This window comes from Lutra lutra, chromosome 17, assembly GCF_902655055.1.
Source record: "Lutra lutra chromosome 17, mLutLut1.2, whole genome shotgun sequence".
Classification (NCBI taxonomy): domain Eukaryota; kingdom Metazoa; phylum Chordata; class Mammalia; order Carnivora; family Mustelidae; genus Lutra; species Lutra lutra.
This window is the reverse complement of record NC_062294.1, coordinates 58181848-58247068: the sequence shown is the minus strand read 5'-3', so window position 1 is coordinate 58247068 and position 65221 is coordinate 58181848. Positions and strand designations below refer to the sequence as shown.

Here is a 65221-nt window from a genome sequence, read left to right as displayed (position 1 = left end):
CAATCCCAGGAGGCTGGGATCATGACCTGAGCCGAAGGCAGATGTCTAATGACTGAGCCACCCAGGCCCCCCAAGAAGCCGTAATTCCTCCTTAGCTGGGATGCCTGGAATTTGCCCAATAGTTGCATGAATAAAAGATCAGTCAGAAGGCTTTAAAAAAAAAAAGGGAGGACAAACCTTGTTAGAAACTGGAAGAAAGAGAGGTTTTGTTATGTAGGAACAGAGAGTTCAGCAACCCTACTATTTGCAATTAATGTGGAGAGTAGACCTGGGTGATCTGAGGAGACTTTAACCAACATGTTGAAAATGTTTCCTGCTTTTTTTTTTTCTTGCTGCTTATAGAAACATGTAAAGGAGAGAGAGAAATTGAGGGAAAGACTATTCGCAAGGAGCCAGGACTTGATGGTTTTGAGTGTCTCTAGCCTCCCTAGATGGCAGATGCTAAAATCAAGAAAGGGCGTCCGAGCAGAGACAAAACCCAGGGTACTGCTCGGGAACTGGTCTAGAAGGAAAAAGGTATGACTGTAGAATCTGCTGAACCTCAGAAAGATCAAAACTGGTATCTCAGAGTACTATTTAATGATACATGGTTGTGGCTTTTGTGCAATAGGGTGACGCCCAATGGAATTCACACCAAGTCCACAAAGTGTTCAAGAGAATTAGCTCAGTAGATATACTGCCAGCTGGGAGTGAACAGGGGCACAAAATACAAGCTAGAGACGACTGGATTCACAAAATTCAAATGCCAGCGAGCAAGGTTAGAAAACTACTGAGCTGCAAACACGTGGCAGAACTGAGATCTCAGAATGTGAATTATTCCCAGTCCTTGAGACCTAATCAAGGAATTTCCAAACATTTTTTCTGGCCAGATTTCCAAACTGCTATGTACCCGTGATTTCATTGTTGCCTGCAGGAGACGAGGAGGAGGGGGCAGCAGATAAGGTGCTACGTCCAGAGATCTGTAGATCAAGAGGAACTGTCCTTAAGGGACAGCACCTTATGAGCCTCGTCAGCACCCAAACCTAATTCAGAGGACAGGATTCGTAACGTTGAGCTGGTGCTATAATGAGATGAGACATGGGGAGGGCCTTGGAAGGGGATGAGTGTGTTTTCCAAGTAAAAAGACAGGAACTGGGGTGCCTGGGTGGCTCCATGGGTTAAGCCTCTGCCTTCAGCTCAGGTCATGATCTCAGGGTCCTGGGATCGAGCCCTCATTGGGCTCTCTGCTCGGCAGGAGCCTGCCTCTCTGCTCACTTGTGATCTCTCTCTGTCAAATAAATGAATAAAATCTTTTTAAAAAATAAAAGTAAAATGACATGAACCAGCAAGGAGTCAGCCAGAGCTGACTGTGGTAGGCAGCCATCCACATGGCTCCCCATGACCTTGCCTCCCGTTATTCATACCCATTTGTAATCCTCTGCCTTTGGAAATGAGCTGGACCTCATGATCACTTCTAAGTAACCAGATACAAGAAGAAGGGACATCACCAATAATACGGGGTTCAAAAGGAGTTTGGCTTCCTCTCTTGCCTACTCACTTTCAAGGAAGCCAGGTACTGTGCTGGGAGAGAATCGATGTGTCCAGCCACAGGCCCACGAGGATCCCAGCCCGGACAACAGCTTAAATAAGTGCGTTTGGAAGATGACTCTCCTCCTGTAAAGCCTTCAGATCACTGCAGCTCGGCCAGCCGCTTGCTGGCAGCCTTGCGGGAGCTGAGGCACCCAGCGAAGGTCATGCCTGGCTTCCTTTTTCAAGGAAACTGTGAGAGAATCAACGTGGGTTTTAAGCCACTGTGCTTTAGGGTCATTGGTTACACAGTGGCTGACCATCTTACCACCTTGACAACTCTTCCTCTGTGACACGGTGAGTTAAGACAGGGATCCTATCCGTACTCCAAGATGCCCTACGGATTAGAATCATAGTAGCTACTATGATCAAAACCCAAGTGTTATTACCTTAACACATATAAGTTTATTTCTCACTCGCATAATAATCCATTGCTGGTGCCCCTGGGGGGCTGATGGCTTTCCTCTGATGTAGTGGTTTAGGGACCCAGAATCCTTCCCTCTTGGGTTTTGCCATTCCGTATTATCAAGATTCTTCTTCCAGGTGGACAGGACGTCCTCTTATTAACAAAGCCCCAACTGACACACTGCTATTCAAACCACGCTGAAGAAAGTTAGTCTAATAACTAGTCTAATAATCATAACTAGAAGCAATAGTGGCTGAGTAATGTAGGATGTACCTGGATATTCACATTCCAGAATCAAGTCCAGACAACAGAAGAAGAGGCACAAACTTTGGGTGGTCATCTAGTCCTAACACAGATATTAACAAACACCCATGACCTTGGAAAATAATCTTATGGGTTTTTGGTAACTCGACCTGCTATATGCCAAACTAGAAAGTAATTCCCCTGTGAGCCCTTGCTTGCATAAATGCAGGTCTTTTAGAAATTCCAGTGGAATTGTTCAGTGATTTTCATTACAGTCATTCAGGAGGGCTCAGTCCCTTTTCTATTGACACAAATCAATGTGACTCACCAGCCATGCCATGAAATGTATTGAATTAAAACAAAACCCTAATGCAGGGGCGCCTGGGTGGCTCAGTGGGTTAAAACCTCTGCCTTTGGCTCAGGTCATGATCCTAGGGTCCTGGGATCGAGCCCCATATCAGGCTCTGTGCTCAGCAGGGAGCCTGCTTCCTCCTCTCTTTCTGCCTGCTTCTCTGCCTACTTTTGATCTCTGTCAAATAAATAAATAAAATCTTAAAAAAAAAAAAACACCCGGGGTGCCTGGGTGGCTCAGTGGGTTGGGCCGCTGCCTTCGGCTCGGGTCGTGGTCTCGGGGTCCTGGGATCGAGCCCCACGTCTGGCTCTCTGCTCAGCAGGGAGCCTGCTTCCCCCTCTCTCTGCCTGCTTCTCTGCCTGCTTGTGATCTCTCTCTCTGTGAAATAAATAAATAAAATCTAAAAACAAAAACAAAAAAACACCCTAATGCAGTGTGAACCCTGGGGACCTATTATTAAGTACAGTGGACGTACTAGGTACTAGAACATCCTTGGAATTCTGTGGTTTATTATGACCACTTCCCTTTCTTCCTGGGTTAACCATTACCCTGTAATTCAGCTACAACACATGCCATAGTTCAATAACACTTTTTAAAAAAAAATTGATGTTTGTTTGAGAGAGCGTGTGCGGGGGGGAGGGGCAGAGGGAGAGGCAGTCTCAAGTAGACGCCGGGCTGAGCGTGGAGCCCGACGCAGGGCTCAACCGCAAGTCCCCAAGATGAGGACCTGATCCAAAAGGGAGTCAGACGCTTTCCCGACTGTGCCACCCAGGCGCCCCCTCGGTAGCCCTTTCAAATGCAGTCTCTCATGAGAAGTCCTGGTACCTAAAGGAGGAGACCTGAGGAAAATTTTAAGATGCTAGTGCTTCCTGTCAAAAGAACATGCAAAGGCTACGGGACCCTGACAGGACCTCACAAAAGACAAGTCAGGGGCATGGACATAAAGGTTCCAAGCAGGCGTTTTTATAAACTTTTGAATTCCTTTGTGTCCTTATGTATTATGCAAGTAACTTCTGACCCTCAAAGTACATTTCCAAAAATATTGCCTAGATTTTTAATGGTATAATTAGTAAAGGATATTAAATATTTCGGGGTGAGATTAATCTCCTTCTTATCTTTATTTCAAAGTATAGGTCATATTAAATGCAGATTTTGTTTACCAACCAACCCATAATGGTGGGACTAGAACAGGCTCAATTTTAAGAGTCTTCCATCACGTGGGTGGTGTGACAGGAGTCAGCGGGGAGGTTTCGTAGGGTTTGAGAGAGTAAAGTTTTCTAAGATGATTGAAACCTTCATGGTAGTCGAGTTTCAATAACATACATTCAGATCTTTCCTCCAACTTAAATTTCATTTACAAGAAGCGGCAAGGTCGGGAATTCAGTAAAAATCACAGCTCAGCAACTGATCCACTGTTGCATTTGGCTTTCAGCATCTGCTGCCCCATGGTTAGAAAGAGTGAGATTGATTCTCGACACCATCACAAAGACCTTCACTTCCATTTTTGCTTACGAACGGAATTTCAAGTGGCCTTTTAGTTCTCTAACTTCATTATAAATAAGCATCGCACATGCTTTTGGAACTAGGATTCCTCATCGCCTTTCGTTGTTGGTAAGAGCTATCTAGTCCTAACGTGCTGTGGGCCTTATAATCCTGCAGTTATCAGGAAGAGATTTTTTTCAGGGTGCCTGGGTGGCTCAGTTGTTTAAATGTCTGCCTTTGGCTCAGGTCATGATCCCAGGGTCCTGTGATCGAGCCCCACATCAGCCTCCCTGCTCAGTGGGGAGTCTGCTTCACTCTCTGGCCCTCCCCCCGCTCTCAAATATTTAAAAAAGAATAGCCTTTTGCAGGGATATATGCACCTCTCTCTATATATAGCAGCATTATTTACAATGGCCAAATTATGGAAGCAGCCTAAGTGTCCATCGATAGATGAATGGATAAAAATATGGTATGTACACACACACACACACACACACACACACACAATGGAATATTCAGCCATAAAAAGAATGAAATCTTGCCACTTGCAATGACACGGACAGAGCTAGAGAGTACTGTGCTCGGTGAAGTAAGTCCGAGGAAGACAAAGACCTAGGACTTCACTCATGTGAATTCAAGAATAAAAACAAATGAGCAGAGGGGAAAGGCAGAGAGAGAGAGAGAGAGAAGTCAAGAAACACTCTTAATTACTGAGAACAAAGTGATGGTTACCAGAGCGGAGGCGGCCAAGGCTGCGGATGGGAGCGCACTTGCCGTGACGAGAACTGGGTGACAGAGGGAAGAGCTGACTCGCTGTACCGTACACCCGAAACTAGTATCACATGTATGTTAAGTACAATTGGAATTAAAATAAAATTTAAAAAAATAAAATTTAAAAAAAAGAATAGCCTTTCCTAATATAAATGGAATTAAAAATGTCTGTCTTTTGATCTATCTCATTCCATAATCAATCCTTATTACGCCACTCCTCTATCCTTTACTAATCACTCTCTAGCATCAGTTGCCATAGGGGCCAGCTTTCTTTGGTTGAGAACAAAAGCAGACTAACCTACAATCAGAAGTTAAATACTGAAGAATATCAACTCCCTCAAAGATTTAAAGAACTGAGCCAGGGTGTGAGAAAGCAGGGAAGGTTCCAGGGGAGTAGGGGGTGGGCAGGAATGCAGAAACCTTCACGCTGCTGCTGGAGGCTGACCCGACTCCAACCACGGACGGCAGCCCCGAGGGACGTCTCACGTTCTGCACAACTCGACGAACCCTCCAGGAAAACATCCATTGTGCCATACAGAAGGCTGCGTATTGGCCCCGGTCCTGTCCCTGTGTCTAAATATCAATCAAATATATAAGAAATAAAATAAATAAATAAATAAAATATAAAGAATGAAACATCTGATTGGCTTAATTGGAGCCACGTGTAACTGTAGAACGCCACAGAATGAAGAAAGTGACCACAGCAACAGAGAGCTAGGAAAAGTGTGTGTGTTTAAGACAAAAATAGATTTCAACACATATACCAAAGAAACCATGTGGATATACACACACACACACATATATAGATCCAATATTAATTTTGATGCTATGACTACAAGATTTTACACACTAGGTTTTCCAAGTCACACATGTCATTTAATACATTGTGGATGTACAGCTCTCCAAAGCAGCACACATAGAATCGAACCTCCTTCCGCTAACCAGACAATACAGTACTGAATAACCACAATTTAATGAACCTGCTTGGCAGGACACGGAAATCATACTTATCATAATTACAACAATTTTGCAATAGACATTATTTACATCTATTTATTCCAATAGGACAAAATCCCTAGATCTAGGATTATTGTTTCAAAAGGTACGCATCTTTATAATGTTGCTAGGTCATACTATGTTGCCATCCAAAAAGGAGACAGATTTACACAGCTAATGATCAAGTGCCTGTCTTCCCACACTGATGCCAGGACTGGATATTATCCAAATTTTAGATTTTAATCCATCTGAAAGCCAAGGAAACTTGTTTTCATTTGTGATTTTCTGGTTAGTAAGGTTAAGAAATTTACAGATTTTCTCTATTCCTTTGAATTCTTCAACCAACATGCCCGTTGGCATGCACTGACAATTTTTCCACTGCCTTGTATGTGTAATGGCACTTTGTTCCCAAATGACATGTTACTTCCTATAACTTCTATTATCTTGTCAACTGTCTTTTACGTCTTTTTGGTGCCTTCCACCATGTGGAAGTCTTAAATCTTTGTATAGGCCAACCTACTCTCCTCCTCATGTCTTCTAGGACCCCATGTCCTACTCAGTAAAGCTTTCCTCCTTTCTAGGTTTGCTTCTTACATATCATTTCGTAATTAGAAAGGGTAGATACAACTGTATGACATTTTTCTGTAATGTATGTGTGCTTTTTTTTTAAGAGGGTGGACAACCACTGTCAAAACATCATTTCCCCTCTAACAAAAACCAGTCTTATTATACCAAAATCTGAAATGCAAAGAAACCTATTTCAAAGATGTCCTGCTATGCTTGCCGAATTATCTTTCCTTGTGTAGTTTCAACTAAAACTGTCAAAGTAAACATATCCTACGGGACTCTGTCGTGAAGGACAATTTACCAACACTTTAACGGTATTGGGTATTTCATCTAGAAAAATGTATTTCTCCTCCAGTGATATATTTTCATACCTCAATAGTCTAATAATTCCCTTTCACCTCTATTCATAAGTTGCCTTATAGTTTGTTTTTGAAGTGAGAGTTGTATTACACACACAGAAATAATTAGAACCTTTAATACATTCTTTTCTGCGCCACAGCAGGGTTTGGCCAACTTCTTCTGTAAAAGGGTAGAGTAAAACTTGAGGCTTTGCGGGCCATATCGGCTCTGTTGCAGCTACTCGCCTCTGCCATTGTGGAGTGACAGCAGCCACAGGAAAATGTCAACGGCTGTGGCTGTATGCCAAGAAAACTTTATTTACAGATGCTGATATTTAATTTAATGTAACTTTAAATTTAAATTTAATGTAACTTTCATGTTGTCACAAAATACTCTTTGCTAGTTCAACCATTTAAAAAAAAATTTTTTTTTTTTAAATTTAGATCATGGGCCATATAAAATCAGTGAGACTTTGGTCACTGAGTCAGTTTACTGACACCTGCTTTGGACCAGTTCATCTCAAGGTTGACAGTTCCTTAAAAGTTGACGAGAGTTCGTTCATATGCCCAGGTGATCTTAAATAGATCAAATCTTTCCAAACTAATTCTTGAGTGATATGTCAGCAGTTTTAACTCTGTAAATGAATATCTTGCATTTTTTTCCGATTGTTTCAGTTCTTCTGTTCCAAGAGGCCTACTGATCCACGTTCTCTACATACTTCCTAAAACTTGTCAGACGTAGAGTAAAGCTGAATTCTCTCACCAATAGTCACATCACCTTACCTGTATGCGGGTGACATGGAAAGACAGCTGTAACTCAACATTACGGAAACAAGTTTTAAACCACCATGGGCAGAACCTCACTGACTCCCTTGAAACTCTTGCTCCTGATCTAAACTGGTTTCTCCTGGCCTCCTCCTATGCATCTTTTCTATCCAGAGCTGACTGTGGTAACTCTTCAATGTCCCAAAGTAATGTTTTACTCAACACTTGGTCTGGACCAGGCACTGTGCTAGGCACGTCTTACGTATTAACCAGTGTAAAGGATCTCAGCACAAGTTGTTACGTAAGGAGTGAATGAACTGTATTAACACTTATCGAAAATCAATCCAACTGCAGTGTGACGAACACACTCATAAAGGACAAGACCGACCAGAGGGACCAGTTTTTCAACTGATGGAGGCTATGGTGATGGGAGCGAGGATGGACCCCAGAGAAATCTGGGAAGGAGATCCACAGGATTTGATGTGGAAGGTAAAGAGGGGCGTGCAGAAGGCTCCCCACTATGAATTCTCTGATGAGCAAGGTGTGCGGTCTGCCTGAAGACTTTCCTGCTTTTCTTATAGTTATAGGATCTCTCCCCAGTGTGGACTCTCTTATGTTGATTAAGGTGTCCGATCTGGATGAAGGTTTTCCTACATTCTTTGCATTCATAAGGTTTCTTTCCAGAATGAATTCTCTGATGGACACTAAGGGACTGACGATGGCTGAAGGCTTTGCCACAGGCACTACATTCATAAGGTTTCTCTCCAGTATGACTTCTGCGATGACAAATGAGCGAGGACTTTGTCTTGAACGCCTTCCCACATTCGATACATTCGTAAGGTCTTTGGCCAGTATGAAGCCTCTGATGCTGAGAACAGGATGAGTTATCACCAAAGGCCTTCCCACACTCGCTGCACTTATAGGGTTTCTCTCCAGTGTGCACCCTCTGGTGTTGAATAAGGTGTGTGGTTTGGCTGAAGGCTTTCCCACATTCCTTACACTCGTACGGCTTCTCGCCTGTGTGAGTTTTCTGGTGCTGTGCAAGGTGAGCCTTCTGGGTGAAGGCTTTACTACAAACCTTACATTCATAGGGCTTCTCTCCAGTATGAATTCTCTGGTGAGTGGCCAGCTGAGAGCTGATGCTGAAGGATTTACCGCACTCCCCACATTCGAAGGGTTTCTCTCCGGTATGGATCCTCAGATGACTAGCAAGGTGAATGTTCTGCCTGAAAGCTTTCCCGCATTCTTTACATTTGAAAGGTTTTTCTCCAGAATGTACTCTCTGATGTTGAGTGAGTGACGCGTGATGGCTGAAGGCTTTTCTGCAAACATCACACTCATATGGTTTTTCTCCAGTATGAATCCTTTGATGCACAGTAAGGGAGGAGCCATATCTAAAGGATTTGTCACATACATCACATTTGTAGGGTTTCTCTCCAGTATGAATCCTCCTGTGCTGATTGAGTCCTATGTGATCACTGAAGGCTTTCCCACAATCGATGCAATCAAAGGGTTTCTCCCCAGTGTGGTAATATCTCCAGTGACGGATAAGGGATGTGTTCTGTATGAAAGCTTTCCCACATTCGATACATTCATAAGGCTTCTTGCCAGTGTGACATCTTTGATGTCTAGCAAAGGATGAGCCATCACTGAAGGCCTTCCCACATTCGTTACATTTATAGGGTTTCTCCCCAGTATGAATTCTCTGATGAACAGTAAGGGATGAGCTCTGGGTAAAAGTTTTCTTACATTCATTACATTTGAAAAGTTTTTTTCCTGCATAGATTCCTGTATGTTTTATTACCACTGAATTTTTGGGCAAATTTTTCTTAACTGAGTCACGATTATGAACTCTCTCTTCTGAAATGTCCAAATGAAACCATCTCCCAGATTTATTAAGAGTACGTTCTCTTTCCTTAGAGAGGGTTTTGTTATGAGTGATTGCCTCTTGCCTGAATTGTGTCTCCCGACCTACCAGCTTCCTTTCGAACACACCCTTGGAATCCCAATTTCCTCTAAAAGTGGAACATTCCACATTTGGGTTTGAAGTTCTGTCGGTTACCTCAGCAAATGAATCTTGCTTTGGAAATAATTCCTGGGTCTCACATATAGATTGTTGGCCTGAAAGACATCAAGAAAACAAGTTATTTCCCTTACTGTGCGCTAGAAAAAAGAATTTGCTAAAAAGAAAATTGTGGGGGCGCCTGGGTGGCTCAGCGGGTTAAGCAGCTGCCTTCGGCTCGGGTCGTGGTCCCGGGGTCCTGGGATCGAGTCCCGCATCGGGCTCCTTCCTCAGCGGGAGCCTGCTTCTCTCTCTGCCTCTCCCTGCCACTCTGCCTGCTTGTGCTCTCTCTCTCTCTCTCTCTCTCTGACAAATAAATAAATAAAATCTTTAAAAAAAAAAAAAAAAGAAAATTGTGAATGAATTCACTAATTGGTGAGATAAACCCTAATGAAACCACATAAACTATGTGGCTCTAAAACACGTGAACTGGCGGTCGACCATGTAAGTAAAGCAAGCCCCAGCGTGAATTTATACTGGAGGCTACAAGAGGTGAGCGGAAAAGAATCTATGTACAATCAGTTACGTTCTAGGAGAAAGGAACTGGGCAAATGTTTTGCAATCACACCACCTGAAAATTCGGACATTCCCTGCCTTTAGCCTCTCTCCTGCCCTGCCTCGCTTCGGTGCCAGAGCGGTCGTCGCATCATGAAAGCTGTTCCAAGAAGCGCACCAGAGCATAAAGAAGGACAAAGTATTCGTTAGCATTTCTCAGGATTATCTGAAAGGTGGTCATTCCCCTACAACCAGGAAGTGAGGTTTCTGCTAACCACAGCTTATCTGACTAATTTCAACAAAACCTATGTCGCCAGCCGGGCGCTGAAGCTCAGCACACACAAAATCATTTCTACGTGCGTGTGTGCGCTTGCACTCGCCTGGCACCTGTCGGGCTGTTTATTAACCCCGCACTTCTCTGGCCATATATTAATGAATAGGACCTTGCAGTTTAATTTCTTAGTTCAAAACAACCGTTTGTATGAAAATGATGAGTGTTGCCATCATGTTTAATGACATCACACAACTAAACAAGCATGTGTCGTCTTATGTCAGACTCTGACGCTTACAGGGAGGAGCGTAGACACCTGAAGTCCTTTTGCTAAACCACTTAGCATGCACCAAAAAATTATGCACGTATACTTACATCTCAGTAAATACATACAGATATAAGTAATATTGGGGAGATGATGCAGAGAATCAAATGTTTGGAAAAAGATGATCTTAAAAAAGGGAAAATAGTCATTTTTAATGAAATCTAAACACTCGAAGTTTTCCTTCTTAGATCACTAATAATACAAGGACGCCTGCTTTTGCAACCTCTATTCAACACTGTATTAGATGTTCCAGCCAAAGCAATCAGAAATAGAAATAAAAGCCATCCTAGTTAGAAAGGAAGAAGGAAAACTGTTACTTGAAGATGACATGCTCCCATATATAGAAAACCCTAAAGAATCCACCAGAAGAGTATTAGAGCTAAAAATCAATTCACCAAAACTACAAGACACAAGATCACAACACACAAAAATCAGCTGTAGTTCTATACACTAAGAATGAACAATCTGAAAAGGAAATTATGAAAACAATTACATGAAGGAGAGCATTAAAAGAATAAGTTCCTTATGAATAAATTTACCCAAGGAGGTACAAGATTGTATGCTGAAAACCGCAAAATGTTGCTGAAGGAAATTAAGAAGATATAAATAAATGGAAAGACACCCTGTGTTCATTCACAGATAGGAAGAGAGGAAGAAAGAATTAAATAAGTAACAGAAACAAGACCAAGTTTGTGATGTGGTACAAATGGGAATGATAAATAAAAACAAAAAACTATGAAACCACAGGTCAACAAAGTAAATGCTTCTATAAAGATACCACCCAACAAACTACTGTGTAGTCAGAAGAAACAGCATCTACAAACTCACAGGCAACTCGGAAAGGGGAACAAAATGTGTCCTATTTTTTTTTTAAGATTTTATTTATTTATTTGACAGAGAGAGAGATCACAAGTAGGCAGAGAGGCAGGCAGAGGGAGAGAGGAGGAAGCAGGCTCCCCACAGAGCAGAGAGCCCGATGAGGGCTCGATCCCAGGACCCTGGGACATGACCTGAGCCGAAGGCAGAGGCTTCAAAGACACCATTAACAGAATATGAACTCTAAATGGATTTAAAGTACATATTTACAACATTACGAGTACTCTGAGAAATGCAAATTAAATGAAACATCCATTTTCACCCAAGAGCTTGGCAAAAAATTTTAAAAATATAAAATACTCACTATTGGTGAAAATGTCTAGAAACAGGTATTCTCATATATTATTCGTGATATAGCACTTATATCCATGAAACTTTTTTAAAAAAATGTATACTTTGATCATCCAAAGAAAGAAGTACAAACTGGGCTGCAATTCATTACAGGTAAAAACTGGGGAAAACCTAAATGCTCAAATGTCCTTTGTAAATCAGTGAAGTACATTTGTATTCGCTTATTGTAATACTAGACAGCCATTAAAACAATGAAGTAAAACCACATATATCAAGTTTCTAAGAACAAAAATGGAAGGAGAGGGGCGCCTGGGTGGCTCAGTGGGTTAAAGCCTCTGCCTTTGGCTCGGGTCATGATCCCAGGGTCCTGGGATCGAGACCCGCATCAGGCTCTCTGCTCAGCGGGGAGCCTGCTTCCCCCCACCCCCCGCCTGCCTCTCTGTCTACTTGTGATCTCTGTCTGTCAAATAAATAAATAAATAAACCTTTAAAAATAAAAAAAGGAAGGAGAATCCACAAAAGAAGTAATTAGACTACATAAAAATGTTAAAATTTTCACATATCACAATTTAAAAAGGTCTAATCAAACAGAAACTCTTATTCCATATGTGGAAAAGTATGAAATGATAGACCAAAGAATTAGTATGTTGATGTAAAAACACCACTGGCACTGTAAATAAAGCTTTTAAGACATGGATAGAGAGTGAATATAAATGAGGTTTACTTAAGAAAAGGATAAAGAGAATAGATGTAGAAATGGCATTCAATCTCTTTCACAATTAAAAAAGTAACTTTAGGGGCGCCTGGGTGGCTCAGTGGGTTAAGCCGCTGCCTTCGGCTCAGGTCATGATCCCAGGTCCTGGGTTCGGGCCCCGCATCGGGCTTTCTGCTCAGCGGGGAGCCTGCTTCCTCCTCTCTCTCTGCCTGCCTCTCTGCCTACTTGTGATTTCTCTCTGTCAAATAAATAAATAAAATCTTTAAAAAAAAAAGTAACTTTAGGATATAACCTTCCAACAAATAATAAGCAAACTTTTTCATCAAAATACCCAGTGCTGGGAGGATGCAATTACTCCCACACAGCAAGTTACAGAATCACTGCCAGTTGCGGAAAGCAAACAAAACATTCCGAGCCTAGCAGACGTTCGCTTCCAGGGATGCAGCAACCCCCAAAGGTATAGTTTGCGCTTCCATAAAGATTCCTGTCGCCAGTTCACTTTTAACACCATAAATGTGAAGCGACCTCAGTGAGCAGCGGGAGAGAGGACACGGATGCATGCGACAAACAGCTCTCTGCGTGACGGAACACGCGCTGCAATTCCAACCACGTGAAAAATGCGTGTTTTTCCAACGTGAAGTCTACGCTCGCTCGGTTAACGGACTGTGACTACGGGTCATGGCTTTACGTTCTGCTCCCAAACAGGTGATCGGATTACATTTCCTGCAAACCATCATTTTCTAAAGAAATTTCTTCTTTCCCTTAGGTATCAACGTATATCAATCCCCCCATGAGAAAAGAGGCAGAGACCCTGCACTTACATCTCTTGCTCTCCAGCTCTGCCCACCCTGCCTGAAAGGAAGCTACTGGAGCTCAGTCCTCTCCTGCGCCTCTGCAAGGCCCCACTGGAAAGTCTGCAAACTCTACTTCATCCGTAACCATGTGTCATCCTCTCCACCGGACGGACCACTTACAAGTACAACATACGTGTAAATGCTCTCCTCCTCCAAGTACCTGCCAATGCCAAGCACAAGGGCCCCCTCAAATGACATTCCGGTTGGGGTTCATACGGGACTGGACGCATCATGAAATAGGTGGGCCGGTGGTCACGAAGAACAGCGCAAAAGTACACTGGGGTCAGAACAGGGCATGCGGGGAACGGAGCTGACAGGAGTGGCTAAGAACAGGGAAAACATTACAGGGAATGAGCAATCACTCGAGAGAAGGCAGCAGAGGAGGAGGAAAGAGAATCATGTGGAAACCCCAGACCTCCATTTCCTCTCTAGACCTGGAGGGCTTGGTAAAGTGCTGCGCATCCTTCCTGTCCCTGAGCGAGGACGGGGCTCTGCTGAGAGCTCGTCGGCTCTCGCCTGCCCGAACCGCCCCCGGCCCTGCCTCACTCACCTGGGCACAGGCCCCTGGTCAGCTCTGTTCGCACCATCCATGGCTCCCTCCCCTGCTCCAGCAGAGAGACCAAATCGGGCTTAGGAACACAGGGTCCTGCAGAGGGGCAGATAACGGGGTTCTGTCGCACACTTGACATTCTTAAGTCGAGAACCAGTGTCTTGGTTCTGACAGGAAAGTGTTTTATTACAGGAAAAAGCAGAAAGAAAAGTGAGCAACATCTGAAAGACACCGAAGACGCTGTCTCACCATAATGAAGACGCCAACTTTCAGCTCTACAAACGTCAGATTCTCATCTCAGGAATCATGACAGAAATTTCGCCCAACACTTCAGCAGCCTCCTCCCTCCCCAACCTCTGCAGTCCAAAACTGACCAACGGGGCCCCAGGGTGGCTCAGTCTGTTAAGCGTCTGCCTTTGGCTCAGGTCACGACCCCGGGGTCCTGGGATCGAGTCCCGGATCAGGGTCCTTGCTCAGTGGGGAGTCTGCTTCTCCTTCTCCCTCTGCCTCTCCCCCTGCTCATGGTCTCTCTCATTCTCTAATAAATAAATAAACAATCTTAAGACAAAACAGGACAAAACAAAACCTGAGGAATGAAAGTAGCAGTGCCTAAAGACAGGTTCAGAGTTGGGCGAGGGACACCCTTACCTACTGACCCCAGGTCACCATGGCTTTCCCATCTCACATTCTTACAGACGCTCTTCCGAGCTGGGTCCAGCTGCGGGGAGAAGTCTACAGCCACATTCGCGATGGCCACCAGGCCCTGAAATGGTACAAACGCACTTCTTGCTCAAACGTGGCCACGAGCGCGCAAAGGCTCTGGGGAGGTATGAGGGGGCAACATGGACATCGAATTCTGAGGTTCTGAGTGATCCAGGTCACCTAATGACTGGGCCTCGTCATACTGTCTATGTTTGGGAAACAAAAAAAGAGAAAAGATAGGAGAATCTGTCTCTGCCACGGAGAATCTGTAATTTTGCAGGAGAAAACGAAATTACAAGCAGCTGGAACTTCCTAACGCTGACCGAAGCCTTCCCCACCTTCGACACGCCTGCAGGGTCTCCCTCTCTGATGTAATCTCTGATGAGAGGGGTGGGCTGAGATCCTGCTCAGTCTTCTCACGCCGTGGCACATCGAATGTCTCTGATCAAAAGACTTGTTTGTGAGTCGTTACAACTGAGTCGTCCCCACTCTTGTACTGTGCAGCAAGACTGCGAGCTCTTCCTCCTGGCGGGACACTCTGCCTACAGGAAGCACCATACTCAGATGGAAACTTCTCCCAAACTCCCTTTGCTCATGGTCTCTCCCCTCAAAAACGGTCTCTTTGGGAAGGATACTGTGCCTTGACTAGAATTTACCTCACTTACCGGCTGCCTCTCAAACAGGGCACCATAATCCCAGTTTTCCCCTAAAATGGAACATTCCAGACTGTAGTTTGTGAGTCTCCCCATTATCACTGCCTGGGGTAACTTCTCTTTAGTGATGTCCTTCTTTGCAGGCAACTCCTTGATCTCCGGGACAATCTTCAAATCTGAAAGATATTAACAAAAGAAGTTCTCTCTGTTATGCATTAATATGAAGAAAACTTCCAGAATGTAATCAGAGGAATTAAAATCCTCAAAAAACTGTATCATGTCAAAAGCTTTTTTATATGACTAGCCAACCCTACATTCCCATATTTGTGTAGCTTTCGTCCTAAGGGTACATTTATGAGCTTTCTCACCTAAATCTATGATGAAATACAGGTAAAATAAACAAAGAGGGAGGGGAGGCTGAAGAAGAAAATTGGTATATGAGCCTTATTTCAACATTATTAAGTAAAACTCACTTGGACTCTTTTCCCATTTTTCCAGGAAAAAATTCTTTTCTCCCTCTTTTTTATTTTTTTTTTAATTTTTTTATTTTTTTAAAGATTTTATTTATTTGGGGCGCCTGGGTGGCTCAGTGGGTTGAGCCGCTGCCTTCGGCTCGGGTCATGATCCCAGGGTCCTGGGTTCGAGCCCCGCATGGGGCTCTCTGCTCAGCAGGGAGCCTGCTTCCTCCTCTCTTTCTCTGCCTGCCTCTCTGCCTGCTTGTGATCTCTCTCTGTCAAATAAATAAATAAAATCTTTAAAAAAAAAAAAGATTTTATTTATTTATTTATTTGACAGAGAGAGATCACAAGCAGGCAGAGAGGCAGACAGAGAGAGAGGAGGAAGCAGGCTCCCTGCTGAGCAGAGAGCCCCATGCGGGGCTCGAACCCAGGACCCTGGGATCATGACCCGAGCCGAAGGCAGCGGCTCAACCCACTGAGCCACCCAGGCGCCCTCTCCCTCTTTTTTAAACAATGCTTCTTTTATTACAATGCTAACTAACGAAAGTTCAAATCCCGGTCTTACAAGTGCAAGTCTTATAATCAAGTAGAATCTTGGCAAGGAAGGAAAGACTGACAGAAGGAAAAAGCTGTTTAGTTTTATAAAACTCATTCGGGGGCGCCTGGGTGGCTCAGTCGTTAAGCGTCTGCCTTTGGCTCAGGTCATGATGCCTGGGTCCTGGGATCAAGGCCTGCATCGGGTTCCCTGCTGGCGGGAAGCCTGCATCTCCCTCTCCTACTCCCTGTGCTTGTGTTCCTTCTCTCACTGCGTCTCTCTCTGCCAAATAAATAAATAAATAAAATCTTTAAAAAAAAAACAAAAAACTCATTCAGAAAACGTAATTTAAATGTCAAATGGGAAAGTTTCACGGTTCTATATACCCTAGGACAAGCCACGAGAATTGGAAGTTCTGTGAGCGGCTTGTCCTGCTCTGTCAATACAAAGTCTTCCTTTGAAGTATGACTTCAACGAAGCCGTCTTACGAGAGTCTCAATTCTTCAGAAATCGCACCATCTCCTCTTGTGGTAACCTCCAAGAAAAGTCTGTAATTCTGACCCTGATCTTGACTGATTTGTTCCAGAAACAATGCTGTAGCTGAAGTAACTGTTTTCCCGAATGACAGAAATTTCATCACAACATCCTCAAGATCTGTCAAATCCGAACCCGCATTCTCTCCTGCTGAGAGCCGGTCACGCCACGGTCCGCTCCGCTCTGCGAGGGAGGCCCACCTGCCCCAAACCGATGACGGCCCCACCCAGACCCGGCTCCGGGCCTGCCGGTCTCCTTCTTGAGTTCTAATCCTTCTGCGCAAGGCTCTACTCTCCTTCTTGTTTCTCTGGCTTGCAAGTGGGAGTGCTTTTTCCTCCTCCTCGGTCCCTGATCCTGCTCTCCGTGCACCGGACGGCAGTCTCTGCTCCACCCGAGGTGGCACGGGTCCGCCCAGTCCCCCGGGGACACGGCTAATGCTTCAGGAGCTCGCGCTCACCCACCAACCTGCACCTGACGGCCTTACTCAAAACTGACAACAAAAGTGAGCAAGAGAGTCTATACATGAAACGGTCACTTGATCAAAGAGAAAGAATATAAAAAAGACACCCGCGTCGGCCAAGGATGGTTTAAAGAAGAGACAGGAAGACGCCAGCCTGAATGACAAGCGGTCTGAGAAGGAGCTGGAAAAACGGGACCCAGACGAGAGGAAGGAAGTCCCGTTCGGGGGGCAGGGGCAGCCAAGCTGGGCAGGAGGTGAGGCAGGATGAACACCTGGGGAGCCCGTGCTCAAGAGGCCTCAATTTCCCCTCCGGGCCTGGAGGCTTGGGAAGAGTCCACTGATGATCGAACACGGCTGAGGTCCCGAGCTGTGACCCGCAGGGCCTCCCCCTACCGCGGTCTCCCCCGCTCACCTGGACACCGGCCTCTTGTCAACTTTCTCTTCGCCATCCAGGGCTCTTTCCTCTGTTCCAACGAGGAGATCATATCGGGCTTAGAAATGCAAAGTCCTAAGTACACAAGGAGAGGTAGAAGGGGGTCAGGCCGCGGGTCTGTGCAGACTCGGGCCTCCGGGCTTGATGAAGGAGCAGCAGGGCCTGGTGCCAAAGGAGTAAAGGGCTCTGAGCTATGGCAGCAGCCAGGGAAGGGCGGGGAGGGGGCAGGGGTGCCCTTACCCAGCGACACCAGGTTCCTGTAGTTCTCCAGCATCACGGTCCGGTACAGAGTCCTCTGAGCAGAGCTCAGCCACTCCCACTCCTCCCGGGAGAAGTCTACAGCCACATCCCCAAATGTCACCAAGCTCTGAAAGGACAAAACCGCATCCTTGCTCAGTCGGTGCCCAAGCCCCCCTAGACCGGGGGGTTGTTACGGACCGAACTGTGTCCCCCAAATTCATATGTTGAAGTCTAACACCCAGTCCCTCAGAATGTGATTCATTTTGGCGACAGGACCTTGGAAGAGGTGATTAAAAGTTAAATGAGGTCATGCGGCTGGGCCCTGATCCAATCTGACGGGCGTCCTTACAAGAAGAGGAGACACCAGGGATGCGAGTGCAAGGAGGGAAGGGCGTGTGGGGACACAGTGACAGGGCCGCCATCTGCAAGCCAGAGAGAAGCCTCCAGGGAAACCACCCCCGCCAGCACCAAGATCTGCGACGTCCAGCCCCACTGCAGACTGGGGCAGCAGCCGTCTGCAAGCGCCTGGTGCGCTACGCTGATGCACACGGGGCCCAAGGGCTGCCCCCTCCTCGCTTTGGGGGACAGACTAGCACACAAGGAGCGAGAGCCAGAGAAAAGAGAAAGACACCGAGGTAGCCCATGCTTGGAGGACTGGCAGTTTTGCGCAGCTGTACGCATGGGAGAGCTATCTGACGTCAATTCAGAACAACGAATAACGGAGGCTCCACTGCCCCACACACGAGAGCGACCGGAGCACTTAGCAGGAGGACACGTGCGTGGCCTGGTCGGTACAAGAGTCGGAAGATCAATCTGAGGATGAACCTCGATCACAGAAGAATTCAACCTCGAAGCGGGTTCTAGAGAGTTCTGTTTCACTTCGTGTTCACCAGATGCGGAGCACGCGCGTCAATTCAAACAAAACCCAAAAACTAAAGTAAACCAACAAAATTCTCTTTTCTTCTTCCCAAAATAAAGATGAGTGTTTAATAAGAATGAAAAATACTACACGGGCGCCTGGGTGGCTCAGTGGTTAAATGTGTGCCTTCAGCTCTGGTCGTCATCCCAGGGTCCTGGGATCAGCCCCGCATTGGGCTCCCTGCTCAGTGGGGAGCCTGCTTCCTTTCCTCTCTCTTTGCCTGCCTCTCTGCCTACTTGTGATCTCTCTCTGTGTCAAATAAATAAATAAAATCTTTAAACAAACAAACAAAAAACCACAGCCATTTCTTTTTTTAATATTCTTTTATTTAAGTAGTCTGTATCCCCAATGTGGGGCTTGAACTCACGACCCTCAGATCAAGAGTTGTATGCTCTTCTGACTGAGCCAGATGCCCCCCTAAAAACCCATTTCAGTGCAAATATTTTCAACTGGTTCAAAGGCATAGGTGCTCAGACACATGCCACTTCTATGTTTTATTCTGACCTGATTCTACAAGCCGGTTTCTCACAGATTCCAGCCTTACAGTGCTATCGGCATGCTCCTTGCCTGGCCAAGTCTTGTACTTACTTATTTCGATATTCAAAATCTTTTCAGATGTTCTTTACCAAATGAAACATTATATAAAATACAGTACATAGATTATACACAAAATGCCTTTCTAAAATCTATAGCATCTTCACAACATCTTTACAATAACTTTATAAATAGTCTGTTGGTACAAGAGAAAATGGTGCCCAATTTTCTTGCATTTGTTACTATTTTGTCATTGGTAAGAAAACTGGAATTTGGAGCCCCTACTACACAGAAGAGTAAAAGTTCCAAAATCTTCTCATACTTGGCAACTCAGTTTTTTGAGAGTCTGTTGTTTTTTGTTTTTTTTCTTAACAAGAAATGTCCCCTTCTCTACCTCTCTCCTTCTGTGTTCCGGAGGGACCTAGCATGAACCGGGTATGTGTAACCTTCCAAGTAAGGCAGTTTCTCACTTTAAACAGACTTGCCCTTTAGGTAGAGAATCAATGACTTCTGGGGGCACCTGGGTGGCTCAGTCGGTTAACTGTCCGTCTTTGGCTCAGGTCATGATCGAACCCCCACTGGGGTCCCTGCTGAGCGGGGAGTCTGTTTCTCCCTCTGCTCCTCCTGGGGGTGCCCGCACCCTCTCACTCATGTGCACTCTCTCTCAAATAAAATCTTTTGAAAAAAAAAGAAAAAAAAATGCAACTACTTAAAAAAGAAAAAAAGAACCAATGACTTCTGTTCATGCTATGGTCTGAATGTCTGCGTCCCCCCAAAATCCATACTTCGGAACCCTACTGCCTAGTGCGACGGCATTTGGAGGTGGGGCCTTTTGGGAGGCGCTCTGGTCATGAGGGTGAATCCTCTTTAACAGTCTTAGTGGCCTTATAAAAAGGAGGACCCCCCCCCCCTCCTTAGCTCCTTCCTCCATAGGGAGGACACGGAGAGGGCGCCAGCCGGGAAACAGGAAGCGGTCGGCATCGGCCAGACCCGCCTTCGGCCAGACCCGCCTTGAGCCAGACCCGCCTTCGGCCAGACCCAACGTCCTGCTTATCTCCCAGGACTATGGGAAATAAAGGTCTGTGGCGCATCAGCCGCAACGTCCGTGCTGGTCTGTGACGGCAGCTGGGACAGACCGGGGGACAGCCCGTGCTGGTCTGTGACGGCAGCTGGGACACACCAGGAGAGCCAGCAAATGCCTTTTACTGGGAACAGGAGCGATTACCGCTCACAGCACTTGGAACATTCCAGACACAATTCCATACGCTTACACACAAGCTGACTCGACCCCCCAACCCTGACGGTTGGTCCCAGCACTGCTCCCGCTTCAGAGATGAGGAAACCGAGAGCGGTAACTTGGCCACGATCACCCAACCAACTGCAGGGCCAAGACTCTGAACCCAGCGGTCTGGCTCCGCAGTCCACACCCATAACCTCTACATCAGGGGCCAGCGACGTCTCCCCGTACAAGGCCGGAGGACAAATATTTTAGGCCTCGGAGGCCAGACGGCCTCTGCCACAGCGACTGAACCCTGCCCTTGCTGCATGAGAGCTGCCACAGACCACGGCTAAACCACGTGTGTGCCCCGCTCCAAGGAGCCCTCATCCGCGGGCACCAAGACGTACACTTACATAATTTCACAGATGACACCATATTTTCATTTTTTTCAGTCGCCGAGAAATGTGACTGTCATCTGTCGCTCACGGGCTATGGAAAAAGAGGCGGCAGGCCAGAGCGGGCCACTTGGCCAGCTCCTTCCAGCACCGCGGATCGCCGCGTTACTGGGCGTCACCTGAGGGACTGGCCCGTAAACTCCTACATGACAACGAGACGAGGACGCTGGCAGCCAACACCTGCTGAGGTCTACGGTGGGCCGCGCACCTTTACGTTTTTCTTGGCACTTTACGTGCATTCACTCAATCCTTCAAAGAACCACATTAAGCCAGTACCGTTATCATCCCCATTTTTACAAGTGAAGAAAATGTGGTCATTTACGTTGCCCTGAGGTTACACAGCGATTAAATGCGAACCCTAGCATCGGAGCCCAGGCAGCCTGGCTCCTTTGCCACGCCTATGACCGGGACACCAGCAGGCCCCTATTAAAAGGTTCTACTCTGACAACAGCCATCATGCTTGCCATCCATTCACCCTGATGACGAAACAAGACCCACTGGGCAACATGGCTTTCAGATAGAACAAATTTTCTGCAACTCATGTCCCGATCAACCCGCTTCATCCAACGGTACTCGAACCACCCTCGACGGAGCACGTCCTACTCTTATTCCCATTGTCAGCGTGGACATGCGCAGACTTCCCAAAGAGTTTCACAACGTCACACTACACCAGAGAGAAAACATAATAGTAAACCCAGTGTAAGAATTGAATCTGTTGGGGCACCTGGGTGGCTCAGTGGGTTAAGCCGCTGCCTTCGGCTCAGGTCATGATCTCAGGGTCCTGGGATCGAGCCCCGCATCGGGCTCTCTGCTCAGCAGGGAGCCTGCTTCCTCCTCTCTCTCTGCCTGCCTCTCTGCCTGCTTGTGATCTCTCTCTGTCAAATAAATAAATAAAATCTTTAAAAAAAAAAAAAAAAAAGAATTGAATCTGTTGATCTTACTCTTAATCTTAATAAAGACAGAGACAAGGAGATTAAAGGCAAATAGAAAACAAAAGCAATTCTATCCTTACACAAGAATACTTTGTTAATACTCCATAGGAAAAAATGAATGAAACCCTTTTATAAGAAAAAAACGCACTAAAGAGGTTTTTCTTTGGTTCAAGTCAATTAATTTTTAAGGAACCTGAATGAACAGGTAATTTTTTCTTTTTGGTGAAGTCTACTCTTTTTACACCATAAATTCTAGCTTCTGAGGCTCTACTCCTGTTCCATCTAAATAAAACTTTTTTTTTTTTTTTTAAGATTTTATTTGTTTATTTGACAGAGAGAGATCACACGTAGACAGAGAGGGAGAGAGGGAAGCAGGCTCCCTGCTGAGCAGAGAGCCCGATGCGGGACTCGATCCCAGGACCTTGAGATCATGACCTGAGCTGAAGGCAGCGGCTTAACCCACTGAGCCACCCAGGCGCCCTCATCTAAATAAAACTTTTAAAGTATTCTGATTTCATGTCAGTTTAATAAACTTTAATCCGCAAAGTAAAAACTTGTAGGAATGTATTCATAGGAAATGATCAGGGATAAAGCACACTTCCAGGTATAACAGTGATTACCGTAACACTATATTAAATAGCAAAACACTGGCTACAAGAGACGCTCACACATTCCTCCACCAAATATTTTTTGAATCAGGACTCGCGGGTGAAACTGTCCAAAATCCCTGCCTGTTTCAAGTGTACCTGGAGCAGAAAAGCAGATGTATTAAGTACACGTACAGTATGTTGAAATGTGCAGAGTGTAAAAAAGGAGTAATGCAGAGAAGATGTGAGGAATTTGGGTGGGAGTCTTTGAAGCTACAGAGAGAAGGTTCGGGAAAATGAGAAGGCAATTTTCAAGGAAGCAAAGTGAGTGAGGGAGAAGGATGGAAAATGTGAGAGGTCCAGAGGACCAGGTCTGGTGGGGCCCTGTCAGCACATAAAGGATGTGGCCTTCATTCAGGGAAGCCACTGGAGGGTTCTGAGCAGAAAGCAAGGCAGTAGTTAGAACATAGCCCGCCTGGCTGCAGCCCTGGGACGCGACTGCGGGAGCATATGTAGAAGCAGGAAGTCACGGGAGAGTCGAGGGGCCGACTGTAGGATAATAAGGACCAGGCAGTGACAGAGGAGTGGGCACGATGATAATTGTCAGGCTGGGAATACAGGATGAAAACAGCGCTGACAGGGTCTGCAATGAGGCAAACATGGGCGGCAGGGAAAGAGAGAAGACAAGAACGACGCAGAGTTTCTGCTTGAGCAACTGACAGCATGACACTGCCACGGCCAGAGCTAGAGACAGCTGCGGGAGCGGCCGGGTGGGGGCAACTGCTGATGGCAGATGTGAATGTGTTAGGTCCGAACTACCTGCTCGACATGCAAGAGGAGTCAAGTTGGATGCACTGGCCTGGAGCTCAGAGGCCTGTGGCTGAGTTTTTATCGATGAGAACGGGCGGACCTCCTCAGGGGAACGTGGGCAGAGAGACGAGAACGGAGAGCCAAGAACACCAGCCTGAGGCATGCTGACAGTTGTAGGTCCGGGAGATGAGGAACCAGCCGTGAAAACGGAGACGCCAGGAAGGTGGGAGGAAGGCTAGATGCCTGCTGTGCTCTACAAGTCAAGGGGAAAAAGGGTCCCACTGGAGAGCAAGGGATGAGCTATTTCAAGGGTGGGCAGTCACCTGTCTTTGTAAATAAAGTTTTATTGGAACACAGCCCTGCCATGCATTCATATATTGTCTGCGGCTGCTTCTGCTCTACATGGCAGAGTGCAACAGCCGCAGCAGAGACCTTACGGCCTGCAAAGCCTCAAACATTCACTTCCTAGCCCTTTACGGTGAAAGTCGGCCAACCCCTGAGCTACTTCAAATGCCAGTGAGAGCCAAAAAAGACTGAGGACTGGACAGAGCATCTGGTAAGGTGGCGATCACTGGTAACTTGCTTAAAGTAGCCTGGGTGGGCCAAGTGGAACCTGGTTCATTTAGGAGCTGGCTCTCATATTTATGAGACACAGAGGACAGAAACAGACAAAACTACCTGCTAGCATTTTAAGAAGCCACCCGATCAAGTGAGATACAGACAGCTTCTCACACCGCACCAGCGCCGCTCTTCCCTCTTCTGCCTGCCAAACATCCCCTTCTCCCTTCAAACCACGGCTGCAACATCACCGCCTTGGGAAAGAGCCCCTGCCCTTCCCTCACAGGCAGCTAGAAGCCAAGAGCTCCTCTAGTCAGCTCTCACCTGCACTCGAGAACCTTGTTTGCTTCCACGACTCTCCACCAACAGGCTGTGAGCTCCTTGAGAGCAGGGACTGGGGCTTAGCGTCCGTGTCTCCAGGGACCGGCACAAGTAGATACCAAACCCAGCACAAGCAGCTGTCATGCTTGCCCCAAGAGGACCTTTCGGCTCCACCAGAGTCCCTCTGAGGAAAGTGGCACAGCGAGGGGCTGAATCACTTCAGCAATGAAGAACGAACACCGAATGGGATGAAGAGAAGCAGGGAGGGAGGCCCTGGGCTACCCCTGTAGCCCATCACTCACCAGAATGTGAGGAAATGGGAACCAGCTCCCAGGACAGGTCTCTTAAACTGAAAACTTTTAAAAGAAAATAAACATTATTAAGTCCTGAAAAGCAAGACTGCACTTCAGAGAGGAGAGTGGAAATGCCAACTCACCTGAGACATGGCTCTCAGTTCCGCTCTTGTCCCTGCTGCCTCCTGCTTCTGCCTCTTCTCCTGGAGAAGGGCAGTGTCCCTGGAAGGAAGAGCTGGGGGAAGAGAAAGGAGTCGCTGGAGAGCGAGTCTACACCACGCTCCTGACCACCAGGCTGGAAACGGTCCCTTCAGGCTGCGTGTTAAACCAGGGCCCTAAATCAGAAAGGGCTTCAACAGGTGGAGAACCGAACGCTCGGGGACGAAAGGATGGGACCAATTTTGGACGCACTGATCTGTCCACGACTGCCACTCTACCGAGGCGCTGCCACGGCGGGAGAGGGGTTTCTCTCTCTGGGAGCATGAATCAGGATGGTGTGGGGTCAGGCTGACCCTGGGCGAGTCACGGTCCCTCCCGGCACCGCCGCAGGATGCCGGGACTCAGGGTAAACTTGGAAACCCCTGCATTCCTCCGACCTGCCAGCCTCAGAGCCCGGGGACAACCACTCACCAGCACAGGAGCCCGAGCGGCCCTGTGCCCCAAGACCGCACTGTCCCCGCGCTCTGATGGCGTGAATTCGCCCCCGTCCCCAGCCCCGACCACCTGTCACCCTCACCTCGGTTCTCAGGCTCCGCGATCACCGCTCCTCGCTGGCCTCTGGATGGGGAGCCATTCCTCCCGCGCGGCCTTCCCCGGCCAGGGCGGGCGAAGGCAGCCGGGGTCCCCGCAGTCCGGCCTCGGCCCCCGCCGGGCTTTGTGCGGGGAGCGCCGCGCCGCGGTGGGGACCCCCGCCCGCGGGCCGGCGCGCCCCTGCCCGCACTCGCCGCCCCCTGCATTTCGGCGCGGCGAGCGGGCTCGTTCCCCCGACCCACCGCGGGCGCGCCCAGCGTCCAGCGGGCCCCGCCCCGCGCCGCGCCCACCGCGGCCGCCGAGCCCCCGACCCCGCCAGCCGCCTGAACCAGGGCCCGGGGCCGCCACCGGAAGTGGGCGTGGTCGGCCACCGCAACGCCCCCTGGGAAGCGTAGTCCCGGCCAGGGCGGCGGCAGGACTGAGCGGAGCGGAGGCCTCAATGCGCCGACCCTCCCCGGGCCCACACAACGTCCGCCGTCTCCCTTAAGGGCCGGCCGCCTCCGGCTCTTCGGGACCGCTGCCTCCGAGTAGCTGTGGACACCCGGCCAGAGCCTGACCGGAAGTACAGGCCTCCCGACGGACAGACAGCGCCCCACGGGCTTCTGGGAGTCGGTGCCGGGTTCGGATTCGCGCAGGCGCGGTTCCATGACGGGGCGGGGCTGATGGCGAGGGGCGGGGCCGCAGGGCTGAAGTGGGCGGTGCTAGGGCGGAGCAGGTGGCTTGCTCCTCGGGTGCGGGTGCCATGGGTGTCCCCGCCGACCGAGTGAGAGGACGCGCGCGCCGAAGGGCAGCGCTGGGGCCTTGCCGGTGTCCACAGTGTGGTTGTGCTGGGGGCGTGTGAACACAACTTGCCTTTGCCTCCGATTCGCTGCGCACCTCTGACCCCAGGTGGGTCCCCATGTCCCTGGACACTCGGGCCTATCCAGTCCCCCCACACCCGTCCTCCAGATGCCACTGCCCCTGCGCCTGTGGGTCCTGCACCTGCACGGCCTTCCCCCAAAGTCGGGGCTAGTTCCCACCTATCTCTCTCATAGATAGCTGCCCAGACTCTAGTCACAAATGCCACCACTCACCTCGTGACTTTAAAAAAATCTGCTGCAGGGACGCCTGGGTGGCTCAGTTGGTTAAGCAGCTGCCTTCGGCTCAGGTCATGATCCCAGCATCCTGGGATGGAGTCCCACATCGGGCTCCTTGCTTGGCAGGGAGCCTGCTTCTCCCTCTGCCTCTGCCTGCCATTCTGTCCGCCTGTGCTCGCTCTCTCTCCCTCTCTCTCTGACAAATAAATAAAAATCTTTAAAAAAAAAAAAAATCTGCTGCATAACCTTCATGGTTATCTGGGTTAACTGGTGTTTTTCCACATTTACGTGTTTAGGGCCAGTCTTACCAGAGCCGTCCAGAGCTTTCTGGGTCCCTGGAGCAGAAAGCCTCTTTCCTCAGGGAATACCCCCCTTAACAAGAGCAGGGGCCTACCGCTGTTGTTACAGACCCCAGAGGCCGCCTGTCGTTATATTTATTTGACATTTTGTAACATCATTTAAGACAGAAAAGCGATGAGTGGCAGTTAGGAGCTGGGGGCGGGAGAAGACTCTATACGAAGGTCTTCTGTATCTTTTTTTTTTTTTTTAAGATTTTATTTATTTGAGAGAGAGAGAGAGAGCATGAAAGGGGCGAGGGGCAGAGGGAGAAGGCGGCTCCCTGATGAGCAGAGGGCCTGATGTGGGACTTGATCCTGGAACTCCAGGATCATGACCTGAGCCAAGGCAGTTGCTTAACCAACTGAGCCACCCAGGTGCCCAGGTCTTCTGTATCTTGGTCGCAGTAGTTAGAGGACTGTAGGAATTTGTCAAAATAGAATTCTACACCTAAAGTGAGTACGTTTTACTGTACTAGCTTTTAAAAACTCATGAAATTTTACACTTAACCTCTGTGTGTAAATATTTTCTCATTAAAAATAAAGTTGTAAAGCCCTCACTGGCATAGAACTGAATTTAAACCACTTGAATTAAAAGACTTTCTTTGAATTAATAAAATGGCACTGGCTGGGGAGGGAGCTTAATTATGAAGCAGCAAATAGAAAACCATGGGTAGAGAATATAACCGGTTCTTTTCTTTCAGAAACTGGCCTTGGGGTTATGATTGGTGTGTAAGACTTCTCTTCCACTTTATATAATGCCATACTTCTCCTCGGCTTGACCAACATCTCAGTTACTTAGGGGTAACCTGACCCAAACCACCAGTGGCCTGGGTGGTATCACAAGTGTCTTCCATTTCCACTTACCGTTTATCATTGTGCATGACAGTTCAAGAAGGTGGACCGTCCCTAATACTCCCAAGCCCCAATATCCTATTTATTCTTGCCTGTCAGGATCAGTCACTGTAGCTTTTTTATCCTTCTAGGGACAGGAGACATATGGAATGGACAGAGGTCATTTGGCCTTCACTGCAGCCATTGTCGTTCCTGATCTGAAGACTTCCTCCCAGGACTAAAACCTTTACACAAGCATAACTCAGAACTGGGAGACAGAAACTAACAATTTTGAACATGGAACATTATACCCAGACATGGCAATCAGCACAAGGAAATGCCCCAACCATAATGTTTTTCCAGTAACTTTGTAGAGCAACCCCACCCCACCCCCGCCTTTTAACTTTATAAAACCAACCACTACGTTTTTCCCCCTTCTTTTCAAAAAATCTGCTCTCCTGATGACAAGAGCTTTAAATGGCCAGGTGGCATTCAGCTTCTGATTTAATGACACCATTACTGTTTGCTGTAATGGAAGAATTCCTCCATTCAATGCGAAAAACAAACCTCCGTATCACCGGAACCCAGAAGCATGAGATAAAGAACCAAAAGTTTTAACGTGGGTCCTTCAGCACACACCTACCCTTTCTTTAGGATTTTTAATCCACTCCTAATTAAAAGTGTCACCAAGTGAAAAACTGTTCAAAAGGAAAAAATCTCCACTATGTTTAATATAAAAATGATGAGGCTTTTACATCCCAACCCTAAGTACACAATTTTTGCCAACAGAAAAATAGATCAACTGAACAATGAACACAAGCTTATGAGAGTAAGAAATATTGAGAGCAACAAATACAGTTAACACATAAAATGTAACATGATGAAGACTCGTTGTACTTGCTAGAGTGGAAATAGACTTAGTGGGTGGTGGTGCAAAGGAGTCATTTTTTTTTCAGGAAGAACACTCTTCTCTCTGCTTCCCCCTCAGTGTTTTGGCCTTTGGGAGGGGCATGAGGTTATCCTGCACATTTCTGCTGATGAGTAGTCATGTCACAGAAAAAGGCAAAATATTTAGGCAAATATAGGCCAAAGTGATACAGAACATACCTATTGCTTGTTGTATGTATTAAAAAGCACAATATCCGGGTTCATCTACACACAGGCTGCCATTCAAATGTGTTCCACATGATAGCCTCTAACTAAAAACTGGTGAGTAAACTGGTTACGTGTGCTTTGTCTGAAACCCTACGTTGAAATACTCCTCTTTATAGTGTACTTCGTGTGTCTACTTCTTAGTGATGGGGAGGGCAAGGAGTAGCGACTCACTCTTCAACATGCCCCCCAACCACTGGGCACACAGGGAATTCACTAAGGTGGCAGTTCCCAGTGTTGTCTTGGAATGTGATTTAGCATGAATGTTACCAAACCAAGTAGGAATAATGAGTTTTGTCTATCAGCCTTTAGTCAGGAAACCCAGACACCATGTGCTTCAGTAGCGGGAATTTGGCAGAGGAAACTAATATAATAAAAAGGTCCTGGGAGAGTGAGAGGAAGAACAGGGAGGCAACTCGGATCAGTTACAGGAGAGCAGTTACCAACCCTGGAGTGTGGAGGCCAAAGGGTGGAGCGGATATTACCAAGCCAGGAACCAGGGCCACATAGAGCTAGACAGATCCACAGAGACGTCCCTAGCAGGAGGTGGCACCATGATAAGGGGTGACTGGAAGGAGGCAGAACAGAGGCAATGTAGCTATCACCATAGCCACCATGCAAAGCAGAGCAAGTGAGAGAGAAACACCCCGGCTTCTCCCCCAACTCTCACCTTCTGGTATATTGCTAGTGCCTCCCACTTAGTAAACCAGACAGAAAACCAGTTGTCAAAGCACCCGCAGAGCTTAAACACATGCAATAGTGTAGAGCAAGGGATAAGGCAGAAAATGGATCTTAGAGCCAAAAGGCAAATAACTGGCACAGGAGCTCGCAGGGCCTCCTCTGAGCTGGGCCAGGGGAATTGCCCCCATAAGCCCCTAGAATGACTACAGTACATGTCCTTGTAACTTAGAATTCTTCCCAAAATGCTATTTCCTGGGATGCCTGGGTGGCTCAGTGGGTCAAAGCCTCAGCTTTAAAGTCTTCAGCTCAGGTCGTGATTCCAGGGTCCTGGGATCCAGCCTGCATTGGGCTCCCTGCTCAGCGGGGAGCCTGCTTCCTCCTCTCTCTCTCTCTCTCTGCCTGCCTCTCTGCCTCCTTGTGATCTCTGTCAAATAAATAAAATCCTTTAAAAAAAATGCTATTTCCTTTTCTTAGTAGGCACTTACCTTGGTAAATGGCTGCAATTCTTTAGGGAACTGTAGGAGTAAAAGTCCTAGTGGTATTATGGGAAGGTTTTCCTCAGGAGTACCCAGCCTCCTCCTGTCCACACACCCAGAGCTGGGAACAGGGTGACAGGCAGTTTCTAGCATGGGTGCTAAGTGGACTGCGGCCTCCGTGACCAGATGTGAACTGTTTTTAGCCAAGTAACAAAGTAAACTTTCAGCGGCTGACTACTGATCTCATTTGTAGACCCGCCAGCAATCACAGTCAGCAGTCTGTCAGACCATCGGCGGTATGCTGGTCAAGTTTGACGTGAAGCTTCCCAAGGGAAAGAAATGTGTGTATCCTAGGTGCAGGAAGTTTATTGTAATGTTACAGATGTGTAGCACACATTGACAAATGATAGGAAAATGCAAGGCTCTTGGATTGTCAATTCTGTATAGCAGTTGATTCTCTTAGAATGCCTTTGTTGACTTTTACCAACCTATGCTTAAAACTGACAAATGGGTAAAACTCTGACAATGTCGGTTGATATTTTCACTTACGTTAAAGAGCAAGATCAAAGTGAAACAAGATGAGGACATAGGTCAGAACTTTGCTCCTTACGTCAATGACAGGCTGAGCTCTTTGCTAAGTAATAGCTTTTAAGTACCAGAGGAATATTTCCTCTACTCTTTGCACAATTCACAACTTACACACATGACACATTTTTAAGTTTAACCTGATTTCCTAACATTTTCACCGTCAACTTTTAAAGTCAACCAGCCTTGATGTGTGGTGCATGCTATTAAAGATTCCCACCATATTTGAGTCAAAGTTGCTAATATGTTGTCGCTGAATGTGGAGTTGGGAAGAGAAGCAAAGCAGCAACTATTACGTGGTATGTCCCCCTGCAAACGTTAGTCGTAAATAAAATATGGCAAATGCTCAAAACTCAGTTTCCAAACTATTGTCTGTGTTTAACACAACTTATTGTTATAGAAAAAATTTAGACAATAACCTATAAACATATGTATACAATACATACAGGTTACATATTACCCAGTACAAACATGTATATATTTCTATACACACATATATATACACACACATACGTATATACCTTTTATTTTATTTTTTTTTTTTTTGTATATACCTTTTAGTAACCAGTTCAAAACATCTCTAAAAATATAACAGCTCTTAAAAGCCAGAATGAGCCTGCCCAAGTGCACCACAAAATCAACTTTGCTTCTGGAGAGTTGCTGCTCGGGCTCAGCGTTCCCTGGGCGGCTACCCTTGCTGAGATCAGAAATCCCTTCCCAAGAGCAGCCCCCCTTCCCAGCATGCCAGACATCTTAAGGCTGGCAAGTAAAGTACTCTCTAGAGACAGTGATGCTTTCCTCATGGTACAGGTTCAAGGAAAGGCATTTTGGCCCTGTCTCAGGAAACCTAATGACAAGGCAAGTGAGAAACTCAGACATGAGAAAGCAAGGTCAGCATCCCAAATTTTCTGGTTCCTTCCTGTGTATCAGGCAAGGTCATTTCTGTGCTTTAAATATCATTTAGTGGGGCGCCTGGGTGGCTCAGTGGGTTAAAGCCTCTGCCTTCGGCTCAGGTCATGATCCTGGGGCCCTGGGATCGAGCCCCGCATCGGGCTCTCTGCTCAGCAGGGAGCCTGCTTCCCCCTCTCTCTCTCTGCCTGCCTCTCTGCTTATTTGTGATCTCTGTCTGTCAAATAAATAAGTAAAATCTTTAAAAAACAAAAAAAATAAGTATCATTTAGTTTCAGTCTGTCCTTGTGAGATTTGCATGTATCTACCCAGAAAATTATGAGAAAAGCAATAAACTGCACAGATTAGCACATCAAATATGTAATACCCTGTGTGTATAGTGTAAATTCAGCCCAGTTCAAAATTTTATAATCTAGTATCTGAGGTCAAGCCCTATGAAAACCCATTTTTGCAGCCATTTTCTTGATTCTGATATAAATGTTGATACTTGGCAGAGTCTCTCAACCCTTCCCTAACCTCCTATATCAACCTCTAGGCCACTTTAGAATTGAATTTTCTTTCTTTCTTTTTTAAATCAAAGAAGCCACAGTGTTGGTGAGCTACAAGGGAAAGAGGCTAACCTTTAACCTTCATTCCCAGTTATCTCAGAGAAAGGATAATTAGTTGGTATGGTTTCTTAAGATTTCTTATGGGCTTAAGAGTTTTAAAATCCCCAAATTCTGCCACAAATCCTCATTCCAGTAACCAGGATATCAAAGACTTTTTAAAATTTTAATTTATCTGATCATTATTGTAGTTAGGAACTTCTTCTATTTTTTTTTTTTTAAGATTTTATTTATTTATTTGACAGAGACAGATCACAAGTAGATGGAGAGGCAGGCAGAGAGAGAGAGAGAGAGGGAAGCAGGCTCCCTGCTGAGCAGAGAGCCCGATGCGGGACTCGATCCCAGGACCCTGAGATCATGACCTGAGCCGAAGGCAGCGGCTCAACCCACTGAGCCACCCAGGCGCCCTATTTTATTTGACAATTTCATGTTCTGTAACTGTGAGTCGCTTGTTGGTGTGATTTTCAAACTTATCCTTGCTGCTTTTCAAGAGCACTTTTTAGAAGTATGTAATATGTATATTTTAAAAATTTCTCCCTGCCCGTCATGTGCCTTTTAACTTTGCAATAGTGCCTTATACCATGCAAAAGGTTTAAATCTTCTACATGCTCCTTCCTGTCACTCTCTTCATGGCTTCTGGACTCTGTGTCCAACAAGTCTTCCTAAACTCAAAGGGATACAAATATTCTATATTCTCTTCTAGAATTTTGTGTTTTCTATTACATCTTTAATCCAGATTCAGGGAACTTCTCTGTAAGGAGTAAAATGTAGCTCTGCTTTTACTTCTAGGTGGATAACTAACTGTCAAACACCATTTAAGTAATCCATCTCCACCACTGATATATCAAAAATACCACTTTTGTGGAACACCTGGCTGGCTCAGTCGGAGGAACATAGGACTCTTGATCTTGGGGATGTGAGTTCAAGCCCCACACTGGATTTAGAGATTACTTAAAAATAAAGAGAAACTTAAAAAAATATTACTTTTGCAATACACTGAATTCTTGGGCATATCATCTTTCCCAAAAATTTCCTATGATGCTTGCCTACTTACCACTCCACGTGATTTTCAGACCAAACTGTCAATGTAAAAATATCCTACAGTTATCATGACTGGAATTAAGTGAATGTAGACATCTTTACAATATTGAAACTTCTATCTAGAAACATGTGTGGCTCTCCATTTATTCAGAACCTCTGTTGTTCTTCAGCAGAGATTAATAATTTCCTTTCTACATAGAACCACAAGTAAATTAATCTACCATTTCATTTTGGGGGGGGTTGATATCAGAACTAAATTAGCCTCATGAAAGAAGTATTCCCAATACTTCAAAGTATTATGTTTTAATTATGTTTAATTACTTTTATGCTTTACACTCTACAACAGTGTGATTAGTGGTTCCTTGAAAGCTTAGAATTAATCTGTAAACCCAGGTGTCTTAAAATAGGGCTAGACTATTCCAGTTCTCTATTGCTTCAGTTTTAAATAATAAGGAATTTTTATTTTTTTGCCTTAATTAACTATAGTCTTATATTCTTCCCAGTAAATTCTAATTCTTTTGTTTCAGCTTATCCAGAGCTTTAGACACCTCCTAAAACATATTCTATGTACCAGGTCACACTAAATTTCTGCACCAACAGGGGCGCCTGGGTGGCTCAGTGGTTGAGGCCTCTACCTTTGGCTCGGGTCATGATCCCAGGGTCCTGGGATCGAGCCTCACATCGGGCTCTCTGCTCAGCGGAGAGCCTGCCTCCTCCTCCTCTCTCTCTCTGCCTGCCTCTCTGCCTACTTGTGATCTGTCTGTCAAAAACAAACAAACAAACAAAAAAAAACTTAAAAAAAAAAAAATTTCTGTACCAACAAAGACACACAGCCTTGGAATCACAAGAAAGCCACTATGTTATTCTGATGTCAAACTTTAAAAATACTACACATACTAATCCTCATCATCCACCTTAAGATGTAGTTTCCGTTCCAAAATTATTATAATCTCCCAGTACTGATATACTGCTTTCCAGAGTTCACTCTTTAAAAATAATTGTTAAACAGACTCTGAATGACACTGACTTAACATTTATCAAGCACTTAGTCTGGGTCAGGCACTATGCTAAGCACTTTATAGGCATCAAATAGTTTAAATTTCCTAACCTGGGTTTTAAGAGAGTAGTTTAATTACATTTACATGTTTAAAAGACCACCATGGCAGTTGTGTGAAGAACGAACTTGAAGGGAAGAAGACGAGATGTAGGACCAGTTTTTATATTGGAACAGTCCAGGTGAAAGGACTGTGTTTGGGAGTAGGACAATGAGAACTGAAAGGAGTGGATGAATTCCAAAAATATCTAGCAGATATATCCACGGGGCTTGGTGACATACGGAGTGAGGAAGAGCTGGAGGCCTGAGACGACTCTGCAGTGTGAACTTTCTGATGATGACTAAGGTGCGTGCTTTGTCTGAAGACTTTTCCACATTCTTTACATTCATAAGATCTTTCTCCGGTATGAATTCTTCTATGTAGATTAAGGTGTCCAATCTGGCTGAAGGTTTTCCCACATTCCTGACATTCATATGGTTTTTCTCCAGAATGAATTCTCTGATGAACAGTAAGGGACTGGCGATGGCTAAAGGCTTTACCACACACACTACATTCATAAGGTTTCTCCCCAGTATGACATCTTTGATGACAAATGAGGGATGATTTTGTTCTAAATGCCTTCTCACATTCAACACATTCATAGGGCCTTTGGCCAGTATGGAGTCTCCGATGCTGAGAACGGGATGAGCTATCGCTAAAAGCCTTTCCACACTCACTACATTTATAGGGTTTCTCTCCAGTATGAACTCTCTGATGTTGAATAAGGCGGGTAGTCTGGCTGAAGGCTTTACCACATTCGTTACACTCATAAGGTTTCTCTCCTGTATGAATTTTATGATGTTGGGCAAGGTGTGCCCTCTGGTTGAAAGCTTTACCACATTCCTTACATCCGTAAGGTTTCTCTCCGGTATGAATTCTCTGATGAGTAGCCAGCTGTGAACTGATGCTAAACGCTTTTCCACATTCTTTACATTCATAGGGTTTTTCGCCAGTATGAATTCTCAAATGACTAGCAAGGTGTATACTCTGTCTAAAGGCTTTCCCACATTCCTTGCATTCGTAAGGTTTCTCTCCAGAATGCACTCGCTGATGTTGTGTGAGTGAAGCATGATGGCTGAAGGCCTTCCCGCAGACAACGCACTCATAAGGCTTCTCTCCTGTGTGAATTCTCTGATGGACAGTAAGGGATGAGCCGTAACTGAAGGTTTTCCCACACACTTTACATTTATATGGTTTCTCTCCAGTATGAATCCTCCTATGCTGAATAAGGCCTATGTGATCACTGAAGGCTTTCCCACAATCGATGCAATCAAAAGGTTTCTCTCCAGTATGAGAATACCTCCAGTGACGAATAAGAGATGTGTTCTGCCTGAAGGCTTTCTCACATTCAATACATTCATAGGGTCTTTTGTCAGTGTGACATCTCTGATGTCGGGCAAAGGATGAGCCATCACTGAAGGCTTTCCCACATTCCTGACATTCATAGGGCTTCTCCCCAGTATGAATTCTCTGGTGCTGAGCAAGGTGTGCAGGTTGGCTGAAGGCTTTTCTACATTCCATACACTTATATGGTTTTTCTCCAGTATGAATTCTTTGATGTTGAATAAGGTGCACATTTTGGCTGAAGGCTTTCCTACATTCTTTACATTCAAAGAGTTTCTCACCAGTATGTATTCTGTGATGTTGAACAAGGTGCTGACTCTGGTTGAAGGCTTTCCCACATTCTTTACATTCATAGGGTTTTTCACCAGTATGAATTCTCTGATGAACAGTAAGGGAGGAGCTGTGGGTAAAGGTTTTTTCACATTCATGACACTTAAAAAGTTTCTTTCCTGCATAGACTTTCTTGTGTTTTACCACCATGGAATTTTGGGAAAAGCTTTTCTTATCTGACTTGTGATTATAAACATTTTCTTCTATATTGTCTAGGTGGACAAATTTCCCAGATTTGTTATAATTGTGATCTATTTCCTTAGTAAGGGTTTTCTTATAAGTGGTTACTTTTTGCCTGATAAATGCATCTTGACTTACCAACTGCCTCTCAATAAGACTTTCACATTTCCAATTTTCTCTGTAAGTAGAACACTCAAGTCCAGAGTCTGTAATTCTCTCCATTAACACATCATCATACATGAACTGCTTCAAAAATAATTCTTGTGTCTCATATATAGATCCCGAATCTGAAAGATAACAAAAAAGCAAATGCTTCCTTTATCATGGGCTATAACAAGGGAAATATTTAATGTGGACAGGGTGGTTCAAAAATAGTGAATCCTGCAAAATCTATTATGTAACAGCACATAAACTGAAAGATATGCAAGTATATTTCAGAGCTCAGGGAAACATGGAAAAAGTGATTAAATGTAGGATAATGTAGGAAATGTAGGAAAAGAGAATTAAATGCAGGATAATGAGGTCCTAGAGAAGTAGGCTACAATAACAATAGTCTTTTTTTTATCCTATATTAACATAACAGACTATAAATTAAATACCATTGCTCTACTCTTTCCCACTTCTAGTTGACTCGCATATACAGGTAGGTTAATGTTGTTTAAGTATTAATATCATCACATAACTACTGCTGATCAAAAATCTCTACAGATTCCCAGCAACCACAAAACCGTTAAGCTTCATGACTTCCCTTGGGGTTTAGGTAAATCCCTTATCTTTTCATAACCAGAAATCAGTATTTGTATGTACCATTGCTACATGTTTCAACATGTTGCTACATGTACTCCTCATTTCTCAGAGATCCCTGAACTTCAGGCTACATAGTAAGGCATTTTTCCATTCGTGTTCTCATTGTCACCAACCTACGAAGAGTGTCACTTCCCAGGCCACATCTTAATGGGGTTTTGCCATAAGTCTTTTTGAATAAACTGGTTTCATAATGATATATGTAGGTGTGTATTACTATTATGAAGTTCTTTTTACTGCCACTTTCTTGCCTTGTGAGATAAAATACAGGCTTCAGGGTAGGAATAATATGCTTTAAACAGTAGTACTAAGTCACTTTACATATATCACAGAAACTCAAACATTTATAAGTTCTAAATAAAAACATAAAGAAATTTGTACTGAAGAGATGATATTAAGAGAAAACTTCAGGGAAAAGGTTGGCATCAAGAAAGGGCAAAAGAGGGGCGCCTGGGTGGCTCATTCGTTAGGCATCTGCCTTCGGCTCAGGTCATGATCCCAGGGGACTGGGATCGACCCCCACATCAGTCTCCCTGCTCCGTGGGAAACCTGCTTCTCCCTTTCCCACTCCCTCTGCTTGTGTTCCCTCTCTGTCAAATAAATAAATTTTTTTTAAATCTTAAAAAAAAAAAAGAAACGGCGAAAGAGAAAGTGCTTTCCTTTCCAATCTTATCCATAGTAAATTACTGACTAATCCAATGTTCCCTAAAGCAGTTTTCTACTATGTGTCAAGCACTATGGACACTAATGTAATAAAAGACCAGTTGTTCTTGAGGAGTACAGAAAAGGATTAGAAAGGCAAGACGAACAAAGAAAGTAACAGAAGAAAACATGAAATACCAAGTGAGAGCCCATGTGATAAAAAGTAAAACTAGTATTAAAGTTCAGAGATGGAAGAGATCAAATCTACTAAAGCAGTTCAGAAGGGCTCTGAAGTGCGAACAAGCTTCCTACCCCTTCCTACTTCCTTCTTTCCTTCCTAACACTCAGGCCTCAGTAATTCTAGTATTGAGGCCATGAGAGTTCAATGTATCTATCACCTATGGTTTTTCTTACACAGACGACTGAGGGGAGAAATACTGGACAGAAAAAAACAGAAAGTTGGATACGTCATGGATACCTCCTATGAAGGTAGCCTTCAACACCACAACCTCCCATGGGAAACGTGGTTGTCCCTTATCTTTTCGGCCCATCTCAACACTGATGCCGAGATCTCTTACTCACTGAATAAGAGCTGAATCTATACTGTGACTCAATATCCCACCAATTTTATAGGCTTCAACCCCTTTTCCTTCTTCTGTTCTTCACAAGGCCAATTATTACTTCTTATCAGGGAAGTTCCTCCATTTCCCAATTCAAGGGAGGTGGTAGATTCCTATGCAACCAAAGTATAAAGCATATTTAAGTGGGGCTAATTTCCCTTCCAATATTTGGCTATTTGGAGGACCCTGGAAGTCTAGGATCCAAATCATCTCAAAATGTAAAGATCAAATCCTGTTATGGAAGTGAAAGGAGAATTTCATAAAGGCACAATTATCACGTATGATCTCAACATTCCCTTGTCTTTGTGAACATTCAGTTCAGTGGGGGAGGCAGAAAATAAGCATGCAAACCATAAGCAGGTTAACTATAGGCTTTCCTGAGTGTTACAAAGAAAATAAACTGGCTCGACAGAAAGTAACTGGGCTGAAATAAGGAATGTTCATTACAGAAGGTGGTCAGAGAAGGCCTCTGATGAGATGATGTTTGAGCTCTGGCCTGAGAGTCTGTGGGAATTCACAGTGCCTGGCTAGATAAGATTTATTTATTTTTTTTTAAAGATTTTATTTATTTATTTGACAGAGAGAGATCACAAGCAGGCAGAGAGGCAGGCAGAGAGAGAGGAGGAAGCAGGCTCCCCGCTGAGCAGAGAGCCCGATGCGGGGCTCGATCCCAGAACCCTGAGATCATGACCTGAGCCGAAGGCAGCGGCTTAACCCACTGAGCTACCCAGGCGCCCTGCTAGATAAGATTTAATAAACACATGCCTCCCGGGATGAAACTAGTTGGAAAACAAAGAAGGTGTGTCCAGAGAACTGAGCCCCCTTTAGAGTTTCTGGGCTGAAAACAGCCAGATCCTCACTGTGGCTCAATGTACTAATCCAGGGAATAAATGCATGACTTAGGAGAAACATGTATATTTGGCGGTCACACACCCCATGCACTCCCAGTCTACATGCCCATCACAAGCACAGCTTGTTCTATTCACATGATACTCCCTATACCACTGTCCTGATCCTTACAGCTTCATATTCATTCTTGTTTTTCTTATTCTCTTGTTGTATTAATAACATTCACAATAAAGGTGGAGGCAGAGTTTGGCTCTGGACCTTTCTTTTCCACTAGAACATCTGATCCCTAGGACCTCTCCTTTCTCCTACCAAGGTGTCTGGAGTACTCTTTTCATTCACTGTCTCAGGGTTTGCTAGCCAAACCCAACAAGAGTCAAGCATGGACAGACAGCCAAGAGAAGGGCATAGTGGGAAGAGAAATCAGGAAGCGCAAAAGCCTGAATCAGTAAAGAGCTTGGTGAGTTCAGAAAAGGTGACCAACGGTTAAGTACAGAGCTTCTCAACTGTACTGTCAGGCACTCGTCAACATCTGTAAGGCAAACAGAGACAAAAGAATGATACTGCCTGCGGTCCAGAAGGAACCAAACTTGGAACTCAGATTGCGTCTGGCCACACCTGGTCTCTCAAGGCTTAGAGATTCCACAGTTGGCATACCTTTAACATACCTGAATACCTGGGTACCTCATAATTTAGAAAACTCTGCCCTAAAGTAAAGTGAAAAAGCTAAAAAATCATAGAGGATAAAGTAAGAGAAGTAGGATGGAGCTGGATACATAAGGGGTGGTAAGGTCTTTCCTATTTGCAACAGAAAAGCAAAGAAAGATTTTAAGCACCAGGAAATATCATGATTTTCAAGCAGCACCTAATTTAGGAGTTAAGATTTAAGAAACAGAAAGGCTTATAAAGTCTAAATGGCAAAAGGAAAGAGGGGACGGGAAAGGGCTGGATAGAGATTTTTGCAAATGGAGTTATCTATTAGAGAGAAGAGATATCTAGACATTTGGGGAGTCTATGCTAAGTAGCAAAGTTTCAATTTTCTCCTCAGGCTTAGAAAGCTTGAAAAGAGTCTCTACGTAGCATAAGAAAGGAGAAAGTATCACCTTTGAAAATAGTTGAACCATTATTTAGAAAGGATTCCCCTATCTGGTTCTCCCACACTCACCTGGGAACGGGCTTCTTGTCATCTCTGTCTTCATCTCACAAGGCTCTTTCCCTTGCTCCAATAAGGAGATCACATATGGCTTAGAGATGCAAAGACCTGCATACAAAAAACAAACAAACACGAAAATTGGTCATATTTGGGGCATTTCAGAACTATACGTCAGTTCCTTAATACGGGTGGAATGAGGGGCGTCTGGGTGGCTCAGTGGATTAAGCCTCTGCCTTCAGCTTATGTTGTGATCCCGGGGTCCTGGGATCAAGCCCCACGTCGGGCTCTCTGCTCAGCAGGGGGCCTGCTTCCCTTCCTCTCTCTGCCTGCCTCTCTGCCTACTTGCGATCTCTGTCTGTCAAATAAATAAATAAAATCTTAAAAAAAAAAAAAAAAACTGGTGGAATGATAGAACACGAATGATAAGATCAAAGGGTAAAACATTTTAGAGACAGATTACATAAAGCTTCTGGCATAGTCTAATGGGACTGCCAACAGTCAACTCTATAAAAGTTAAACAATTTTCTAAGGGAATTGGGACAGAAATTCTGCCCAGCATTTTCACAGGATCATCAGAGATCCAGTAACTGATGTACTATAAAGAGCCCCTAGAGACAGAGTTTGGAGTCTGAGTCAAGTTAACTGCCTGGAATATTACTCAGCCATCAGAAAGGACGAATCCCTTCCATTCACATCAACATGGATGGGACTGGAGGGGATTATGCTAAGTGAAGTAAGTCAAGCAGAGAAAGACAATTACCATACGGTTTCACTCATATGTAGGACATAAGGAATAGCATGGACGACATTAGGAGAAGGGAAAAATGAAGTGGGGAGGGAATCCGAGGGGGAGATAAACCATGAGAGACTGTAGACTATGGGAAACAGTTTTGAGGGTTCAGAGTAGGGGTGTGGGGAATGGGTGAGCCCGGTGTTGGGTATTAAGGAGGGCACGGATTACATGGAGTACTGGGTGTTATACATAAACAATGAATATGGAACACTTCATCAAACAGTAATGATGTACTGTGTGGTGACTAACATAACATAATTTAAAAAAAAAAAACAAAAGCAAAACAAAACTCTTCAGAGGAATATAACAGAATCTACAGCCTCTACAATTGATTATTTATAGTGTCTGAGATAAAATCCAGAATTATTACACCTAAGGAGAAAGAGGAAAAAGTGAATCACACTTAGAAAAATAAGCAATTGGGGCGCCTGGGTGGTTCAGTGGGTTAAAGCCTCTGCCTTCGGCTCAGGTCATGATCTCAGGGACCTGGGATCGAGTCCTGCATTGGGCTCTCTGCTCGGCCGGGAGCCTGCTTCTCTCTCTCTCTGCCTACTTGTGATCTCTGTCTCTCTGTCAAATAAATAAATAAAATCTTAAAAAAAAAAAAAGAAAGAAAGAAAAACAAGCAATTAATGAAGAGCTAACCAGTGATAACACAGATGTTGGAATTAGTAGACGGGGATTTAAAAACAGCTATTATATCCATACCCAAAAACATAAACGAAAATATGCTTAAAATTTTTCAGCAGAGAAATAGAAATTATAAAAAAAGAATCAAGTGGAAAGTTTAGAATTGAAAAATATAATTTCTGAGATTTTAAAATTCACTACTTTTGTGTCCCAGCTGGGGTACCAAAAACAAAACAAAACAAAAAAAGGAAAAAAACCCACAAAAAAACCCCCACAAAAAACACAACTAAAAATAAATAAATATAAATAAATAAATAAATAAATAAAAAATAAATAAATAAAAATTCGCTACATTTGGGGTGTCTCGGTGGTACAGTTGGTTAAGCATCCAGCTCGTGGTTTTGGCTGAGGTCCTGATCTGAGGGTCATGGATCAAGCCCTCCATCAGGCTCCGTGCTCAGTGCAGAGTCTGCCTGAGATTCTCTCTCCCTTCCCCTTCCCACTCGTGCTCAGTCTTTCTCAAATAAATAAATAAATAAATATTTTTGAAAAATTCACCACATTGACTTAACAAGCGAGACACTGAAGAAGACACAAAAAGAGTTAGTAAATTTGAAGTTACGTCAATAGAAATTACCTAATCTGACAAAGAAAAAACATTTTTTTTTTAAGATTTTATTTATTTATTTGACAGAGAGAAATCACAAGTAGGCAGAGAGGCAGGCAGAGAGAGAGGAGGAAGCAGGCTCCCCGCTGAGCAGAAAGCCCGATGTGGGGCTCGAACCCAGGACCTGGGATCATGACCTGAGCCGAAGGCAGCGGCTTAACCCACTGAGCCACCCAGGTGCCCCGAAAAAACATTTTAAATGATGAACAGATCTTCAGCTACCTAGAGCATAATATCAAAGGTTCTAATATACTTGTAATTGAAATACCAGGAGAGACAGCAGAAAAAATTATTTGAAGAAATAAAGCCAAAAATTATTCAAATTTGATGAAAGACATATATTTAATTTCAAGAAGCTCAGTGAACCACACGCAGGATAAAAGGGGCTTCTCAGAGAAGCACTGTAGATGTATTGTTCATTCATTCATGAAACACATCTTTTCAGGGCTCCTGGGTAGCTCAGATGGTTGTTCATCTTCCTTCAGCTCAGGTCATGATCTCCAGGTCCTGGGATCAAGCCCGAGTTGGGCTCCCAGCTCAGCGAGGAGCCTGCTTCTCCCTGTCTCTCTGCCCCTGCACCCCATTCGTGCTCCCTCACTCTATTTCCCTCTCAAATAAAATCTTTTTTAAAAACATTTTAAGGGGCGCCTGGGTGGCTCAGTGGGTTAAAGCTCTGCCTTCGGCTCAGGTCATGATCCCAGGGTCCTGGGATCGAGCCCCGCATCGGGCTCTCTGCTCTGCAGGGAGCCTGCTTCCTCCTCTCTCTGCCTGCCTCTCTGCCTACTTGTGATTTCTGTCTGCCAAATAAATAAATAAAATCTTTAAAAAAAAAAATAAATAAATAAATAAAATAAAAACATTTTAATAATAAGTAAAAATGTAAAAAGTTCCTATTGCGATTCTAAATTATGTAGAGGGGAAAATATTCTTTTTTTTTTTTTTAAAGATTTTTATTTATTTATTTGACAGAGAGAGACCACAAGTAGACAGAAAGGCAGGCAGAGAGAGAGGAAGGGAAGCAGGCTCCCCGCTGAGCAGAGAGCTCGATGCGGGGCTTGATCCCAGGCTCGATCATGACCCAAGCTAAAAGCAGAGGCTCAATCCACTGAGCCACCCAGGCACCCCTGTAGAGGGGAAAATATTCTTACCCAGTGATACCAGGTTCTGATAGTTCTCCAGCATCATATTCTTGTACAAATTCCTCTGAGCAGGGTTCAGCCATTCCCACTCCTCCTGGGAAAAGTCTATTGCCACATCCTTGAATGTAACCAAGTCCTGAAATGACACAAATACACTCTTGATCAACCAATGTTCATTTTCATGCATAACTCCAAGCTGAAGCTTTAAATTGTTTCTACTTTATGTGAGAAATTAGCCCTTGAAGGAGAAAAAAAATTAAACCTTTATAACATGACGCTCCAACATAAAATAGTAGTTACTGAAGCGTTAAACTGCATTGTACATAAGGATGCTAACCTATTTGTCGGCATGTGGAAAAACGGATGGCCTGTGGAAATATGGACAGTGGCCATAGGGCAGTAAATAAGAGCCTCAAGGCATGGCTTATACTTGTGGTTGAACCTTTAAAAACAAAGATTATCTAAATTGATTTTGCAAATGGTACTCTATGAGATCCTAGAAGGGTTTTGTTTCAGAAGAGAAGGGGCATTGGACTGACGGGGCTGATTTTATCTTTTCTTACATAATAAAAACAATAAACGTAATTAAAGTGCAATTTTCTCATTCTATGCCATTAAGAACTAGCATGACATTCCACACCAGAGTAAACTAGATAATAATATAAAAAAATCACACAGCATTAAGACTATAACACATTGAATTTGTATATTGAGTCTAACAAACCTATATGCTTAAGACAATAGCAAAATGAAACTGAATAAATAAAATTTTTAGTCTCTTTTTAAAATATATCTTTATTTTTTTTTAAGATTTTATTTATTTATTTGACAGACAGAGGTCACAAGTAGGCAAAGAGGCAGGCAGAGAGAGAGAGGGAGAAGCAGGCTCCCCACTGAGCAGAGAGCCCGATGCGGGGTTCGGGGCTCGATCCCAGGACTCCAGGATCACAACCTGAGCCGAAGACAGAGGCCTTAACCCACTGAGCCACCCAGGCACCCCTAAAATATATTTTTAAAGATTTCTTTATTTTAGAGAGTAAGCAAGTGAGCAAGCAAACATGGGGTGGGGGCGGACGGAGGGAGAAGGAGAGAGTGTCTTAGAGTCTTAGGCAGATACCACACTGAGTGCAGAGCCCAATGTAGGGCTCAATCTCACTAACCTGAGATCACAACCTCAGCTGAAACCAAGAGTTGGATGCCTAACCAACTGCGCCACGTAGGCTCCCCTAATTTTTAGTTTCTTTTATTCCGTTTAAAGATTTATTTTTATTTATTTGAAAGAGAGAGAATGAGAGAGAGACCATGAGAAGGGAGAGGTCAGACGGAGAAGCAGACTCCTCGCTGAGCAGGGAGCCGGATGTGGGACTCAATTCTGGAACTCCAGGATCATGACCTGATCCAAAGGCAGTTGCTTAACCAATTGAGCCACCCAAGTGCCACCCCCCTTTTTAGTTTCTTAAAGAATTAAATGTGTTAAGAGAAAAATAAATGTCCAGTTATAATCACCAGCAGGTTGTAAGAAATTTTTTTTAAATATGGACAATTTTTTCATCTTCAGATTTATTTCCATCGAAAAGAAAAATCTTCATGCTCAGTGCCTTGCACACCAATGACAATGGTAACTGTCTATATAAAGACAAAGCTATACAAAGAATGTCTTAATTTGCTTTTTGACAGTGAACACAAGTTTAGAACAAAGGCATGATACAAAGATATTCAAAGTATGGGACTTTAGAAGATTTACAGACCTTTGAGAAAACATTTAGTGTATTTTTCAAATAAAAGTATTAAAATTTTTTGTTATTTTTTTTTTAAGATTTTATTTATTTATTTGACAGAGACACAGCAAGAGAGGAAACATAAGCAGGGGAGTGGGACAGGGAGAAGCAGGCTTTCTATCAAGCAGGGAGCCCAATGCAGGGCTCGATCCCAGGACCCTGGGACCATGGGCCTGAGCAGAAGGCAGACTCTTTTTTTTTTTTTTTTTTTTAAAGATTTTATTTATTTATTTGTCATAGAGAGAGAAGCGAGAGTGAGCACAGGCAGACAGAGTGGCAGGCAGAGGCAGAGGGAGAAGCAGGCTTGCTGCCAAGCAAGGAGCCCGATGTGGGACTCGATCCCAGGACGCTGGGATCATGACCTGAGCCGAAGGCAGCTGCTTAACCAACTGAGCCACCCAGGCGTCCCAGAAGGCAGCCTCTTAACTGACTGAGGCACCCAGGCACCCCTGTTATTTTATTTTTAATTTCTATACCCAACATGGGGCTTGAATTCATGATCCCAAGATCAAGAATTCATGATCTTCTGACTGAGCCAGCCAGGCACCCTGGTATTATATATATATATTTTTTTAAGATTCACTGTGAGCTACTGGTTTTCAGGAATTTTGGTTTGCCCCTTCTAGTTAGTTGAGGCTGCCATTTTGGCTGATACCCATCATTTCCCATGTTCTTATAAAACCAAATGCATTCACATGAATTTATCAAGGCAAGCAGAAGTAGTCACATTCTTTCCAATATTTAGTATAATTTGGTCACTAGTAAGGCAATTAGGTGTTTTGGATATTCCCACAGAAAAATGAATTTGATTGCTTGTGATCCTGGTACTCTGGCTAATTATTTGGTATGTACACCATCAGAATTTTCCCAGTGTTTATATAGCTATCTTTATATGCATTCTTATTTTTTACTGATAATCTTATATTCAATTAAATAAATTCTAATTTTTTTTAAAGATCTATTTATTTATCTGACACAGAGAGAGACAGCGAGAGAGGGAACACAAGCTAGGGGAGTGGGAGAGGGAGAAGCAGGCCTCCCACAGAGCAGGGAGCCCGATTCGGGGCTCGATCCCAGGACCCTGGGATCATGACCCAAGCCAAAGGCAGATGCTTAATTGACTGAGCCACCCAGCTGTCCCGAGACTTGCACATTTCACTGTTTAATGTATACGGATTCATTTATTTATGTCTATCTGCCCCCGCCCCCCACCCCGAAAGTAAGTTCCACAAGGGCACGGTCTTTGTCGATCTAGCTGCACCAGCAGAATCTAAAAGACCATCTGGCATATACAAGATCAAAAAGTATTTGCTCATTAAATAACTTTAAAATAACCAGCAGAGCTTTAAAAAAAAAAGTTCCCAATTCTAAAATTTGCTAGAAAAATAAACTTGTAAGAACAGTCAAGGGAATTCTGGAAAAGATGAGTAATGGGAAGAATGTTAGCCCTTCCACCTTACAAAACACTGTTAAGTGCCCAAAGACAAGGCAAAAATTTCCCCAAATGTGCTTTATACCACAAATTATTCCAAGGCGTAAATACACCCAGTGCTATTTTACTCAGAGTCCCCAGGCAGAAGCAGATTGATAACATGCTCACAGCTGACAAGTTGAAGAGTTCTGAAGAATGATATAGGAGAAGAAACAATGGTAATAAATGCTAATCTAGACTGTTCATTCACTGAATACTATAATCTGCCAAAGAAGGGTTCTGGTAAATACATACCCCAGGCTTTTGGTTGAGAACCCAAAGAAAGGACTACACCCCAGAACTGATGGCGAACCAGACATAACCCAGCTTTCAGAAGCACTGAGGCCTTGCTTCTAATCATCTCAGCTCCTGACCGGACTAGGCCTGAGCTGATCTCAGCACAGCTACGCGCCGCAGGCAAGAGTAAACCATCTCCATCAAAGTACACAGGAGGAACCTAGATGTGCAGTACAAAGTCGGTGTTCAACAAACAAAAAATACCCCACAATGACGGGGTATGTCACTGGGACACAGGAGTAGCTAAAAGAGCTCCTAACGACCAAACCTAGAACCTGAACAACAAAATAATGTAGTATTTATTATGACCTAAAGTATAAAATAAATATGCATGAGTCCACGCTAGCTAATACAAATAAATGACTGGATAAAGAAATGGTGGATTTAGGCAGAAAATGGGGAATTACACAAAATAATCAGACATTCTAAAACTAAAAATGTGGGGCGCCTGGGTGGCTCAGTGGGTTAAGCCTCTGCCTTCGGCTCAGGTCATGATCTCGGGGTCCTGGGATTGAGCCCCACACTGGGCTCTCTGCTCAGTGGGGAGCCTGCTTCCCCCTCTCTCTCTGCCTGCCTCTCTGCCTACTTGTGACCTCTCTCTTGTGTCAAATAAATAAATAAAATCTTTTTAAAAAAATAATATAAAAAATAAATAAAACTGAAAATGCAATAAATGGAAGCTATGATTCAATGATGGAACTAATAGCAGATTAGAGAATTGAAGAGAATTAGAGCATAAGTAAAATATACACAGAGTAAAAAAGATCTAGACTTTAAAGATTTTATTTATTTATTTGACAGAGACACAGCAAGAGAGGGAACAGAAGCAGAGGGAGGGGGAGAGGGGGAAGCAGGCTTCCTGCTGAGCAGGGAGCCCGATGTGGGGCTGGATCCCAGGACCCTGGGACCACGCCCTGCAACCACCTCCCCACTCCGCATGGAGTCTGCTTAAGATTCTCTCTCTCTCCCTCTGCACCTCCCCACCTGCTCGTGCACTCTCTCTCTCAAATAAATAAGTACATATTATTTTTTTAAAAACAAACAAACAGAAATACAAGTAAAACTGAATGTAGTCCAAGGCACCTGGGTGGCTCAGTTGGTTTAGCCTCCAACACTTGATTTCAGCTTAGGTCTTGATCTTGGGATCATGGGATCAAGCCCCTAGTCGGGCTCACGCTCAGCAGGGAGTCTCCTTGTTTCTCTCCCTCTGCTCCTCTCCTGGCTTGTACATGCGTGTGTGCAAGCACACTCTCTCTCCCCGTCTCTCTCAAATAAATAATAAATAAATAAATAAATATCTTAAAAAAATACTGAATGTAGTCCAGCAACAGAATCAAGTATAAGATACAGGGAGCATTCCAAATTAGTTAAGAAAGAGATGAGTTATTCAACAAATACCACTGGGTCAAACGGAGAGGCAAGTGGGAAAACAAGGAACCATTGACTCACTTAGGACAGATTAAACATTTAATGTAACAACTTAATGTAAATTAAATTTAATGTAACAACTTAATGTAACTTTGGACCTTATCCTCACAGGAAAAAAAATGACAAAAATCAAACATAAACTTACCAGAAAACTATGAGAGGTAAAAACAAATCTTTTAGAAGAAAACTGGGTATCTACAGATGCTGGGGTAGACAAGGATTTCTTAAACAGGATCCAAAAAACATAGAAGGGAAAAACCTATCTATGTATGAATAGAATTCCCTGAAAGATATGGTTGTCTCCTAAGAACTGGAAGGCAAAAAAAATCACTTTTATGTCTTAAATTTCAAATATACATGATATAGATATCATATATGTAATTTGCAAAAATTGACTAGAATAAGGTGTTTTAGCTAAACAAAAAAAATTTTTAAGAACTTAAGGACAAAATTAGAGATCTGAACAGAATTCAGCTTGAAGGATGACTCAATGCATTCTAAAAACAGAAGAGGGCCAGCAAATGCACATTTTACTTGGAACCCCACTCACTGGTACTGAGACACCTCTATTCCACATAACAGAAACCATATCTTTTCCCAGGCGTCAACACTGAACCAAGAGTGAAGTGGAAAGAGGGGACTCAGAGCGGGCTCTGTGCCTCATCACACTCGGTTTCACTTACCCATCAGGCAGCCTGAGTTAGCACGCTCTGGGGAAAGTGGGAACCAGGCCAGTCAAAACCACTGTTAATCAGAGAATTTTCAAAAGAAAAGATGCATTATTAAGTCCTGAAGAGTAAGACTTTTACAGATGAGAATGGAAATAACTAACCTGGGATATGGCTTTAACTAGTTCAACAGTCATTTCCAGCCTTCCTCGCTGGGTTCTCTCCTGGAGAACAGCAGTGTCCTAGAGGACAGGCGTGGAGAGAGAGAAAGGACAGTGAGGAGATGAGGCTTGTTCTCCACTCCCGGAACCATCAGCCTAAAAATTCTGTCCTCCCCTTCTTCCCCCGGCTTTCCTTGCTACCGCTGCCCAAACCACCGCAAGAGTCTGGGCACCTACAGCCAGGGAGGACTGCAACCTACAATTCTGTTTCTCTTATGCTCGAGTTCCTAAATTTAATCTTTTTTCCGAAAAGTTGCCATCCCATTCTCGGTCTTATGTTTTTCGGTAAACGTGGCTCTTTCCCTCTCTGCATCTCTGCTTCAGGCTTTGACACAATCTACAATTTGAAAATCTTTGCATCGGGCTCCCTGCTCAGCGGGAAGCCTGCTTCTCCCTCTCCCACTCCTCCTGCTTGTGTTCCCTCTCGCTGTGTCTCTGTCAAATAAATAAATAAATAAAATCTTAAAAAAAAAAAAATCTGACTCCTCAATGCAACAGACGCCAGGGTTATCATTCTCCACCCAATCCCCACAGGCCTGGCCTGCATCTCAGGCTGGGACAACGGACAATGGGGTAACTTAGCATCTGATTCTGCCACCTTCACTCTCATCTGTCTTCAGTCCCTTGGTTTCCCCTCCTTTTTGCCACCCAGAACTGAAGGTGTCGCCTGCTCCAGTCGGGGGCTCTAGTCAGTCACCTCCCCCCATTGCTTTTTACTGGAATCCTTGAACTGGGAGCAGGGGGTTCTACGCTAGGGTTCTTACCTCAGCAACACACAACACCGAAAACCAACACACAGCAAGAAGCTGGTGCTATTGGTCTTCCAAGTAGTGTCCCCATACACACCCGGCACTCTGGGCCAGCTACAAGCACACGGTGTGACACACAAACACTGACCTAAGATCTCGTCGACCTCCTGACCACAGAGGACATCATCCCAAGCACCCAAAGGAAGCCACATCACACGCGGTCACACTCACCATGGTCTCGGAGGCCCGTGCACAAACACACAGGGTAAGACACAAACATCACACACACCCTCAAATTTACTCTCTCACACGTAACACGGCTCGCTGAGCCCTCCCCTCTGCCTTGCTCACGTGAGCACACTCCGCAGCCTAACCGAGGCTGTACCTGCAAGCCTTCGGGGGACAATCTGCAGTCCCCATGGTCTCTGTCCTGCTCGCTCCGGTCTCACACAAAAGGACGTCTCCAGCTTTCCTCTCTGTCACACAAACAAACACGATGGTCCCTCACACTTCACACTCACACACACACGCACGCACGCACATTCTCAGGGTCGTCTGTGGTCGGGATTTCTGTCACACATAGAAACTGCTCAAGGACAAAATCCAACTGAGGAAAATTTAAACATCGAATTGGCTCTACTCGTCAATTCCAGAACAGGGCTGCCGCCCACCTGCAAGCAGAGGGGCTCCAAGGAGCTGTACGAAACTGTTCCTTTTTCTAGAAAGGCAGTGGGGCAAGAAGCCAGCGAAAGAAAGGGCAGGACTGGTCCGGGCACAGTAACTTCCCCTTAGCGGGAATGTGAGGGGTCGTGCACAGGTCACCTCCGCTCGCTTTCGGGGATGAAGGCCCACGTGACCTGTGACCTCACTAGAGCCGCCCAGAAAATTCTCTCTTTTTTTTTTTAAAGATTTTATTTATTTATCTGACAGAGATCACAAGCAGGCAGAGAGGCAGGCAGAGAGAGAGAGGGAAGCAGGCTCCCGCCGAGCAGAGAGCCCGATGCGGGGCTCGATCCCAGGATCCTGGGATCACGACCTGAGCCGAAGGCAGAGGCTTAACCCACTGAGCCACCCAGGCAACCCCGCCCAGAAAATTCTTGACTCGCCAGTTAAAACTCCATTTCCCGGGCAGGCTGAACCGCAGCTGGGATGGGTCTGAGGACGTGGCCTCCATGGGGCCAAACTGGGCCGGAGGTTTCTTTCTCCCACCACACTAACACACCCTGGTCTCTCACCCTGTAGCTGCACCGCACCCGTCTCACACACACGGGATCCACAGTGCCCTCCCTCACACCCAGACACCTCAGACGACAGACACACCGACTGCAGCCTCGCACACTCACCAACGTGCTCCTGACACCTCCCACTATCTCTCACACACACCTGCCACCATCTCTGGCATCTCACGCTCACACACACACACTATCCCTGGAGCTCACACTCTTCCACACTCACACCTGCCACCACCTCTGGCATCTCACACTTTATCTCACACATACCTCCCACATCTCTGGCAGCTCACACTCACACACACACCTCCCACACGTATGGCATCTGACACTTTCCCTCTCACACACACACACACCTCTGACCATCTCTGGCATCTCACACTCTCACACACACCAACATGTGGCATTTCATATTTTCTCTCTCACACACACCTCTCCCACATCTCTGGCATCTTACACTCCCCCCCACACACACACTCACCTCCTACATCTCTGGCATCTCACTTTCTCTCTCACACACTTACCACATTTCTGGCACCTCACACTTTCTCTCTCACATACACACCTCCCACCATCTCTGGCAGCTCACAGTTCTCGCATACTCGTCTTCCACATGTCTAGTGTCTCACACTCTCTCATTCTCTCACACACACACCTCCACCATCCCTGGCACCTGGCAGCTCAGACTGTCACACACACGCCCCACATCTCTGGCATCTCACACTCTCTCACACACACACCCCCTCTGCTCAGTCTCTCCCGGAGCCTCGCACCCGCGTTCACCTTCCACGCGCAGGCACACCCCTTCTCTCACTCTCTCTCACACTCCCGCCAGCGTACCCTGGTCCCTCGCTGGCCTCTGGGGTCCAGCCTCGCGCACACGCCCACCCCCCTCACTCGCCCCGCCCAGCCGCCACCCAGCCCCGCCCGCGGCAGTGGCGGCCTCCGCGCGCCCGCCCCTCAGACGGCAAGACCGCGCCACGCCGCGCGGGCCTCTGGGAAATGTAGTCGGCGCAGGGAGGGCTCGGCGGCGGCGTATGGGTTGGGACTACACCGCCGGGGTCCGGGCGGCCCGCCTAGCCTGCCCAGCCCGGTCTCCGGGCCCCGACTGCCCACCCGCGGGAACAGCCCACCGGCCTCCGCCCGTAAGCAACCGCTCTCACCCGAAGGGCCGCCAGGTCCGACGTCCGCGCTCCGAGCGCGCAGGCGGTGAATCTCCCGAGGCAGGCGGTGTAAGGGGGTGGAGCCCTAGGCAAGAAGGGCGGGATGGGGCGTGGCTTGGTCGACGGGGCGTGTCCCTGGGCTGTAGAAAAAGGGAGGAGGAACCCAAGCGTCGGAGCGTGCGTGCCAGCGATTGAATCGCGCGGTACTTGGGGGCGTGGCCCAGGGGTCGGGGGCGTGGCGGAGCTGGGCGGGAGTGTGCGCAGGCGCCTGGAAAGCGCACTCCGCCTCCCTTCGCCTGGAGACCGGAGCGTCCCTAGTTACCCGTTGGCGGGTGCGGCGAGAAGACCGTGCTGCGGCCGGCTCCCTCGGCGCGCTCAGGTGCAGCTTTTCGTGGCGACGCTGTGTCCGTGTGAGCGTGGAGTGGCTCCGCGTGCGGCCCTCGAGCCCGTCCGTGGGAGCGTGGTTTTCCTCCTGTGCTAAGTTTTGCGACAGGAAGAAGAGCGGTGGGGAACCCCCACCGTGTCCTATCCCCACAGTGACGACAGCAAATTAGTAAATGTCTGTCCTTCCACGCGGGAGCGTCATCAGTATCCTTACTGTTGAGAGGCAGCGAGAGACGACGCCCCTGCTGCCAGGCCGCGGGGCCCCAACACCGTCCTGCCCCCTGGCGGTGGACACGGACCCTGCTATGGGGGACCAAGGAAACTGTAGGATTGGGCCTGTCCTGGAAGGAAAAGTCACGCGGGGGGATACAGCAGGGGGGAAAACAAAACAGACAAAATTCCCTAGCCTCTTGAGATCTGACTTTTAAGTGGACGGAGAACACAAATGAATGAGTAAAATAGTTTATCAAATGGTGGGAAAGGCTTTGGAGAAACAGCAGGGCAGAGGAATAGAGAGTAGAGGAAATTAGAAAGTTTGGAGAAATGAATAAATGAGTGGAAATGGAGATAAGATACCATCCATAATCCCACAACTCAGAACTGCTGCTAACACTATGAACTCTGTAGCCTGTCCCTTAAAACTTATTTTCCTGGGGCGCCTGGGGCTCAGTCAGTGAGGCATCTGCCTTTAGCTCAGGTCATGATCCCAGGGTCCTGGGATCGAGCCCAGCGTCGGGCTCTCTGCTCAGCAGGGAGCCTGCTTCTCCCTTGGCCTCTGCGCCTTGCCCTGCTTGTGCTCCTCTCTCTCAAATAAATAAACTAAATCTTGAAAAAAAAAAAATCATGTATTTTCCTTTCACACCCCGGTTGAGATTTCTACACCTAAATAAACAATTTAGAAAAATGGGAGTATGTGGTACATAATCTCCGTAACAGTTTTCTCCATTATATGGTGAACATCTTTCTGTACCAAAAAGCATTCTTGGGGGGCCTGGGTGGCTCAGTGGGTTAAGCCTCTGCCTTCAGCTGAGGTCATGATCCCAGGGTCCTGGGATCAAGCCCAGCGTCCGGCTCTCTGCTCAGCGGGGAGCCTGCTTCCCCTTCTCTCTCTCCCTGCCTCTCTGCCTACTTGCGATCGATCTCTCTCCATCAAAAAAGAAAATCTTTTTTTAAAAAGTGTTCTTTCGTGCATTTTTAAATAATTGCAATGTCAAAATAATTAATTGCCACATGCAATTTGAACAGAAGTGCTGTTGTTGGGCTCAAAATCCTGAATACTGAGCAAATTCTTACGATACTTCTATCTCACGTCTTGGCCAACTGACCCTCCTGTTGGTGCAGTGTGGATGCCTGTAAGTGCCACTCATTTCCGGGGTCAGAGATGCTCAGATTTGTGAGAATATATGAACCACAGAGGATTGTATACTGTTATTTGTTACTGGAGAGCTACAGAAAGCATTTGGGCGACGCTTCTCTGTTTCACAGTCTAGCTTTTAAGGGCAAAGGCCATGCGGTCGGGCCTGGCCACGCACAGGTGGCCAATGAGATTGTAACACACACAGGAAACTCCACAGTGATGCTAGGTGACCAATTGAGTTACAATTTACCCTAGTAGACATTTGAACCAGCCTATTACACCTTGATTGGGATTGGCACCCAAAAGGCTCCCAAAGGGCGGGGCCCATACTCCTTGGTAACCAGGGAGACAGTGTGCAAACCCCCCCCCCCCCCCCCCCACTGATGGGACGTCTCCACCCAGCCTGACCCACCCTCGTATCTGGGCTTTGTTACCTGAAGCTGGTTTCCGGGACTTGTCTCCAAGTAAATCCCCTGGGGGGAGGGGAGCAGGGACGGTTTCTAAATAGGTCCTTAAAATATATTTACTCATTCATCTGTTTATTGTCTAACTCTCTTGCTAAAGCGTATGTTCCATGTTTGTTTTACTTATGTTTAGAACACTTCCTGGGACTAAGTGGCTACTCAATAAATAGATGTTGAGTGGATGAATTTTAAAAATCGGGTTCTAACCCAGGAGACAGCAGATGTTGACAAAGTTGCGGAGAAAGGGGAATCCTCTCGCACTCTTGGTGGGAAAGCAAACTGGTGCCGCTGATGAGGGACCAGAAGGCAAGCTGAGGACAAAGCAGAAGCTGACACCCCACACGCTCCCCACCAAGGGACACTTGTGACATTCCTCAAGCTGCCCTAAAGGAAAAACAAACAGTTAACTTACAGACAACACAATCCTGCAAGACGAGTCTCCCTCAGTTTACAAATGTCTTAGCAATCTACAAGAACAAAGCATTTCTATCAATGGCCTAGCTTCCAGAAGGAAATGTAGATACAATTAAATGTCCTTGTAATGTGCAGCCCATTGACAGATACTTGAACCCTGCAGAGTGGAATGTTCCTCCAGGAAACTCCCAACTATCTCCTTGTTAATGAAGATCATTACATATATAGACCACATCTTTATCCATTCTTCAGTTGATGGACATTTGGGCTCTTTCCATAATCTGGCTATTGTTGATAATGCTGCTGTAAACAGCAGGGTCCTTGTTCCCCTGCCCGCTTCAAAGATCAATGGGCTGCAGATTAGAATGACATTTAATTATGTCTACATTTCCTTCTGGAAGCTGGATTATGGATAGAAATGCTTTCTTCTTGTAGATTGCTAAAACATTGGTACCAGGAGTGCCTGAGGAATGTCTCATACATCCCATTGTCAGCGGGGGTGAGGTGGGGGGTGGGGGGGTGGTCAGCTTCTGCTTTCTCCTCAGCTTGCCTTCTGTTCCCTCATCATATATATATATATGTATATATATACACAATGGAATATTAACTCAGCCATCAAAAGGAAGGAACTCTTGCCATTTGCAACGATGTGGATGGTGCTAAAGTGTATCATGCTAAGTAAAATAAGTCAGATAATCATAATTAATAATCATAAATACCATACGATTTCACTCATGTGGAATTTAAGAAAGAAAACAGACGAGCATTGGGAAAAATGAAAAGAGAGTGGCAAACCGAAAAACAGACTCAACTACAGAGAACAAACAGGGCTGCTGGAGGGGAGGTGGCGGGGGGATGGGCTAAAGCGTGATGGGTGGGATTAAGGAGGGCGAGTGTTGTGACGAGCACTGGGTGTTACATGTAAGTGATGAGTCACTAACGTCTCCTCCCGAAACCAATATCACACTACATGGTAACTAGGATTTAAATAAAAACTTGAAACAAAAATAAATATTAAAACATAAAAATCGATGTGTTCTATGTGTATTTTCTGAATGCCCACGAAGGACCAAGAGAGCTTGTCCCATGCTGAGCTACCCCATGAAGAGATGATTTTTGTCCCCTCCAGGATGATCTAAAGAAAATAAAATGAACCTCCCCGGGAAAGGAAAAAAAAATGAACGCGTTCGCTGAGAGGAAGCGCTCAGTGGCGGTTTCGCGGTCCCACAGCGCCACCTGCCGGACGCCGGCACCACGTACAGCAGCTCCATAGAAGCTGCGGTCTCTTGCCCGCAGGCCTGGGGGTTCACCCCCTGACATCCCCCTTCCGAGTGCATTTAGACTGAAAGATTAGCAAGCCGGGGGTGCAACAGGTTTGCTGGCCCAATGAAAATCGTCTATTTAGGGGTGTAGCCAACCTCGCTCTAGTGCCCTCCGTTTTACACGGAGTGGCCGCCGCCCTTTCAGGGAAGTGTTCTCTCTCTCCCTAAAGAGCCACTAGCTCGGTGGGGTTTTGAGTTACAGAGGTCCCGCTGAAGTGCCTCGGTGCAATTCGTTGAAGTTTAGCCGAGTGAAAGCGGACGGTGTCTGTCAACGGTGGCAGCTGCCCACACTGGTGCAGGAAGGTTGGGCAGCAGAATGTGAACGCAAGAGCCACTGGCAATACTGTCCGGGCAAGACCTTAGGAAACGCTAAGAATCTGGAGGAGCAGTGACTGACTAACAACCAGACAGGAGGAAAAAAAGGGCAACTCATAATTTAAAAATCACAGGGTGCCTGGCTGGCTCAGTCGGTTAAGCATCTGCCTTTGACTCAGGTCATGATCCTGGAGCCCTGTGTCAGGCTCCCTGCTCAGTGGGGAGGATGCTTCTCCCTCTGCCCCTCCCCCTTCGTTCGTTCTCTCTCAAATACATAAATAAAATCCTTTTTTTAAAAAGGAAAGTAAAATTAAATTTAAAAAATAGAAAAATTTTAAAAGGAAAGCAAAAGGTGATATCGTTCTTAAGGGAACAGTCAAAACTTGGCAACCTGGTGTAAGGCGCAAACTCACTGCTTACCCGGCTGTCCCCAAACCTGCAGGAACATGTGCTCCTTTCCCCTTAACAGCTGGGGCTGCAGATCTTCCCTCAAGGAAAGTGACTGTTTGGCTTGCTGAGGTAACCAAAGGCAGATGTGATTTTTCTTCTTTTTTTTGGGGGGGGGGGGGGTAGGGCCAGCTTGGTTTTTTTAAAATTCTGGTAAAATATACATAAAATTTACCATTTTAGCCATTTTTAGGTGTGCAATTCAGGAACACTAAGTACAAACACATACAGCACAACTGAGTTAGGTTTCTCCAAGGAATGCAAGGTTGTTCTAATATTTGAAAACCAAGCAGTATAATTTACCATTTTAAAAAAACTCAAGGGGTGCCTGGGTGGCTCAGTGGGTTAAAGGCTCTGCCTTCGGCTCGGGTCATGATCCCGGGGTCCTGGGATCGGGCCCCACATTGGGCTCTCTGCTCGGCGGGGACCCTGCTTCCCCATCTCTATCTGCCTACCTCTCTGCCTGCTTGTGATCTCTGTCAAGTAAATAAATAAAATCTTTAAAAAATAAAATAAAATAAAAATTAAAAAACTCAAAAAATTAGAAACCGTATCATTTCAGAAGATGCAGAAAAACTTTTCACAGAATATAACATCCAATCCAGATAAAGACTCTGAACAAAATAAGAAAGAAGGGAACTTACTCGGTGTGATAAAAACCACTTTCAAAAACAGCTAATTCAATACATAATGATAAAAAAAAAAAAAAAACAACTGGATGCTTTTCCCCTAAAATCGTACTAGAGGTTTCAGCCAGTGCGATAAGGCTAGGAAAAATAAATGAAACACCCAAAAGGCGGGGGCAGTAAAATTGCCTTTATTTTTAAAGAAGACAGGATCATCTGAGGTTGAACAAACTAATGTACCAAAAACAAAACAAACTAGACCAACTGAGTTTAGTGCAATTGCAAGTTACAGATGAGACACATGGACATCCATCATATGTCTATAAGAGCAACGAACAACAGGAAATTGAAATTTTAAAAAGACAAATAGTATTGATTTCTGTGTTTGTTTTTGTGCCAATACCATGCTGTCTTGGTGATCAGAGCTTTGTAATTGAGCACTGTGATCCCACTAGCTTTGGTTTTCTTTTTCAACATTCCCCTGGCTAAAAATAGAGCTAACCCATGACCCAACAGTTATGGTACTGGGTATTTACCCCAAAGATACAAATGTAGTGATCTGAAGCGGCACCTGCACCCCAATGTTTATGCAGCAATGTCCACTATACCAAAACTGTAGAAAGAGCCCAGATGAATGGATAAAGATGGGAGACAGACAGACACACACACACACACACACACCATGGAATATTACTCAGCCATCAGAAAGGATGAATACTTACCATTTACAATGATGTGGATGGAACTGGAGGGGATTATCCTGAGCGAAATAAGTCATCAGAGAAAGATAATTATCTTGTGGTTTCACTCATATGTGGAATATAAGAAACAGGGCAGAGTGTCACAGGGGAAGGGAGGGAAAGTGGAATGGGAAGTCATCAGAGAGGGAGACAAACCATGGGAGACTCTTAACTCTAGGAAACAAACAGGGTTGCTGGAGGGGAAGTGGGTGAGGGCATGGGGTAATTTGGTGACGGGCATTAAGGAGGGCACGTGATGCGATGAGCACTGGGTGTTATCTGACGAATTACTGAACTCTACATCTGAAACTAATGATAGTTAACATAGATAATATGCTGGCTAATTGAATTTAAATTAAATTAAAATTTAATTTAATGAATTTAAATTTAAATTAAAAAATAAAAATATAATAAAAAATAAAAATGCATGAACCTCATGTATAGTAGAAATATACTTCATATTTAAATAGATATATATAATAAATATATATACTATGTATTTAAATAGAAATATGCCCTGTTTTCTGAGTGAAAAAAAAAGACAAATAGAATTTTAAAAATATTAAATGTCTAGGGAGTAGTGTGATAAAGGCTACGCAGGATCTATTAACTGAAAACTACAAAACACCATTTAGAGAAATAAAAGGCCTGGCAAGTTACGTTTTGCACTCTTGGGAGTTCTGATCTACCCTGTGAGGAATCCAGGCACTCCGTCCGGACCACGGGAGGTCAGCGAGGGGCTCTGGGACTTCACGGAGAGGCCACACAGCAGCTGATGGTGGAAACGGAGGCCCCGTAATTACGACCTCAGCCCCTCCAGCTTGGGGTCAGACGTGAGTGAAGAAGCCATCTTCCTGGCGGGAGCCACGTAGGCCAAAGGGGAGATACCCATCCCCCCAAGTATAATATGAATGCTTCATTCACAGAATCATGAGAAATTTATTTAAAAAATGGTTCCTGCTCTGGCTCCTGTGGTTTGGGCAGTCTGGTAAGCAGCAATAAATGATCAAGACAGCATGATTCTGGAAACCACAGAAGGGCAGTTATTTCCCTCATCTGCCTCCATCGCAAAAGCTTAGTGAACTCCGACTACGCAAAACACCTTCTGCTGTGTCAACCCAGCGAAGTCAAAGTGCTCCATGGTTCCCGAAATATGTATATTCACGTTTTTCGAGATGTTATTTTTAAAATTATAAAATCATCTTTTATTGCTATTTTTGAAAATCGGGTTAAATGAGTATATACACACAGATTACCAGTTCTGCAAATGTCACGCTCCCACATACTAAGTGAAAGAGGTGCGGGGGTAAAATGAATCTGTTTTAAATCTGTTTAAAAGTGAATCTTTTTTTTAAAGACTTTATTTATTTATTTGACAGAGAGAGACACAACGAGAGATGGAACAGAAGCAGAGGGAGTGGAAGAGGGAGAAGCAGGCTTCCTGCTGAGCAAGGAGCCCGATGCGGGGCTCGATCCTGGGACCCTGGGATCATGACCCGAGCCGAAGGCAGACGCTTAACGACTGAGCCACCCAGGCGCCCCAAAACTGAATCTGTTTTAAATCGAAATATGAAAAGTAGCTCTTTGAGTTATGAGATTACTGATAATCTTTGTTCTCTTCCATTACATACTTGTCAAAGTTCTCGCCAATATATAGCACTATGTAAAAAGAATTGAAATTGGGACATGGAAGCTTCCCCCACACCAGCGCAAAAACAGTAGAGATTCCCCATTTCTGACACTTGGTCATAAGGGTGAATCTCACATATTTAAGAACACTTGAGCATGAATGAGTACATTACCTTAAATTTTTAAAAATGTTTATATATGCAGCAAAAAGGGCAGAAATCCTAAGTGTACAGCTTGACGAATTTTCACAAGACAATCTACCCATGTAGGCAGCACCGTGAATAAACACAGAACCTTACCAGCACCCTTCAAATGTTCCCGCTCCCCCTTCCAGACACCATCACCTCCCCAAGTGTAACCGCTATCCCCATGGTTCTCAATCACAGTGATTTTGCACACACACCCTCAGGATACATCTGGCAACCTCTGGAGACATTTCCAGTTGTCACACTGGGAGAAGAGGGGCACCCTGGCCTCCAGTGATTAGAACCCGGGGGCTAAAATACATAGGGCGGCCCCTCTCCCACCTCCTGGCCAATATAGTACTATTTGTCCAGAATTACAATGTGTCAAGACTAAGAAACCTCAATCTGCAGTATCATCATTTTGTGTCCACAAGAGATCATGTACAAGAACGTTCAGGGCACCTGGGAGGCTCCATTGGTTAAGTGTCTGACTTCCGCTCAGGTCACGATCTTGGTATCCCAGTATCAGGCACCACGTAGGCCTTCCTGCTTCTCCCTTACCTTCTCCCTCTGTCCCTCCCCCCCAGGTGCATGCTCTCTCCCTCTCAAATAAATAAAATCTTTTAAAAAAATGTTCACAAGGGCGCCTGGGTGGCTCAGTTGGTTAAGCGACTGCCTTCGGCTCAGGTCATGATCCTGGAGTCCTGGGATCGAGTCCCGCATCGGACTCCCTGCTTGGCAGGGAGTCTGCTCCTCCCTCTGACCCTCCCCCTTCTCATACTCTCTCTCTCAAATAAATAAATAAAATCTTTAAAAAAAAAATGTTCACAAAACTTTATAATTAAAACATCCAGGGGGCACCTGGGTGGCTCAGTGGGTTAGGCCGCTGCCTTCGGCTCAGGTCATGATCTCAGGGTCCTGGGATCGAGCCCCACATCGGGCTCTCTGCTCAGCGGGGAGCCTGCTTCCTCCTCTCTCTCTGCCTGCCTCTCTGCTTACTTGTGATTTCTCTCTGTCAAATAAATAAATAAAAATCTTTAAAAAAAAAATAAAAAAAAAAATAAAACATCCAGGAACAATCCAAATGTCTCCCAGCAAGAGGACGGATAAACAAATTGTAGTACATTAGCAGGACACGATACTACTAAGCAAAGACATATCAGTGTCTCTCAAAATATTGAGGAAAGCCAGACCAACAAAACCCAACAAAAAAGCCCACCGTGCTTGTTCCCACATAGAAGAAAAAACAACAAAGTGGTATTCTCTGAGGCTGGAGGTATGAGAGTGACGGGACTGTATTCGTTACATGGGAGAAATCAATGGCCGACACACGTGAAACCCGTGTAGAAGCCGCCCTACCCGAGCAGGTCCTGCGATCAGAGGGCTCTCAAGAACTGCCACTCGCTATGGAAATGCCTTTTAAGTCTCCCAGTGTTGCCTCACACACAGGCCCACAATCCACTCCAGCACCGTAATGCATCAAACCCTTCCATGTCCTGTCAGGAGAGTATGGAAACAGATTTGTCATGTCACTCGACGTCCCATATATTACGTAGTACATGTCTATACCAGTCACTCCAGAAACTGTAGTGACCTCTCCTTATTTAATCCATGTCGATATTTTGATAAGCCACAAGCCTGATCTACTCTCGTTGGATGGGAAGTCCTAGGGAATGCTTGTATTGGTTCAGGAGTGTCACTCACATCATCCCTATTATCCCTCCCCAAGTCAAAGTCTGGGCAGTATTATAACTAGATTCCGGATCCCCGCCGGGCAAACGATGAGATGGACTAGGAGAGGTGGGGCTCCTCCATGAGGACCAGTTACACACTGCGGCAGAAAGCTCTCCAGGCCCTCTGAATATTGACAGATGTACTTTTTCCAGTAACAATGATCTCAGTCTTTGTCGCTGAATGCTCTCAACATCACACAAGCCACCAGGCATAGGGAATCTGAATTACTAGTGCAGATGGGACCACAGTCTGAACGTGACTGACAGCAATCAGTCCTGAGGTGTACAGCAACAGAGCCTTTCAACACATCTGCATAAAAACTGGAGATCAAGGCAATGAATTAAGTAAGGCCTTCCATTCACTTAGTCATCTACTTGATAAATATCTACTAATGACCTACAACGCCTAAGGCACCTAAGGACTTGGGAAAATTCTTGTCCTCATGGAGATTACATTCTGACACCAGGAGATACACAAACAAATATTAAATGGTTTAATGAGTAAAATAAGTGTTAGAAAAATAATGCAGGGGGGCGCCTGGGTGGCTCAGTGGGTTAAGCCGCTGCCTTCGGCTCAGGTCATGATCCCAGGTCCTGGGTTCGAGCCCCACATCGGGCTCTCTGCTCGGCGGGGAGCCTGCTTCCTCCTCTCTCTCTGCCTGCCTCTCTGCCTACTTGTGATTTCTCTCTGTCAAATAAATAAATAAAATCTTTAAAAAAAAAAAAGAAAAAAAGAAAAATAATGCAGGAAGGGAAGCAGGACACAGTTCTTGACAGAGTTGGATGTAACATCTAACTTTTACTGGGAGAGTAAAACTCAGGTCTTGACTTTCACAAGCCCAGTGAGTTTGCAGACCTTTCCCCTGACTTGAATGTATTGACACAACTTGTCCTTGAAATCACCTGTTCATTTTTATTTTTAAAGATTTATTGATGTATTTATTTGACAGAGATCACAAGTAGGCAGAGAGGCAGGCAGAGAGAGAAAGGGGGAAGCAGGCTCCCTGCTGAGCAGAGAGCCCGATGCGGGGCTCGATCCCAGGACCCTGGGATCATGACCTGAGCCGAAGGCAGAAGCTTTAACCCACTGAGCCACCCAGGCGCCCCCTCATTCCCTTCTTGATGTTAACACTAATCAATGTTCATTTTCTTGTACCACTTTGCACACTATACTGTATAGAACTGTACACGCAATTTGAACTCTGTAAAATCTCTGTCCTTTGCAAAAAATTTAAATTAGGTTACCACTTGAATTTTTTTTTTTAAGATTTTATTTATTGGAGAGGGCGAGCACGAGTGCAGAGAGGCAGAAGGGGAGAGAGAGAGAAACCCAAGCAGACACCACGCTGAACGTGGAACCTGATGCGGGACCGGATCGCATGACCCTGAGATCAGACCTGAGCAGAACCAAGAGTCAGATGCACTGCACCACCAGGTGTCCCTACCACTTTGCATTTCGAGTCCTGTCATTAAGAAAAAGTAAGGCAACGTCATGATACTGAACTGATGAGGCTGAGGGTGTAACGTAGGAACTTGCTTATCTATTTTCATGGCACCTGAGGCAACGTCTGAGAAAGGTCTGAGGAGGAAAGTCAGCACAAGACCACAAGACGTGCTGGGTTTCACCTGTGCCTCACTTACAGTCATCTGAGGCCCCATGGATTTAGAATGTACCCATCCCTGGGAACTCTCACTGCAGAAATACTGCTATTAGTACAGCAAATACAGTAGCATAAGGGCCTGGAAGAATCCTTAGTGCACATGGGCACAGTTTGGAAGTCCGCTCTAAGAACTCTACTCCGGAGGCAGGCTTGTAAGTGGGACCATGTGGGAGGCCACCATAAGGCTTGAGACGAGGACCAAACCAGGCCCTGACTTGTGCCTCCTTTAAAGGCTGAATAGCCGAACAAAAGGCTTAGGTCGATAAAGTCGAGTAGCACTGAGAAAGGGTCTGGGCTAGGTGTTGTGCGCTCGCCTACGTGACTTCCCACACGCTTGCTAAACAAATGAGAATAATTCGGTTGGGGTCATAAGTTCATGGCTGGTCCTTGCTGTCCTTGCACAGGCCATAAACTACACCATTGTAAGACTGTGCTGTGCTTACATAAACTATGTCTTGAGTGGCTTTGAAGTCAGTACATCTGGTGCTAGAGGGTCTGCTGTTGGTGCTTGGGAGATAGATAATGGGAAAGCTTGAAGGGTTTTCTGTGCAGGTTGCAAGCTCTTTCATAATCAGTTAAAAATAGATACCTTTTTGTAGTTGTTTCTGTTAGCCATATAATGCCTTGCTGCCTTGAATAAACTCGGCATTATTGGACATCCTCCTTGGTGCTCCTCCTGCCCCCATCTCTTTGTCTCTTAATTTCTTTTCACCATCCTCTTACCCTCACGTTCCTGATCAATTTGTCACGCTGGCCACGACAGGACCAGAAGTCATGGAGATCATCAGTGCATGTCCTCCAACAGCAAAAACTGAGCACCAACCAACCCAGGTGTTCACCAACAGAGGAATGGGGACAACAGCTGGTCCATGTGCACAGGTTGGTTATGCTGTGGAGAAGGAGAACCTCATTTAATGTAGACGTAAATCTCAAAATCAGTTTGAGATGAGAGTCATGAAGACTCCAGAGTGCGATTCACTTCCAAGTTCAAAACCAGAACATTTCATTTAGGATTACATCAACGTGAGAAAACAACGAAAAGCCAGAGAACGATAACCTAACTGCAAATTATTTACCTGAGGTACTGAGGATAATAGAGACATGGCTTTTCAAGGACACTGGTGGCCTCTGAAGTACTGGCAATATTCTTCTTGTTAGCTTGGTTGGTGAGTTCATTCACTCTTCTCTAAAACAATACATGTAATTTACAAATGTTGTCATATATGCAGTTGAGAGAAATTCAAGGGAAAAAAAAGCCATGTGTGTTCAGTGTAGGAACATTTATCCCTAGCATCTCTGACTCCTCTTACAGCCGGCCCAGGGATGCTCTGGTGTCAGCCTCCGCCTCTCTCTATTCTTGCTCTTGGGCCATAAAAACAGTGACAAGATCTCTAAAACTCAGCGACTGTAGGATGTGTGGGAGAAAATTCGGGTGACACCATGGTCGGGTAATCCAAACCTACATCTGGAACCATGTTTGGGCACCATTTTTAGGAAGCAAAGCATCAAGTAGTAGCTGCTGGTTCTTCCATGTTGTATGAGGTCTAATGTTCTCCCGTTTGAGGGGGGCTCTCCAATGTGGCTGAACAAGGTAGGATACAGCGTCTTTCCTGTTAGGACAGAAGCAAAAGCCAAGAGATCTCCCTGCCTACTCTTTGGCAGTTAGGGCACAAGCACTGTGATCTC

General features: G+C 45.3%; 1 protein-coding gene across 9 annotated transcripts; it reads right to left on the bottom strand.

The window, feature by feature from the left end:
* Positions 1-7128: 7128 nt before the first annotated feature.
* LOC125089432 (zinc finger protein 28 homolog) lies at positions 7129-52299 on the bottom strand. 9 transcript variants are annotated; one of them, XM_047711647.1, is made up of 9 exons: positions 25305-25910; positions 24712-24803; positions 17941-18067; positions 17680-17775; positions 15293-15456; positions 14574-14688; positions 13926-14021; positions 9549-9607; positions 7129-7504 (listed from the first exon to the last, which is right to left on the bottom strand). In XM_047711647.1, the coding sequence occupies exons 1-9, from the start codon at positions 25522-25524 to the stop codon at positions 7496-7498; spliced, it is 978 nt and encodes a 325-aa protein (XP_047567603.1). In that variant the 5' UTR covers positions 25525-25910; the 3' UTR covers positions 7129-7495. The 9 variants fall into 9 exon arrangements, 6 of the variants coding, with proteins under 6 accessions (XP_047567603.1, XP_047567600.1, XP_047567605.1 ...); XR_007123948.1 differs by lacking the exon at positions 7129-7504 and adding an exon at positions 13536-13698 and having other exon boundaries at positions 9550-9607; XR_007123950.1 differs by lacking the exon at positions 14574-14688.
* Between the last annotated feature and the right edge of the window lie 12922 nt (positions 52300-65221).

Bases quoted from the DNA above. Each gene is read 5' to 3' on its own strand.
- LOC125089432 (XM_047711644.1), bottom strand. From the start codon at position 25,524: ATGCAGGGGGCGGCGAGTGCGGGCAGGGGCGCGCCGGCCCGCGGGCGG. The intron at 24,804-25,304 runs GTGAGGGTGACA...CTCTTCCCCCAG, and splicing joins CGCGGAGCCTGAGAACCGAG to CTCTTCCTTCCAGGGACACT. The intron at 15,457-17,679 runs GTGAGCGGGGGA...AATATCTTTCAG, and splicing joins GACAAGAGGCCGGTGTCCAG to ATTTGAAGATTGTCCCGGAG.